The sequence below is a fragment of the Corvus kubaryi genome, unplaced genomic scaffold (genome assembly GCF_017639235.1).
Source record: "Corvus kubaryi isolate FWS band 111438036 unplaced genomic scaffold, C.kubaryi_AGA036_p1.0 37236, whole genome shotgun sequence".
Classification (NCBI taxonomy): domain Eukaryota; kingdom Metazoa; phylum Chordata; class Aves; order Passeriformes; family Corvidae; genus Corvus; species Corvus kubaryi.
The window spans coordinates 2,855,615-2,927,310 of NW_024581067.1; the positions used below are offsets into that span (position 1 = coordinate 2,855,615).

At 44.9% G+C, this 71,696-nt stretch overlaps 1 protein-coding gene and 1 long non-coding RNA gene across 7 annotated transcripts; one reads left to right on the forward strand and one right to left on the reverse strand.

The window, feature by feature from the left end:
• Positions 1-9,737: 9,737 nt before the first annotated feature.
• On the reverse strand, positions 9,738-42,663 carry MELK (maternal embryonic leucine zipper kinase). Of its 6 annotated transcripts, none has more exons than XM_042023129.1 (18): positions 42,491-42,658; positions 42,071-42,172; positions 41,690-41,775; positions 41,151-41,267; positions 40,481-40,624; positions 38,897-38,965; positions 37,712-37,804; positions 36,544-36,642; positions 32,159-32,227; positions 31,518-31,616; positions 29,829-29,915; positions 28,330-28,458; positions 24,751-24,976; positions 22,988-23,081; positions 22,385-22,553; positions 17,851-17,954; positions 16,570-16,743; positions 9,740-11,459 (listed from the first exon to the last, which is right to left on the reverse strand). In XM_042023129.1, exons 1-18 carry the CDS (start codon positions 42,576-42,578, stop codon positions 11,420-11,422), a joined length of 1,989 nt encoding a protein of 662 aa, XP_041879063.1. In that variant the 5' UTR covers positions 42,579-42,658; the 3' UTR covers positions 9,740-11,419. The 6 variants fall into 6 exon arrangements, with proteins under 6 accessions (XP_041879068.1, XP_041879063.1, XP_041879066.1 ...); XM_042023133.1 differs by having other exon boundaries at positions 9,741-11,459; positions 42,440-42,498; XM_042023132.1 differs by lacking the exon at positions 37,712-37,804 and having other exon boundaries at positions 42,491-42,659.
• Positions 42,664-70,571: 27,908 nt separating this feature from the next.
• Positions 70,572-71,595, forward strand: LOC121662211. The gene is made up of 4 exons (XR_006015231.1): positions 70,572-70,884; positions 70,963-71,004; positions 71,080-71,269; positions 71,348-71,595. It is a non-coding gene; the product is annotated as an uncharacterized LOC121662211 (long non-coding RNA).
• The last annotated feature ends 101 nt before the right edge of the window (positions 71,596-71,696 follow it).

Sequence of the window (71,696 nt, forward strand, 5' to 3'; positions counted from 1 at the left end):
TCTTCCCCAAAACACTTGCCAGCCCCTGAGGGAGGAGAAAGCCCGCAACACCCGCTCTGTACCATGGGCTCCCAGGAGGGCACAGGAGGAATGTCCCTGCTACTGCCCCTGAGTCTCGCATCCTTCTCTGGACCTGTGCCTCACTGCTGCCCTTCGGGGCTCTGCATCAGAGATTATTCCTCTGACTCCTGTGCTGCAGTATGTTGGGATGCCCAGCATCCTGTCAGGTCCCCTCGTAGTGCAATGTCCTTTCTTTCCATCCACACACAATCAAAATCACCTGGCATAGGACTATTCTCTAAAAGTGAGTACGTCTGTGTAGTGGTGCTGTGGCTGAGCAGCTGAGGGGAGGGTCTCAGCCATGCATGAGAAGTGGGAAACAGTTAATTTGGGGATGATTATGATTAAATTTATTGCTAAAACAATATATAAGCATTGCTGATATCTACATAAAACTATCTAAAAAAGTATCTAAATAACAACTCAACAATAATAACTCATCTATTACAAGGGACTACCGTATCATCAAGTCATGGTCTCTCCTGTCGAGTCCACAAGCCTTGGCAAGACCCCCTCTTTGTCTGAAGTGTCCAGAGAAGTCTAGGTCTACTTAGTCTCAGATCTGGTCATAGTCTGTATCAAAGGATTATGATATAAGGAGGTTCAGCTAGAAACATACAGGTTTACAGTTGGCCTTTCAGAATTCACACATCACAGGTGTTCTGTTCATTTTGCTTTACAGTTTTTTTCTGTAGGTACTGAACAGGATTTTCTCTAAGCAGCCCAGATCCCAATGTTAAAACTGTCTTTTATCCCACAAGTTAATCAGAACCGAAAATCTATTACTATGCAATTAATTAAAAATGGATGAGTTTCTAGCTGCTGAGCTTTTAATTAAAAGAAAGAAAACCTGTATCATCCTGAACATTTGCATGAGGAGGCTGTAAAGTATTGCTGCATAGTGATATTGAGAGAGTTCAGAAGATTTGAGTGCAGATCTCCATGTTTCAAAATGAAGATGCTGCTACCAACAGCAGGAAGCCACTTTACTGCTCCCCTTTTGGGAACTTTGCTTTATCTTGGCTAAATTTCCCTTTGCTAGCACTCGAGGTCAACATATCCAGCAACTCAGTTAAATTTTCCCAGCTTGTGAAGCTGAAACCCTGAAAATAAACACTGGAGTAAGGCTGAATATTTTCCTCTGCTTCCTCCTTTCCCAGATAGCTATAGGTTTTCAAGAAAACTGGGTCTGATGGGGAATTTAATTTCAATGCATACAAATTGCAGATGAAAACTTGAATTTCACAAATGCTAGCACCATTTTATAGGGTAAATCTGAATTCTGATGCAGAGCCAACTTTACCGAATCATGTCAGTCTCTGTGCTTGCTTCCTATACTGCTCCTCAGCTTCATGAAACCCTTAAAACTTCCCTGGTGTTTCCTGAGCACCATGTGTATACTGCCTGGTGCTGCTGGTGACCTTCTCTGAGGTCAAATATGGAGAATCCTATCTCTGGTCAGACCTTTGCAGGGACATCCAGCTCCTGTACTACAGGGGAAGGTCTGGTAGAGGTCAAGAGAGGTAGAGGTCCAGACTTGGAGGTCCCAAACCTGCTACTGTACCACAGCTTGCCAATTCCACTGGCATTCATAAATTCATAGAATCACTGAAGAGTTTGAACTGAAAGGATATTAAAGGTCATTTTGTCCAAATCCCCTGCAATGAACATCTCCTCTCCCACATGTATGAGTAAGCTGCCACCTGATGGGATAGACAGGTGTTCACACATCGTTTTATGAGCATGGTGGCACATATCACAAAATAAAACTTTTGAAGATGTTGTTGCTCATTGCAAGAGTGTTGGACTAGATGGCCATTAAAGGTCCCTTCCAACCCAAATGTTTTTTTAGTTCTATGAATACTGCTTTGAATCAGCAGTGGGAAATGGAAATTGTCTCCTGTAAGATATCTTGGGGGATTTACTTTTCTTTATAGAGTTTCTTATGACTCCTAGTTCTTCCTTGGGATTGTGATGCATTCTGAAATTTTAACCTCATCTTGCTGTTGAAACCAACAGTTTGTCCAAGACAGAATTTTCTCTTTTTACCAGCAGATAAAAGGGAGAATTTTGTCCTAGAAAGGGTGGTCATTAACTCACTTTGTTTATACTGTCTTCAGGAAAAGTGGCAATCGCTTCAGAACACTCAAGCCTGGACAAGGGGTGTGGACAGGAAGGGGAGCCTGAGAAGACTGAAATCTGTGAGACGCAGCCAAGGACTGAGAGAGGTTATGGGATGTAATGAGCACTTGAGGAAGGGAGGCCAAGAGCATCCTTCACAGGAAGGCTTTGAGTGGGAGACAAAGGACCTAAGAGCTGTCACAAACTGAGAAGGTACAAAAGTCGTGGAAGAAAGGGGGAACTGGTGGAACAGGCAGGGAGGAGGAGAAAGAAGATGATACAGGTTAGAAGGGCCACAAGCCTGTGAGGCAGGCTGTGTGGAAGGAAAATTTCCTATAGGTAAAAAAGTAGTGCTGAGAGTGGAGAAAGGCCACAGTCTGCAATGTGACCAATGACGATAGCTCACACTCCAAGAGCTGATGCTCAGGACAGGGCTTGGCAGGTGTATGTCTTAGGTGGACTTTGGAAAATGAGGTAAGACCTTGTGACAGCTTCCCTTGAAGGTCTTGGACTGGGACAGCTGCCAGCTCCCAGGAGGTAGGAACTGCCCCTTGGTCTGTCCAGCCCAAAACAAATCAGAATGTTGTTGATGCAAGATACAAACTATTCAATTTCTTTTGGGGGAGTTGTTCTGTAAAGGGCTGCTTTCTTGTGATGATGACTAGCGGCAGTAGGAAGGGCTAAAGAAGAGCTGCTCCTTATGATTATTGTTCCTCTGCTACAGAAACACAATGAATTCTGCCCATTACTCCCAGTAGGATATTTTTTCCCTTCCCTTTCCTTCCTCAAAGAGAGGGTCCTTAAATTAATGTCATCTCTAGATAGAAACACAGTTCATTTTCCCAACACTTGATTAGGCATATCATTTTCACCTTTTATATTTAACATTTAAGTTTAATCATGAAGTTGTTAACCATAAAAAAACTATTAAATGAATACAGTACATTCAAAAAAATTAGTAAGTATTTCAGAATGAGCACTTAAAAAGAAAATTTATGCATAGAAACAATGGAGAATTACAATTAAGAGCTCTAGGGATTGGAGAGTGATTTGTCCAGCCATTACGCAGTCATTTCAATTTAAATTAAAATTGCAACTATTTTCTAGTCTACTAAAAATATGTGGTGTCACATTAAGAGTTTTAATGGAGGTTTCTCTAGGGAATGTAGCAAAGCTAGTTAGTACCACATAAATAACTAAATATTGGAAACTGAATAAATTCTCTGCCAAAACACTATGATAAAACCAAAAATGGCAGTAGATGAGTTTATTTTCTCTAATGAAGTGCAGCCCTCATATTAAACCAAAGAAACAGTTCACAGGGTGTCCAAGTCTTCATGGTTTAACCTGAGCTGACTGGTAAAAATAAAATCTGCCAGATATACTTTTCTAACCTGACAAGTGCCTGTGTAAATGATGCATAATTTGTTCACAAACTACAACAGTGCTATCGAAATGTGCAGTCATCCCTCCTTCACCTAGAATATGCAAAATAAGTCACTATGGTCTATCCAATATCCCTGATGTAGGGAAAGTTGGCTTAATCTCTTAAGATTTTAGCTTAGTGATTGAGCTTTAAGTTTTAACCACTGCAAAACACATTTTCAGAAATAGAGGTTTTTACTGAGTTTCTTTATTCAAGTCTACTTAAACACTAAGATCTGACCGATCAAAATGTACCTATTCACCAAGCCAAATACAGCCTTCAGGTGAGCCTGGATGGCCTTTACAATTCAGAAGGTACTTGGGATCTGGCAGCAGCAGCTGCTGTGCTGAGAGTGCTAGCCAGTTTTCATAAAGAACAGGACAATGTGTTTTGCCTGCTTTTCTCACCAGCTCTGTACCTGGATTCCAGAGAAACACTAAGAACCTGGAGCTCATCCCACCTTGACTCCTAGTGCTGCAGGTAGGACCTCAGCTGTGGGGGCAATACCATCCTGTAACCTGCTGCTCTGAACAGTGCAGCTACCTTCACTCCTAAAGGGAAGAATCTCGCTCCTGCTCCTGTGCTCAAAATGTAAAGGAACACAGTCCTGTCTGTAAGTGCCTCCATAACTGTCAGCCCCAGCTAGACTTGTCAGTGAGGTGTCTCTTCTTGCACCATCATTAGCAGATCAGTGTGCCATGCAGTTCCGTGCAATGCCTGCACCTGCAGAAGGGTGGGATGTGCCGTGGGGGACAGATGGCAACTCTCAGATGTAAATGTAAAAAGAGGTGTTCTGAGGTCGTGCAAAACATCTCCCAAATATTCAGCAGACTTTAGGGACAGGAGGGTGTAATGCAAAAGTTTTTTGAAGCCTGTTTGCTATTATAGCTCTCAAACACCCAGAACTTAAAGTTTTAGGAACCAGCAGTTACTACGAAATATATTATAATGAAACAACTAAAATTTTATTATCAATCTCTCCCAACAAAAATTGGCTGCATTTATACATAGAAAGAGCTTTCCATATGACATCCCCAGTTGTTTTTTCACCTTGCTGTTTTCATAAATTACAGATGTCAGTATTGTAATTCCCTTAGTTAATATATTGACTTTAATTTAGTAAAACAAAAGGTAAGCAATCAGTCTAATAGCCTCAAGCCTGACCGGGTCTGGATAGCCAAGTCTGTGTGGTTTTCCTTTGCACGGCATCTACACCAAAACTCTCACTCTATAGGCTCAATAATTAGCTTGACTTGAATATGTAAATGTATTTTGCTTTTCCCTTCTCAAAATTTAATTCTGTTTTTGTCTGCTCAGATTACACATTTATTTCCATCTTAAACCAGACCAGCTGCAATTTCTCATTTGAGTTCCTCTGACCCTAGCACCTGAACCATCTACCCACCCACTCTTCTGCAAAGCCATCCAGATAGACAAGTTTGGAAGAAAGGAGAGAAAGAAAAGCAGCAAGAGTGATAATCTCTATGAAATATGTCTTCCTTGTTATAATTTTAAAGCAGAGTCTTTAAAAAGGATCTACACATCAAGCTTTGAATGGAAAAATAATTTAAACATGTGAACTGGTGAGCCATAGGGGTAAAGTAGGAAGGCTTCCCTGCTGTCTGTTCCTCAAAATATATCAACATGCCACACAGCTTGCTAAGATATCAAAATTACTCCAGTCCTCCTTTGTGAACTGGTTTTCTTAATAAATCTTAACAAAAAGGCAAAAGGCACTTCATACTGCAATAGATAGTAAATGCAATTGCCAGAAGGACAGAGGTTACTCCATGAATTACTGAGATAAGGGAGTAAAAGAGATGGAAGGTGGAGGGTAGAACTTCTCGTAGGTTCTCTTTTGGGGAGGCCCGAGTGCTGAAGAGCGAGCCAGAGTAATGACACATGCACCAATACGATTTGAGCATGATTCTCCGCTTTATTGTTTAACTATACAAGCTTATATCTACTTCTGCAAAGATTCACGCCCAGTCCCTCTAGACAGCCTCTAATCCGTGGGGGAGCCGACCAGTGTATTGCTTTGCCAAGGACTTTCAGGGCTGCCTGCAGCCAGGTGCTTTCCAGGCTTGCCTGCAGCCAGGAGCCAGTTTAGGGTTTTTTCCTCAGCAACCCTGGGTTGTCCAATTTTTCCAGGGGTATCATATGCCCCTGTTCTACAAGGAATCCCTCTACAGTTCTTCAAGTATTGTTCTGGGGACTCCTCTTGCTAAATATCTTTATTAATGGCCTTGACACAAACTGTAGAAGGCTCTACAGAAATTTGCATATTAAGTTAGAGATCACAGAATTACAAAGTCATTAAGGTTGGAAAAGATCTCTAAGATGAAATCAGTAAAAGGGTTAATGCAGCATCATTGTGTTCACCACTAACCCATGTCGCCAAGTGCCATATGCACATGACTTTGGAACACTTCCAGGGATGGTGACTTCACCACTGTCCTGGGCAGCCTGTGCCAGGACTTCACAACCCCTACAAAGAAATTTTCTCTAATATCCATCGAAACCTCCCCTGTTGCAACTTGAGGCCGTTTCCTCTGGTCCTGCAGCTAGTTGACAGGGAGAAGAACCCAACCCAGTCCTTGCTATAACCTTCTGTCTGGGAGTCGTAGAAAATGAGAAGGTCCCCACCAAACCTCGTTTTCCCCAGGCTGAACCCCTCCAGCTCCCTCAGCTGCTCCTCATCAGATTTCTGCTCCAGATTTCTCCCCAGCTCCATTGCCCTTTTCTGGACACAATCCAGCACATCTACAGAATATTCTAAGTTGGAAGGGACCCACTAGGATCATCAAAGTCCAACTCCTGGCCCTGCACAGGACAGTCCCAAGAATCACACCACGTGCCTGAGAGCATTGTCCAAATGCTTCTTGAACTCTTGTCAGTCTTGTGCTGTGACCACTTTCCTGGGGAGCCTGTAAACTGAATCACCTGCAAACTTATTTAGTATGCCTTTGAATCCTGCATCCAAGTTGTTTATGAAGATGTTGAAGAGAACTGGGCCAAGGATGGAACCCTGCAGAACCCCACTAGTGGCCCATCACTAGCCTGATGTTAGACCATTCACTTCATGCCTGACCCATGAGCCAGCTGCTCACCCTGATGATACCATGATAAACGCATGATGTATTTATCCAGCTGTGGGCTGAGCTGTCTAGAAGGACCCTTTGAGAGGCAGTATGTTACAATCTGATTATCAGAGAGAAATGCCTGTACCCAAATTAAGGTGAAAACAAGACCAGTTAATAGTATGGATTTTATTTAACAGTAAATGTGAGTTAGAGACAGATTTTAAAAAAAGATAGAAAAGAGAGTTGGGGGCAGAGAAAGAGTGAGAGAAAGAGACAGATGAAGTGGAAAGATAGTCACCATCCCTGTGGATCCAGACAGCATTCCATCGGTCCTCTTCACCCTGGGCTTCTTAGTTGTAGTGGTCCTGAGGTCGCTCAAAACTTCTCACCATTTATACATATTAGCAACAAAGAATTAATTCTCATTGACTATGCAGTTCTCTTATTCTATTGCTTAAATTATTCTTTTTCTTCTGCTGCTAATTAGTCTCATGCGCAGTCTTTCTCTTCTTTTGTTTCAGTGGGTTTCTTGTCTTTAGTCAGTGGGCTATGGTATTCCCCTGACAAACCTGTGAGAGCTGATTTTCACCATAGCTGCTGATTGCACTTTCCTTTACAATCTCCCAAAGGCTGGTTTACCTTTCCTTAGGCCTGACATAAACAGACAATATTACCACCTTTGTCTTATCTCTAGTTCCCATTAGGTGGCTTAACTCACAATTCAAATTCCAGGCATATTTGGGGTGGGGTAGAATGGGGGAGGGGGAAGGGTGGGTGGGGAAAGGAATGGAAGGAGTGGGTTTTGGTGGTTACAGATGAACAATTGCACAGTTTGCTACAGTAGACAGAGTCTTCAGTGATCTTGGTGTTTGAGGAAATTGTGATCTTTAAGTCTCCTACACAGTATCAAAAGCTTTACTTTATCCAAAAAGATTATTTCTACTGGCTTCTCTTGATCATCTACGTGGATTACCTTGTCAAGGAAAGGAAATCAGATTTGATAAGCAGGACTTAACTCTCATGAAATCATGCTGGCTGTGACCTATGCCTGTGTTGTCTTTCAGGCGTTTTTTAGTACCTCCCAGAATGATCTTCTCCATAACCTTATCAGGTACTGCAGGGTCATCCTTCTTGCGCTTTTTGAAAATTAGGACAGCTTCTACTCAACTGGGACCTCTCCAGACTCCCAAGATTGTTCAAATATTGAGAGAAGCCTCACAATGACATCTGCCAGCTCTTTGAGTATTCTCAGATGAACCGCATCAGGCCCCATAGATTTATAGGGATCCAGCTGGTGCAGCAGATCCCTACAACTTCAGGATCAACTGTGAGTTTATCGTTCTCAAATCATGGTCATTCAGCGCAGGGCACTGGGACTCCCTTAGCCCATGTTGAAGAGATGTAAGGAAAACATTAAATATCCCTGTCTTGTCAAACTCCCTATCTGTGAGGTGACCATCCTCATTCTGAAATGGGCCAATGTAATTTCTGCACTGCTTTTTGCTGATGTATTTAAAAACCCTCTTTTTATCATCCCCCACAGTTCTGGCAAGTTGCAACTCCAGTTAAGCTTTGGCTGCAAAAATTTTCTCCCTGCAGAGCAGCATCTCCGTGTTCCTGCCACATCACCCAACCTTCTCCTGCTGGGCATACACCTTCCTTTTCTGCTTTATCTCCAAAAGAAGATCCCTGCTCAGCCAAGCATCTGCTCCTTCTGTCTCATCTGCTTGACTTTCAGCATTCTGGAATTGCCTCTTCCTGTGCTGTTAGGAGGTGATGCCTAAAATGTGACCCATAGTAATGGACCCCAGCACCTTTGGAAGAATTTTCCCAGGGATCTTGCTCACTATTTCCCTGAGCAGCCTAAAGTCTGCTCTCCTCATGTCCAAGGGTGAAATTTTTCTGGCACTTTTCCTCCTAGCAACAGAGATTTTAAACTCAATCACTTTGTGGCTGCTGTAGCAAAGATGGCCACCAATCATGTCATTCATGCAACCCTCTCTGTAAACAAGCAACAGATCAAGGAGGGCATCTTTCCTAGTCAGCTCTCCTAGTACTTGTATATGATGTTGTCATCCAGGTGTTTTAGTAATCTTCTGGCCTGGATTGTACCAGCTGTGTGATGCTCCCAGTTGATTTCTGACAGATTGAAGTACAAGGACAGTTGGCTTGGACGCATCCCTTAGTTCCTCAAAAAAGGGATGCATCCCTCAGTTCCATTGGTGTTATTGTCTGGGCCGGGAGATCTACAGTAGACTCCCTTAGAGACATCTGCATCATTTGACTGCCCCTTGATTCTTCCCCAGAGGCTCTCAACTGTGCCAGTTGTGGCCTCCCTACATTCTAACCCTTCTCTTACATACAATGCCTCCCTCAGCCTCATCTGCCCTGCCTGTTCTTCTTAAAGAGTCTGTAATTGTTCAATAGGGCACTTCAATCACAGGACTCATCCCAGTAAGGTTTTACTTATGCCAGTGATGTCAAATCACCTGGACTGGGCCAAGGATCCAAGCTCCTCGTTTCTTCCTCATGCTGTGTGTGTTGGAACAGAAACACTTCAGGTGTGGTTTGTTGTAGCCAACACCTCCCACCAGCACTCAGTTCCTCAAGTTTAGGTGCATCACCCCACTGCCTCTCACTACCCAGCCCAGTTTTGTCCCTTTCATATTACAGCTGGTGATGGGGGTCAGCGGCTCTGACCCAGGAAGAGGTGACCGGTCCGGGGTCAGAGCCGCTGGTCCCGAAAGGAATTGCCTTCCCGAGGCCCAGTGTCTTCCCTCAGCTGCTGGCAGGAGGACCCTTGCGGAGACTGTCAGGTCTTTAGTGATTATCAGCTCGTGATTCCAGCTCAGCTCTGCAAGGCACCCTCCAGGCCAAGCCAGACCAGAGAGAGAGACGAGAAGGCTCGTGTGGCTGGTTCCACACAGAGGTAGGTTTTTTGTGGGTGCCCTCCGGCAAAGGGGAGAGCCAGGGACGAGAACCCTCTCTGAGCCACAGGGGCCCAGAGGGCTTGCTTTTATAGTGATACAGGGGATCAGTAAAGGACCAATGGATTACAGAGGATCTGGGATGGGTACAGGCAAATGGGTTACGAAGAAATCTGCATAGTGTCTCCTAAAGGATTGTGGGTCTGTCTTTTCTCGACGTGACCAAAGTGGTTGCCTTTCCAGGGAGTCCTGCTGGGCGATTGCGAAATCTCTTATCTCAGCAGAGATCCCTCCAGGGCAGGGGCTGGGCATACCCCACACTTTCCCCCTTCCAAACTAGTTTAAAGCTCTATCAACAAGTCCTCCTAGTTCCTATGCTAGAAACCTTTTTCCCCTCTGAAGGTGCATCCCATCAGGTGTCAGAAGACCACGTGTTGAACAGACATCCCATGGTCAAAAAATCAACATTATTCTAATGACTTCAGCCCCAAAGCCCAGTGTTGATCTGATGATATGCCTGTTCCTTTGAATATTGTTTCTCTGAGTATTATTCCTTGGTACTGGAAGGTCCGTGGAAAACACTACCTCTGGTCCTGCTCTTCCACCAATTATCCCTAGGTCCTGAAATCCCTTTTAACTGCCCTCAGACTTCTCTTTGTTGTCTCATCATTGCTGATTTGAAGAACCAGTAACTGATAATAATCAGAGAGCCTTAGTAGACTGGAGGGTTTTCTAGTAATGTCCCTTACTTGAGCTTCTGGAAAACAGTACACTTTCCTGTAAATTGAGTCTAGTTTCCATATCGAACCCTCTGTTCCCCTTAGAAGGGAGTCATGAGAACTATTCTTCTTTTCCTCTTAACAAATGAGGATGTGACACAGAGGTAGATTGTATTGCCCTAGTTGGCCCCTCCATGCCAGAAGTTCCTTCATCCACCTCATCAGTTGACTGTCTTTCTGGTTCCAGGCCTTCCTACCCATTGTAAAAAGTGCCAGTCCTACTTGTCCTCGTCATGTTTTCAGGAGGAGGAGCTTTTCTCCTAGATCAGGCAGTGATCAGCTTCCAGCTCTCCTGTTCAACAGATCATTGACTAGCTATGTGACAGCATTCTGAAACCATCTGGCTCTCTACTACAATGAAGTTGAAGACTCCTGACACTGTAGCACCTCTGAGAATTCATTACTCTCTCATTCTCTTGAATACTGTATATTCACCTCCCCTCATTTCTTCACCTGGTGATGCAGCACATCGACAACAGCACACCCAAAAAAGGAATGGTTGTCAGCCTCAGCCTCACAGAGAGGCATCCAGCACTCCTGATAACCTGAGATGTGGAGAGCTGCATTTAGCATCAGTAGGTCTGGCTGGCTGGAGGCCTCTGATATGGCTGGTGCAGTGACTCCAGCAGCTACAAGGGGCATGCCAAAACTATACCTGAGAAAGGATACATTAAGACTGGTGCTAAGAAGATCTCTTTGCATCCTTCACCAACTACTTGGTCTATTTCCTGCCTCTATTGGCTGTTCCCAGACAGCTGAAGAGCAGCCCTTCTGCTCACCTCGTCCGCAGAAATTGACATGCCACAACCCCATTTGCTCATGCCTGTTCTGCTGGTTCTGGGTCATTCACACTCCCTAGAGCCATTTAAATCTCCCTTGCTGGTTGGCTGCCAAGGGTTTCCAGGTTTGGATGGGGCTGGGGGCTGCTGCTCAGGTATCCCCAATCTCAGGAACCCCCTGATTCTAGAGCTGATTCTAACTCTCACCCCTAGACTTACCTCAGTTGCCACTGATGCTGCCTCATCAACAGACAGGTGTCTTTCCTGTCATGATGGACCCAAACCTGAAGATGATTGGATAGGAACAGAAAGGAGGAACTGAGAATATGTGCAGCAGAAAGAACATGAATATCCATAGCACAAAGTACTAGGAGCAATAGTTATGGTAGAAAGGGAACAAAGAGTGTTGCCATTGCATGAAGTCCATACAGGGACTTAGAAGAATAGGGACCACTTGATCACCTGCTTTTAAACGAAGATGAACCAAGATCACCTCAACAGCAGGATGATGAAATGGAGAATCAAGATAAGGCCCCAAAGTTTGGTGAATTCAGTCTTAAAGATCATACACTGGTAAGTTGTAATTACACATATACTTGGACAAATGGTAGTATCATGAAGAGATAAGCTTAATGGTAACGCCAAGACAACGTCCATGGACAATTATCATGATTTCATCTCAGCTGACAACTCAGCCTCACGCAGCCACTTGCTCACTCCCTCTCAGTGAGAGGGGGGAAAGAAATGGAAGGGTTATAGTTAAAACCCTTGGCTTGAGATCAGTACAGTTTAACAGGTGAAGATAAAGCACACAAGCAAAGTAAATCAAGGAATTAATTCCCCACTTTCCATGGGGAGGAAGGTGCTCCGCCAAACCCAGGACAGCAGGACTCCTTCATGCCTAACCATGACTCAAGAAGACAAATGCTGTCCCTCCATTCTTCCTTCTCCCCTGTGTTGGTTTTGCATGGCCTGGTTTTTGATAGTGGGGGGCCACAGAGGTAGCTTCTGTGAGAAGCTGCTAGAAGCTTCCACCATGTCTGGCAGAGCCAGTCCTTGATGGCTCTGAAGATGGACATGCTGCTGGCCAAGGGTGGGCCAATTAGAGATGATGGTAATGCCTCTGTGTTTACCTATTTAAGAAATCAAAACCAAAGGTGGTGGCACAGTTTTAATTCCAGCTAGAGAAGAGGAGGTGAGAACATGTGAGGGAAAGAACATGGACACACCAAGGTCAGTGGAGAAGGAGGGGGAGGAGGTGCTCCAGGTGCTGGAGCTGAGATTCCTCTGCAGACTGTAGTGATGACCATGGTGAAGCAGGTTGTACCCCTGCAGCCCATGGGGATCCATGGATGATGCAGAAATCCACCGCAGCCTGTGGGGGAGGTGCCAATGCCAGAGGAGGCTGTGATGCTGTGGGAGACCTGGTGGAGAGGAGGCCCCTGCTTCCAAACTGGAGCAGCCTGTCCTTGGAGGACTGCACCCCGTGGAAGAATGTCCCACACCACAGCAGTTTTGGGAGGACCGCTGCTTGTGAGATTCACATAGCTCCTTTATCTGTTAATCCTTGATTTTGCCTTTGAGTTCCACATGAGGTCAGCTGAAATAGATTTCCAGCGATGTGAGTAAAAGAAATTACTGATAGAGTAGCAGCAGTTCGGTGGAAAAAAAAAAAAAAAGGCACACATGATTCTTGTTTCTTGCCTGTTTTCTAATTCCTATCACCAAATGTTATGCATTCACAGCAAGGAATATTAGTAAAAAAATTCAGGACAGTAGCCTATGAAGAACCTTTTTTCACACATCAGACCTTGTAAGACAATGTGAATCATATCAGTGATCTTTAGCTTTAAAAGAATGAACAAGACATCCTAATTACTTCTTGTCTGTTCACATCAGTTTTGTCACCATAGGGAGAAGATAGTTACACACAGAGAATGTGCTTTTAAGCAGTGGCAGTTTGGGTTTTCCAGGATACTTCTGTAGTTATTCCTGAATGTAAAACTCAAGGAATGCAAAGTAATGTTTCAATTCTGCAGCCCTTGGGCTTAATGATTGTGATTGGTGATTTAAAACGTCATGCTATCAATATGCCCCCTTCTATCAGCCCTTCCATCTTCTACCTTATTTCATTCTGATCAAATTCTGGGCAGAAGCCAAATTCTTGGGGAGAAGTTTGTATTGAAATGAGAAAGCAAGGAAAATCAGAGATCACATGATACTGCAGCACCCTGGAGTCAAATCAGCTACAACCCTCGGCTGCTCCACCGACACTTTTAGCTGATTTCCAGCTGATATCTGATATGTAGCAGGCTCAAATTTCAGCACGCAGAAACCAAAAAGGAGTTGTATTGGAGTGACTTCATGATGTGTATCCCATATCGCTGCCCTATGCCCAGAAATTAATTTTTGTGCCTTTCTATGCCTTTAAACTGAGCCTGAGAGGGGGGAGGAAAAACTGAGCAAAACTTTTTCAAAGCACTTTGCAGCTTGTTCAAAGTCACCCAGAGATAGAGACTTTTTTTTTTCAACTGCGGGAGGAGAACAAGAAGGAAGGGAAGCACCCGGCTTGCTTTCCTTTCCAGCCAGCTTTCGGCAGTTTTTTTTCCTCAGCTCCTTTTCCTCCAGAGAGTTGAACTTTTGTTTTCCTGGGACTTCATTTTTTTTCCTTTTCTCTCTGCTGGACTGTTTCAACATCAGAATACATTGGGAGGAATTTCCACCGAGGCCTTGGCCCTGGAGGTGGGCTCACCACGCCATCCCAGCTCCAAGGAGGGGGAGAGATCTACAGAAGGACTCTGAAATTTTCCTAGGTTTCTTTCAGCAGAGCGAAAGGTTTTATTATTTAGCATCATTATTCCTTTTCCTGTGTGTTTGTTAAATAAATAGTTTTTATCTCTTTCACTTTCCTTCGAGGAAAATTTTTTTTTTCCCGAACCTGGTGGGGGAGGGGTGGTTGTAGCCTGCCTTCTCTCAGAGGATGTATTTCTAGATTTGGCCAAACTGGAACAGGAGTGTTATGTTGCAACTGGGAATACTAGAAGTATTTAAGTGCTGATATGAAGTTTTAAGTACCAATTTATTAGAAAAATAAGTTAGCTATGCTTTCAGCAAGACAAATCTTTAATTCATGTGTCAGTCACACACTGCATATGAGATCTCCTGCGCTGGTATGGGCATCACCATTTACACTTCAGTACTAGCAGTTAATGGATGTCAAAAGCATAGTTACCTACTACAGCAAGGCATAGTCAATGGTACCCCAGAAACCTATTCTGGACCCTAGCCCACTGACCCCATATGGGTCCCCTGCTCACCGTCTGGTCCAGCTTGGTGCTCACTGCAAGCATGTACCACTTGCACACTGGCCCATGGGCACACTCCAGGCTTCTGTGTCCCCCTCAAAACCAGCACCCACCCTCTCTGCCTGTGTGACACCCCTGCCCAGACCTGAGGCCTCCTGCTTACTTGCTTATTTGCTGGGGAAAGCTTCTCATTTGCTGGGGAATATATATACACACCTGGGTTGGGGGGGATATAGCCAGCAGCAGGCTGAGACCCCTGTGCATTGCCCCATCAGCTGGCACCATCGCACCAGCACTCTCAACACCCCAGACTCTCAAGATTCCAGCCTTACCAAGTGCAAACTTCCATTTTGATGCAGATTCCCCAGAGCCCCTGCACTTGCTGTGACTGACAGGGTTGTTTTGAAGTCCTTCTGTCACAGACTAGAATCATAAAATGTGTCAAGTTGAAGGGACTCATAATCATCAAGTCCTACTCTTCTCACAGGACTGCCTGTCAGATTTGCATCCCTCCATTTTAATTTCTGACTTTCCCACTTTTCCCTAGTATCCCATTTCACAAGGTCCTTGATTAGATAACCTTTCCAAAGTGAACATGACCACGTTCCACACCCTCTTATCAATTACTGTGACTAACCACCCCTGGCTCTCGTTACTACCTCTCTTACCATCTCTCAGGTGGGTTTGTGTCATTGTTCATGCTGTCCTGCTTTTCCTACTAGTTCCTTCTGCATCTGAAAGGTTCTTGACCAGAAACGTTTCAAGGAGCAGCAGTTCTCTGCTCTCCCTCCTTGCAACCATATCTACTTTTTCTTGAAACCCGCTAAAAATGTTCCTGTTCCCTTACCTGTCTATGCAAAGCAAAGAGACAACTTGGCTCTGGAAAAAAAAGGGATGGATGCCTCTATCTTGATACAGACAAAATAACCCTCCAGTTCCTGTGGTAATTGTCACAGAGAGTAAGCAGCCAGCTTTCATTAGCAGCCATATCTCATGTCTGTCACTGCAAGCTTCCAGCAATACTCAGCTCTCTCATCCACCCAACCCTTGGGTGGATGTGCCATAGACTTTAGTTAAGGGGCAATAACATGGTGTTTACAAGCAGCATATGGCAGTTAACTCCAGTTTAAGAAAAAGCTGCAGCACACCATCAACTTGTCCAGGTGTTATTGGATGTCTTTGCCTAGAGAAAGGCTTCAACATGTGTCTTCCCACTGCTGTTGCTTGGGCTTAGCCTGGTATGGTTCCTGCTGTAGCACAACTAAAGACAGAAATAAACACTCCACACGACACCCAGCACGAGCATAGGGAGATATGCACCACTTTTAAGGTATGATTGCAACCCCCCAACCAACTCTTAGATGTTCTCGCTCATTCTGCATATTTCAAGTTTTATTTCTGGTGCTTCAGTTCTCTTAAATGTGTCACTGAATTCCTTGTAGACAGTTGGGTTACAAATGTCTTCTCCATTTGCAACAGTTCAAAGGTGGTGTTGTTCTTCAGAGATCCTCATATCATCACGTTAACACAAGAGCATCAGAAAGTGCACAGGCTTGTTAAGCATCACTGAGGCTTCATAATGAGATAGCGCAATGGTTTATATGGGATCGGTTTAAATTCTAGCTCTCTTGACTTCACATTTATTGAAGCCCATCCTATTTTGTACAACACTGAGCATATAGTGTAACTCTGGGAACCACAGCTGTGACTTAGTTAATGATCTCAATAAATCCTACTTAAGCAGCGACAGGAAGAGAATTATGCAAATGATTATTACTGTGCACCATGCACTTGATAACTGAAGACATCCCACAATGAGCTTCAGCACATAAACACCAGTACTTTTTTAACCCAGATACGTGAAAAATATGCAAGCAAGGGAACAGCTTACGGAATTTCGCTTCAGAAAAGTTGCAGAACATTTATTACAAACCTAATATTAAAGGAAGCGTACGGAAGGAATACGTACAAAGAGGGCTGGTTAAAAACCCAAGATGACAGATTTTTCACATATAGCTGTGACTGTGACAAAGAATTACTTCTCTGAAAAGACCTTTCTAAAACATCGTGATAAAAGACTGCCACTCACAGTTGACAGCTAGATAAGATGTCTTCCATCAGTCTCTTGTAAACCCAGGCGTCACCTTTAAGTCGTTGTCGTCGGATACCCACTGCTTCAGGCTTAGTGAGCCGACACACTTCTAACTCAAACTCCATAGTTACTTTACCAAAATCTGACAGTGTTTGACATTTCAGGGTATAACTGTAAAACAGAAGGGAAAACAGAATACTCATTGAACCATTTCATATTTGTTTTGTAATGCAATTTTAAATTAATAAAAGCACATTAAAGAAAATACCCCATTGCTGTTCAGAATACTGTGAAACAATCCACAGTTTAGTCACCTGAGAGCTTTGTGAATACTGTAGTTTCAGGGCACTATATTTATGATTATGCCCTAGAACCAATATGGAGCACCAATGTCCTACTGCACCACAGGAACTTCTGCTAGCCAAAGACCCCCATCCTCAGAGCTGGATTGATGGAAATTTCCCATGTTTTTCCTAGACAAGATAACTCTCATCTGTGCTGGTTACAGCTCAGCTGGTGTGAAAATAGGAAAAACTGAATGCAGAGTTTGAATTATTACAATGGGAGCAGGTGCTACTGTGCAATCCAGCATCCTTCCAGATTATGTGTTTGGAAATACATCAGACGTTGATGTATACTCTGATGTTCTACCAAGACCCGTCACTGAAATACTCAAGAACTTGCAAAAATGCATATTGAAAAGTGAGCACAATGGTTATTTCATGCATTGGGAGTTCAGAAAATAGTCATTCAGTTTGATCAAAAATAAGAACCAATCTAACCTATCAGTAGCTTAGTTTAGCTAGTAAACTGTACAAATTCAAATAATCCACAAAAAGGTGTGTGGCTTCTGCACACCTTTTAAAATGCACTGACTTCTTGTCTAAAGGCTAATGTTTTTAACTGCCAAGAACGAGAGCTAAAAGATATCCACGCTATTTTCCAAAATTATCCCATTTGGTCATGTGACTATAACTAAAACAACTTTTTGTATTTAAAATTTTCCTAAGAGTTACCCTACTACTATTGGTTTACACCTGCTGGTGAAAGAGCTCTGGTAGAACACACTTAACATAGTTTTGCACTGTGTGAGCAGGTTTTATTGTACACATTCATTTCTGAACACTTTCATTTTGTACACTTTCTATAAAGATTATTTCAATAAAGATTATTTTACAGTGGGGTCAAGAAACTAAGTTTAAATAATTGACATTTAAAGGACTGGACTAGTGACCATTTAGTCAAATACGAGTTGAAGTCATCACATTTCACACTTACCCCTTCTGAACATATTCCACATGCTTCTTTGAAAGAACAATGATTATTTCATTCAACAGTTCATCTGGATTCAGTAGATGAGTGGTGGTAATGTTACAGTGTGCCTAAAAGTAGTCAGCTTGTTAAAACAATTTAAGGAATAATAATAATAAAAAAAATATCTCTTTTAAAACTGAGACATTGTAAAAAGTTTTCACTAAGGAAGTTTCAGAACAGCTAACCATAATGACAAATGCTTCAACATCCCCAAACTATCACCCTGCTGTATGCTCGAGTTGGGAAATGGCCTTAAGCTGAGACAGAGTACTTCTGATACCAAGGAACGGGCATAGCACCATGCAACTTTTCATGTATAAAGAAAAGAGGTTACTTACTACTTTTAAATTTACTGTTACAGGGGCTTTCAGTCACCTAGTACTTCATATAACAGTCTTGTGCACTAAGTGACCTCTTGAACAACTAGCAGATGCCCAGAGGTAGCGGGAGAAAGTGTATGACAATTTTAACATGCCAACATGTCCTGTCTGGTTTCTGAAGTCACAGAAGCAGCCAAGAGAAGACAAGACTGAAAAACAGCTTGAAAAATGAACATAGGTTGAGGATGCAAAGTCAGTAGAAGAGTGGTTCTTGTGGTCCTTATTCAGATTTAAATGTATGCAATTCCCTGACATACCTGCTGTAACACTGTCTTGCTGTACTGTAATCCAGTGTCTCTAGACATGCCTCAGAAATTTTGCATATACTATAGTCAAGAGAAACTGAGGGCGGAGGCTAAAGGCATTTAGTGACAGAATAGCCAGCTTCCAGTTGCTCAGGTTCCTGGACTATTTGCACAGTCTACACTCCTGTCTGACTGGCTGGTCAGGTTTGTACAACAAACCTGACCGACATCGTGTCCTGAACTTGTATGACTGACAGACAGCTCTCAGTATGTAGTAGTTATCCCAGCAGCCAGTTAGCTGAAGGGACACATCACTGGCTTCTACACAATCGCTTATGCCTTGGTAAACAACCTGCCCTCTTTCATGGTAATTACATTTTTCAAACACGTTGCCTACAGATTCAAGTACAAATTTTTCCTTGTATAGCTTCTGAAGTATATAAGTTGCATTTGAGTGATGTATACAGAATTACAGAATCACTAGGGTTGGAAGGCACCTCTGGAGATCATGCAAACCAATCCCCTTGCCAGGGGTCCCCTAGAGCAGGTGACATAGAAATGTGTCCAGGTGAACCTGGAATGCCTCCGGAGACGGAGATTCCATGACCACCCTGGGCAGTTTCTTTCAGTGCGCTGCCACCCTCAATGTAAAGAAGTTCTTCCTCATGTTGAGGTAGAACTTCTTGTGGTTTATTTTATGGACATTGCTTCTCATCCTGTCACAGGACACCATTGAAGAGAGTCTGGCACCATCCTTTGACAACCCTTTGAGGTATTTCTATGGATTGACGAGATCCCCTCTAAGTCTTCTCTTCTTTAGACTGAACAGGCTCAGCTCCCAGTCTCTCCTCATAAGAGATGCTCCAGCCTCTTACCATCTTTATGTCCTCTGCTGGACCCTCTACAGCAACTCATTGTCTTTCTGGAAGTATGGAGCCCAGAACTGAACACAGCATTCCAGATGTAGCCTCACCTGGCCAGGCCAGAGGGGCAGGATCCCCTCCCTGACCTGTTGGCTGTACTCTTCCTGATGCACTCCAGGATCCCACTGGCCCTTCTGGCCCCTAGGGGCACTCTGTCAGCTCACAGTGAACTTGTCATTCACCAGTACCCCCATGTCCTTCTCCACAGAGCTGGTCTCTTGTAGGTCATTCCCAATCTGTTCTGGTACTTGGGGTTATTCCTCCCCTGGTGCAGGACCTGTACTTGCCCTTGTTGAACTTCATTAGGTTTCTCTCTGCCCAACTTTCCAGCCTGTCAAGTTCCCACTTGAATGACAGCCTCCAGGTGGATCACCCAGACCCCCAGCTTCAAGACTGAGGCAAAGAAGGCATTCAGTAATTCTGCCTCCTCTGTGTCTTTCATTGCTAGGACACCCATCTGATTCAACAGCATCCCCACGTTTTCCCTAATCTTATATTTGCTGCTGATGTACTTGTAGAATGCCTTCTTGTTTTCATTGGTATCCCTTGCCAGACTCAATTCCAAGTGGGCCTTAACCTTTCTACTCATATTCCTCCGTATTCTGACAATGTTCCTAGTCCTCCCATATGGCCTGTCCCTTTTTTCACATCTTTTACATTTCTTTCTTCCATTTGAGGTTTGCTAGAAGGTCCCTGCTAATTCATGCATATCTCCTGCCCCCTTTGCCTAATTTCTTTATCACAGGGATATGATGGATTTGAGCTTGGAGGAAGTGATGCCTGAATATTGACCGGCTCTCTTGGACTCCCTTCTCTTCTAGAGCCCCATCCCATGGGATTCCTCTAAGTAGATCTTTGAAGAAGTTGAAGTTAACTCTCTAAAAGTTTGGGATTCTAGTGCTTTTACCACTCTGCTTCCTGCACACAGATCCCATGTTCCATTATCTCATGGTCACTACAGTGAAGGTCACTACAGCCTTCACATCCTCACTCAGTCCCTCCTGGTTTGTTAGTTACAAGGTCCAGCAACACACCTTGCCTTGTTGGTTCTTCCACCACTTGCGTCAAAAAGTTATCTTCAGTAATCTGCAGGAATTTCCTGGACTGTGTGTGCTGTGTCATGTTGTCCCTCCAAGAAATATCGGGGTGGTTGAAGTCCCCCAGGAGAAATAGGACCTGTGACCACAAGGCTACTTCCATCTGTCCACAGAAAGGTTCATCAACTTCCTCCTCCTGATAAAGTTGACTATAGTAAACACGCACAACAGTGTCACCTATTTAAAACTTTCCCTTAAATTCTCACCTATAAACTCTCAATTCATTCACCTGACCCTGGGTAGAGCTCAATACGTTACAGTTGGTCTCTCACATAATGAGCAACTCCACTACCTCATCATACTGACTTGGCGATCCATGACAACATTTCAGTCACATGATCTATTCCACCATGCTCTGTCATTACAATGAGATCATGGCCCTGTGACCATACATAGATTTCTAGTTCTTGTTTATTGCCCATGCTGTGCATGTATGTGTCCAGGCACTTCATAGAGATAATCAAGCAACTGGGTTGCACAGAAGGGGTGTAAGAGCAATAACCACAGCCATACATACCCTCAGTGTGGTCTGCCCTTTGATCCTCATCTTGAGAGGTAGCCAAGGAACATCTGCACTGGTTGGTGTCACTTAATCACCAGGAGGAAGCAATGGCACAAGCATTTTGAATCCCACTCCCAAGTCCTTCAGTTTAAAGTCTGTCTCTCCAAACTGGCCAAGAGGCTGCCAAAGATTTTCTTGCCTGCTTTAGACAGGTGGATCCATCCCATCTCTGTTTAACAGGCTACAATCATTAAAGTACAACCCATTGTTATAAAAGGCAAAGCCTTCTCAATAGCACCAGCCATGAAGACAGATGTTGATCTGCACTATGCATCTGCTTCTGGCTGTCCCCTTTTCTCTAACAATGAGAAGATGACTTGGGCACCAATGTTTTCCACCTGCCTCACCAGGTGTTAATAGTCTTCCTTGATCCTGTCTGTTGTTTGGCTTGCAGCATCATTGGTTAACCCACATGATAAGGTAGTAGGAGGTAGTAGTCCGTGCTCTTGAGAAGTTGGGGTACCCTCTCAGCAACATCATAGATCCTAGCACCTGGTAGGCAGCAAAGTTCTTGTGACTATCAGGCCAGCAGATGGGTGTCTCAGTGCCCTTTAACAGAGAGTCACCCATTGCAAGTACTCAGTGGTTCCTTTTATGGTAACCTTGCCTGTAGACATCTAAAACCTTTAAAGCATCATATCTGGTTTTGGTCTGAATGTTGGAGTGTGGAAGTTGAATTGGAGCACTGCCTTTGTGGGTCACAAGGGCTCAAGGTGTCTCCTGCTCAGTGGTATCCATTGTAGGTGGAGGGTCCCAAAGCCATGATTATTTTCATTTCAGCCCCTCTAATAAATGCACAGCCTGTTAGCTGTATCTTATTATTCAGCCGCTTGTCACAAGAGGCCATCAACCTGTGTGCACTTCGTGCACAGAATGCCTTTTCTCCAGTAGAAAGAAGCCAGGTTTTTATTGGGGGATCTCTATAGAAATAACATAATTTAAAACTGCCAGGTAGGGCTCCTTTAAAACCATGCTGCTTCCTTCACATTTGGTTTAGATGGGCTATAAGCAGCAATGGCCAAACTCCTCCTTGGATCTGTTGCCCGAACTCGGACTAACAGATAACTGAATGTGATAACTGGAGCACTGTCCTGCTATCAGCGATGCTGTAGGAACACTTTACTGTAGAATTCAGGCAAGACAGGTCACAGAAGCTTTCACAAAACCATTTCTGAAGGTACTGGATGTTAATAATAAATTATTGCAACATAATTATTAATATATAATAAATATAATTACTTAATATTATAATAATACTTGTTCTTATGTAAGACCTTTGCAGCAACCATACCTTAAGTTTCCTTGGACAGTGTCTAGTGCATCGTTTCTTCTTGCTTGGTGTAAGCATTGTGATCACTTTATCTAGGCCTCTTTCAAGACTTCCAAGTATTTTGGCTTTTCTCTTCTTTTGGCTGCTATCCACAAGTGCAAGGTTGAGATCTAATTCCACTGACTGACACCTGTTACATGAACAAATTAATCTATTATTTTTCCCTCAGTGTTAAAAACTAATTATTTCAGAGATGTCACTAAAATATTACCAGACATGGCAGAACAAAGAAAACGAAATCAAGTGCAATGTATTATAGAAGTTTCTGTTTGAAAGTCTGTTGAAGTTCAAACATAGAGATGTATCTAGAAATGGAAGTCCTTTGGAGATCTGGAATAAGAAGGCAGCTACATTATTAAAAATAGGTGATATTGAGTTACATAGTTTTAAAACTTTTCTCTAGCTTCATTGTTTTCTAGTGACTGTAAAAAGAGGTTTTAGAAAGGTTTTCACCAAGAGAATAGGAACAGCAGCTTGCTATTGTAACAAGGCTTCTCAGGCAGCATATGGATTAAGGTAGTCCTGCTCTAAATCAGGAATGTACACAAATAACTGGACACTTACCTTCTTTCGGGAAGAATCTCAGCTGCTGCCAATTCATCTGCATTTGTTGGGTTTGTGAGTTTCTTAATTGGGGTGACTGCAGTGAACGGACTCTCTGAAAGAAAACATCCAAACCAAACCAGGTATGTCTTTGCGTAAAAGGATTTTCTTCAGTGACGATGTCTCATTATTAAGAATTTATTTCTAACACCAGACCCCCTTTTCTATCTCAGGTCTATATTTTGGGAATTATAAAATATGTTTTTAATACTACCTCTACTCTACAAATTAAAACAGTGACTGATTTCCCCAGGGCTCTACAAGTCAAACCTTAAGAGTAACCAATGCAGTTCAATATTAGAAATTTGAGGATTAGAATTGCTTTCTTGCTCTGCCACTGTCCATGAATAAATACTGAGCAATCCACTGCATCGAGTAGTTGTATTCTTCACTGATCCAATTCCCTTATGTGAAGTGTGTAAGTTTATATAGTCATGTTGAATACACAATGTTCATGCTACACAGCAGCCTAAAAAGTGGCTGCAGAGCATGGTTTTAAAGGTGCAGGAGACAGCACCAAGTGAAACAGTCAGCAAAAAAGTTGTCACAATTAAACCCAACTTCAATGTTCAAAGTTTCAGCTCTCTACAGAATTGCACCTGACTCCAGACAAACAACCTCAAAATTTCCAGTGGATACTCCCACTTTCTTATTTCCTGAATCAAAGATCTTTCAAGGCATCAAAGAACTAGCTTTCTTTGTTAAATCCTCAGAAATGTCACTGAATAAATGAGCTGAAAGTGTTTCTACATTTCCCATTTCAAGCAGTATCTCTTCTGTTTCTAAATATACACAGACATCAGATGTTACAAGTTATCGTATACAATCCGAAGGCAAACTCATAAACTAGTCTTTGTATTGCTATTCTTTATGAATGATCTCATTAAACAGCAGTATGTTCAAGATCCCTTATTCCTTGAAGCCTGCAAAGACTTACTGTTCCTGAACAATGCTCCTTAGTACCTGAAACTAAAGAGTCTCCTGTTGCAAGGAGCCCTTGGCATTTGAAGGACAGAGTTAGAATTTGTAGTATCAACACCAAAACTTTTATGGTAATCATTGAAGCAAATGGTAATGTACATATGGGATATGTACACGACTAGACAGGCTGATTACAGAAATTTCTGGTAACTCAGAAAAGCTGACATAATTTAGACAGATTTCTGTGGTCTATTGCACAGCTGCAAGACCTACATGTTGTTAACAGAAGCATTTTCACTGCTACACTAGACTGTTCCTGTGAAAATGCTGATATGCAACCTTAAGAAATCCAAAAGTTAGATTTCTCTTAGAAGCAGCAGTTAAAGCAGATTTAACTAAAAGTATGCTTTTATTTTCATTCAAGGTAATCACAAAGGAAAAACAGTGTTGAGGAAACTGTAATCTCAACCTTCATGGAAAACTGGAACCAGGTGCAAGCTTTAAGAACACTCCATGCTTTGCTCCATGTTAGGGTGTACCAAAAGGAGTTCACATATGATAATTGAGAGCAGCAATGACTCCTGTAAGTAACACACCAGTAACATTCCCTAATGGATGGTTAAAACTCTCGCAGCACCCCACCAGATGTACTAGAAGAACCAGAGTGGTACATAGGGCAAAAAAAAGTTTAGTGTTCCCGAAACAGATGTATTGGATGAACAAGTATCGTGCTCATACTTGAGTTTCAGTGATTCCAAAGCAACATATTTGTTCTTAGCTTTCATTAGTTACATTCTACATACCTTTGAAAGCAGGTGCCCTAAGGGGAACAGCTTGTACCTGCGTCTCAATCTGACTCTTTGCAAAAGGAGTCTTTGGAGTAGGAAGTGCAAAGGGCATTTCATTTCTGAAAGCTGACACTGTCTCAACATTCTCTTTGTTTTTATGCTTCTTTGATGCCACTTTTCTTGTCACTGGAGTTGACACTGTGAATTCTGTATCCTCCAGTTGGGCATCAGGCCTCGAATGCTGTAAGAGATGTAAAGAAAAGAAAAAAGTTATCCCTTGATGTATTCTGATCACATTCAGGAACGTTACAGACAAGGAAATTCTGAAGGTTAAAAATACCATACAATGCTTGACTATAGAGCAGTAGTTAAAAACTCTTCAATATTTCTGATTCCCACTATAATTTGCTCACAAGGTTTGCAGGTAATTTGCCACTTCTTTACCTGTTCTTCTAAATTCCTTAGCTTGCATATTTAAGACTATTAATCACCAGCTCACCTAAGCACAGCTAGGAATTTTCATTTGGCTTAATTGTTAAATTTTAATTGCTTCATTTGATTTTCTTGTCCAATACAGACAGGTTGCACTTCTTCAGATATTTGTCCAGCTCTAGCCTAGGTCTGAGACCTTGTTTGTCGCACCTTATTTTTTCCTGTTGGTTTTAAAATCCTTATTTACTCATTTTCCAGATGCTCAAAGCTCAAGTTTTAGTCAAATTACCTACAGCTAGAGGAAGGCACAATGTATGTTCAGCTATATATTTAAAACACTTCTTTACTCAGTTTGTAACTCCACTAGGCTAGGGTCTACCAAACACTTACATATACAATAATTTTTATGTACAATGAGAATAAGATCTTTTGGATTAAGAACACTATTAAACACCTGCTTCATTCCATGAGTATTTATAGTAACTTCTTCTAACAGAGATTCTTCAAACAGTGAAGCTGTATCTGTAAATTCCATTAATACAAATGCACATGGTACTTCGCTACAGTCTAGCATATCTTCACACACCACAGTTTTTTCAGACTGAAAAGAAATATTCAGTTGAGATTCCACTGCACATTTAAAAATAAGATTTTGTCAGAAAAGACTGCCATTAAAGTCTAAATCTAATTTCTTTCTAAGTTGCTAACAATGGAAGTTCCAATTGACGGTGACCTAAGTTTTATCATACGACTTTTAATATTGTTGTTGATTTGTCATTTGTATCAAAAGCAGATGTGTAACTATTCTCAAAGCACCACTGCCAAATCATCTTTCTTGACCTGCGTCAAGAAGAGAAGCAACTCACAGAAATACCCACGTTTGAATTCAAGGCTTGGACCACAACCTCTTTCTACAAAAAGCCCTAATAATCTGGAAAGAATCCAAGAGAAGAATGGAGTAATGTCCAGAGGGACTGGATAAAGGTAAACACATCTATCCAAAATATACGACTACTGAATCCACAACACTAATTGGAACTTGCATTTGGAACCCCTCATCTGGCTAGCTCTGTCCCCTCAAAAGTTGTCATTTATTAAATCAATGTATTTGTAACTTCAGCCAAGGTTGCTAACCTTCACGGTTCAGACCACATACAAGCAGATATATATCAAAGCATCCTTAGTTTCTAACACCTTCTGTTATTTACAGGAAACTGTTTCCAAGGATTTATTTCATACAATTTCAGTGAAACTGTACATAGTCATTTTAAATTGTCAGTCTTTGGCTGGAATGGATACCGTTTTAGGAAGCTGGAATGACATTTTAGTAACCTGTGTTCTGCGGGCAGGTAAGTTTCTGCTGCCCTGTATCGAGGATATCACAATGAACAGATCTCTCATTACTACTGGAATAGAGAGCTCTCTGATAAGCTGCCAGAGGCTTCTATGATGCCTTACTCAAAAGCCCTTACCAGAGGGTTGCTAACTACAAGAAGCTAGGAGCCTGATACTGTAGTTGAAATCACATTCCATTAAACATGTATACACGATCAGGACACCTTGGCTACTGTGTTCTAGATGTAATCATGGCATCGTGAATATTTGGCAATATGCTTCTACATCAAACTGCTTGAAAACAAGCAGTATTATGTAGAAGATTGTGCCAAATTCAGAAATGGATAAGTTAAAAGTTCTGTTGTTTGGTTGTCTTCACCTTAGACCAGGCCCAATTAGAGAGCTTTGCTAACTGTGTGTTTCAGCAAATTCAGTTGATATTCACCCAGTAGCTACACGCAGGCAACTTAAATGTGTCCTGAGAACTGCAGAAGGACCAGTGGATTGCCGTATTGCATAGACATGAATTTCACCATCACCTGGGAAGGCATAACGCATATGTTAATTAGCATTTGCCAATTTACCTTGGACATCACTAGAGATGAAGCGGCTTCACAGTATCAGCACAACTGAAGCTAGTCAACCTCCACCTTAGTCATCGGCGTGAAGAAAGCTAACCGCCACGATCATGGAAATCACATTATGCATATTCAGGAACACTTATGATTCATGATCTATTATGCAGCTCTAGTAACCCTAGAATTCTCATCTCAAAAACACTGTATGGGTGAACTGAAAAGATTTACAAGCAACTAAATCAAATACATTAAGTATTTATTCTGAGTGTTTTCCTCTACACAGAAAGCAGGACACTCAGACCATTTCACAGATGTTTTGTCTCAAGGGGGAACAGCTAACACGAGTCTGCAATTCCACTGAATGCTTTGGAATTTGTTGAATAGACTAGTATCACTGATGTCACATATAGCTGCATATTTATATCCAACATTGCAAGGAGTTTAGCAACTTTAGCCATGTTCTGAAGGGCCCTATTGCTACCAAACTACAGGAATAGAAATTCCCCCAAGATATACAAAACTGCTTCAGAATTCAAATAATCAGAAAAACAGCAGCAACACATTTCTTTACTCAAAGTAAACAGAGTCCTCCCTAGGATTCTGTTTTCAAGTGAAACAGATGAGAAAGGGATGACTCCCTCTGCTTTGACCACCAGCTCACATAGTGCCCATGTTGTCTCAGAGCATACCGCCCAGGTAACATACCATGATGTATCAAAAGATTTTCCTTACTAAATGCAACCCACAAGGTACAAAAATACATAAAGACAAATACAGAGTGCAGTTAATCATTGCAGAACAAGGTCTGGAATGATCACCCAGGCCAGAGAACAGGGGATTTGAGCCCATTAACAAGGAGGGATTCTTTGCAGCACCTGATGCATCATACCCTCCCAGATGGCTATTCCAGTAAAGCCAATCCATAGAAGCAGCCCAGCTTGCTAAATCATGTTAATGAGAAGATCGAACTGTTTAATGACCAAGACTGTGGCTGACTGCATACATCACAGAATATTCTGAGTTGGAAGGGACCCTCCAAGATCACCAAGTCCAACTCTTAAGTGAACGGGCCATATGAGGATCAAGACCACCTTGGCCTTATTAGCACCATACTCTAACCAGCTGAGCTAAACTCAGGGTCATTTTCTCTTCCTGATGTTTAGAGCACCAGAATGTTTCTCCAGGCAGAGCTTTGTCAATGCAGAGCAGGATTTTAAGCAAGAAGCTGTCCTGCTGAACTCAAGCTTACCTCAAGGCCTGTCGACATCATGGTACTGGCATGCCCTGTTAGACATGGAAACCTTAAACGAATACGCTTGCCACGAGCCTTCTTGGATAGAAGCAAGAGGTATGTTGCTGACATGTGGTCATATTTCCACTGTGGGATCAGGAAGAAATAAAGTATTTTGTATTTTAATCTCCTCTTTGGAAACATTGCAAGTACAAGTCAAGCACAGCCTTCTGAAAATTTCTATGTCTTTACAAGCTTTTCTACCTGATATGCAACCATCATTACCCATAAGTGTAGTTTCAGACTTCAAGTGATTTGTATTATGTGTCTGAGATCAAGAAAAAGGCACTAGGTTGGTTGTTCTTTCCAAGTTAGTTTGTAGTTCATGCAGTAGCATGGAAATGCTGGAATAAGGATCTATCTCCTGAAGTGAATGCAAACCTAATAATTCAGCTTATTCAATACTTCAGCCAGAGTACATACTTGTTGGAAGTAACTCCTGCCCATTCTTCCCCAAGTGCCAACTTTTTGCATGATTTTCAGCAACTCTGTGTGTGTGAAGAACAGAGACACCACTTCTGATGGGTTTGCAGCATAGCACAGTTAGTTTGAATAACTTATGAGGGATTAGAGGTCTTCCAGTAAAGCATTTTGCAAATATCACAAACCCATTTGGAAGGATTTTTCCCTCTGTAGACAGATTATTCTGATTATTTGCTATAACTGAAGAACAAGGAGAATTAACTCCACAAATCTATCATAAGTATCACACTCATTTTAAAAGTCTGTTTCTGCTACAGTTATGTGGAAAACCCAAGTGTTTAAAAAAACCCAAAACTATTGTCACTGCTAACAAGTACAAAGAAGCGGAAAATTCAATTTTAAGGAAGAATTTTCAGATTCAGGTAAAAGATGGGGTTCACATCCTGCTTTAAGTCTTTTCTGCAGCCTGCAATGTTATTGCTAACATTTGCACAATTCTTCTAGAAGTACTCAGTTCAACTTTTGTCATTTGTAGTCAAAAATTACTAAACATACTCACTATTTTTAAAAATCTCTGAATAGTAACTCAAAAAAACCCTGTATTTCGCAGACTGCCTGGGTGTTGCTCTAATATTTTTATCTTTTTTTCTTCTTCTACTCTTTATTGAACCATTTCAAAGCAAAGACTTAACCCAGCAAATGGTATCTGTTGTTCAACTATAACTTTCTACAAGTCTATTCTGACTTTCAGAGATTCAGAAGGATTTTACCGTAGTGAGAAATAACAGTAAGATTTAGGAAACATGAAGATCGCAATTAAAGGAGAAAAAGAAATAAACAAATTTGAACTTCTGAACCAGTAGCCTGTAGTTACAAGCTACAGCCAGATTCTAGAGTTCTGCAGGGGCTCCTTAAATCTGAAATGTATGTAAAATATCATACTTAGAATAGATACGTATTGGTCTGATAGCAGTAAACTTATTTACTCTATTACTGTATTTAATTGCTGTAAATTACTCACATACACTTCTTACCTCTGTTATTAATTGCAATATGGTCTCCCTGCTCTGCTCATGAAACACAGAAAGCTCTCTTACACAGTCCTCATCAAGATGTTCCAGCTGCAAGAACACAATGGCTATTGAAGTGTGAGGTTTTCAAGTTGCCCCATAATCCATATCTGACAGTGACACTGTTGTGAAACCCAGTGGGCTGAGTAAATCATCAACGATGATTTTAGACCTTGTATTTCAAATGTTTAGCATCACAGCTAAACATTGTAGGAAGCAGACTGAAGAAGTCATACTTCAACAACTTCACAGCCTGCCTCCTCACAGGTGAGAGCTTATGAATTCAAATAAGCCATCCAAAAGCAGCTAAGATTCTTACTAGAATGGAAGCTATGCTTTCATCTGTCTATAAATACCCAAAGCTACGAGCCATGCCCATCTCTATGAGAGCCAGCTGGCACTGATGGTGCGAGCACAGTCAAACTGTTCTTTACCTAGAATAACAGTGGCATCTGGTGGCAATGGGAAGCATTGGTTGTCAACATACATGAACTTCTCAGCACTTTCTGCTGACAGCCAGATTATTTTGGATTTTTTCCTCTCCATACTGCCTTTGTCTCTCACACAAGAAAACAAGTGATAGAGTGACAGGATGAATATTCTTTCAATGAAATTTGAATTTTTATTCAAATTTTCATTGAGCACTGCATACAAGATAAAACATAAACACATCTAGCATCCTGAGGTGCCTTGAGGTGATGTTATGAAGCCGCTTTATTCCTTAACCGTCCGCTTAATGCCCAGGGGCACTGTGCCTTTAAGATGGACCTGTGGGGAGGGGCCATGGGACCCTGGTGCAGGTCAGTTGAACGTTTGATGGCTGGGACTGGGGACTCCAGGGGCTCGGGATGAGTGTGCCGGGAGTGCTGTGCTGCTCTTCGGGTTTCTCTTCTGTTCCAGCTAGCGGGAAAAAGGTTCTGTTGGTTTTTTTGTTCTTTTTCCCTTCCCTTCCTGTTGCAGTGGGGATCCTGCAACACGCATATATCAAACCAGGAGTCCCGTGGAAAGGAAATATACCTTCCCCCCTTACTTCACTGCCTCTCTTCCCTCCTCGCCTGCACATTGGCCCCGGTGGGCCTGTGGGGTGACCCCGGCTGGTCCGAGCCCATGTCTCTGTTCTCTCTCTGGGAATTTGTTGTATTTTGAGGGGTTTTTCCCCTGTTCTACCCTGTTTTTGTTCGGTGTTAATAAACAGTTTGGTTTTTTCCACTTTCCCTTGCTGTGACCCACTTGTCTTACTGGTGGAGGAAAAGGGGAGGCCCTTTTCCCTTTGGAGGAGACACTCTCTCTGGAGTGTTTCCTCCTGAAGTTTTGTCTCCAAAGCCAAGACAGCACATTACATGAAGTATTGCTAAAGCAGACTAGAGAAGGAGCTGGTCATTCATACGTGGAAGTACTTCATGTTTTGATGAGAATTCTGTTATTCTGCGGATTCAGCTGCAGAATATAATGAAAGCACATTTTAAATTTCTTCTCAAGAGAAATCAAGAGCAAGTAATAATATTTTGACAGCTAAAAGAATCAGAAAAAGACCACAGCCATCGCGAAGTTCACCTTGGAACAAATAATTTCATACCATGCACTATGAGGATGGTAGTAAGCCAGCAAATACTATATGAAATGCTTTAGTATTCATCTGACCAGAGTACTTACTGGGTATTTACTTTGCCACTGAACAGCATCAGAAAAACCTTGCATGAGCCAAGGGTGACTTAACAGGTGTTGGACTGTAATCCGCTTCTTTGGGTCAACCTGGTGGGCAATAAAAATCAAAGTGATACTTAAATTGTGGAGAAAAAGTGAAGAAACAATTCATCTTCTACACAGAATGTTAGGAGGGTTAGGGACAAAACGAGAAACCAGTACTGTTTCAGAGCTTCACCAAAAGGAAGCTCACGCTCAAAGATCTTAGCTGTGAAGAGCAGTTATAGAACCTACCGTTACGATAGATCTCCCAGGGATATGCAGCATTGGCTAGATGCCTTAGGTGTAGCTCAAATGTATATTTGCACTACAAAACAGCTCTTGTTTTTATAGCACATCAAGAACAACCAAACACATGCTGTTTGAAGACTTCGTTAAATCATTTCAACTTTGCTTAATTATTTTTGTAATCAAACATTTTTCTCAAAGATTTTTCAGCTGAAGGGAATATTAATCTTTTCTTCCAAAATTTGTAATAATTAAACTTCTTATTTAAACACAGAATGTTTTTAAAATATTTCATTGATGTAATGTTTTGAACCAATGCAACAGTACTTTATACATCTATTGAATAGAAATAATACCTTTACCTGGAGCATTTGGTCAAGGAGCAGTGTACTACTAGGAGAGAGCCACTTTGGAATACTGTATTTTCCTCTCTGCAAAAAAGAAGAGGATTTAGAGCTAACACTGAACCTCAAAAGGAGCTACCAAATTACTTGGACAATAGTGCCATCTACACTTTGTTAAAAAAAAAACCAGCAGGAACATGTGAATTTAGCTTTAAGAGTGACTTGCATAAATGTCATGGCAGTACTAAAACCCAGCAGCATTAGTTAGGAAAATGTCATGTTTGAATCACCAGTTGCAGTTTTCATCCAATCTGCTTGTGTGACACTTGCATCTCCACCCACTTTTGCAGCTAATCTGCTCCTTCCTCTATTGCCTTGGTTCATCATATCAACTCAGAACTGAAGTTGTAGAAGTGCAAACATACTGGAGTATGAATGACTGATATTAGCACAGTGAAGATTCACTGCAATCACTACTTTTCAGACACTAAAAGTACACCACCCTCAGTATTAAGATACTGTTTTTTGAATACGTGACATCTAACACTAAACTTTTGATCTCATACAGTAGACAGGAAAAAACTTACAGATCTAGCAAGTGAGATTTCTTTCAATATAATTATTTACTGTTGGTTTTTATTTAATTTTTGATCAGAAGAAAATTGAAAACAGCTCCCAGATGTGAGGTGTAACAGTAGCTGAAAACCAAATTCACCACCAAAAATCATTTATTTCTCAACAAAAATTGAGAAAAAAAAAAAGTAGTAAAAAGTCATTGTCAAATAACATAGCTATCATTTTGTAATGGCAGTTTTCTTTCTACAGATAAATGCATTAATAACAAAATAGTTGGTGTTATATGCGGCTACATTTCTAAGCACAGCATGTATTGCTTTAACATCACAGATTAAAGAATTTCAGTTACATCTTTACAGACACTACTAGTAAGTTATTCATGAGTAGTTCTGCAAGCTGTTTTACAACACAACTTTACTATGAAACTAAGTAACACGGGTAATCTACATTTTGTTTTTAGTATATTGCTACAGAACATGACATAACAAAAAGAAATTCTCATCTATTGTACTGTAGGCAGTACTGGATGGTACATAGGTTGTGATATCTACCAGGTGCATAACGTCATACCAGAAGCACATTTTTTTTAACAGAAGTTACATCACAGCTTAATTTTTCAGCCAAAAAGTCAAGACACTGATTTAAGTATTCACAAGTGAAGAGACGTTGAACATTCCAGGGAATTAACGCTGCATGTAAGTCATAGGATCTTAATTAGATTCAAGCAGCAGATTTTGACTTTGTTGATTTGAGCAACAGGTTTGAGATGAGACTACAATAAATTTCAGGGTTTAAAATGTGTGACATTTAATTCCACAATAGTGGGTGTCCTCATTTCAAACAATTTTCAATTCACAACCACATAAAATTAAAACAAATTCAGAGTGGAAATAGCAAGCACGCATCTTAACACCTGCAACGATTGGGTTTTGACTACTCCCAGACTAAGGTTTAAAACCTCATTTGTTGTTTCAAGCTCACTTCAATACATTCCACTGGCAAATATTGTGTCACTCCAAACAACTCAATTCATAGTTCCCGTCCATGTTGGACAACTGTACACAGAATCATCTTTGATATTCTTAATTAAGGTCTCCATTTCACATCTGACTTCTCTGCTCAATGAATGCCTTAAGCAGTTGGATCATTTAGCAGGTTCTGCATCTTGGTGTAATGTGCAGCAGAAAGGGTTTTGTCATCCTATGACAGCATGCTTATAAGTGGATACGTTCTCAATGTACACTGAGCTTCTGGGTAGACAACACAGTTCACACCACAAGCAGAGAAGGAAAGGCAGCTCAAGTCTACTGACAACCCAGCTCTTTCCACTTCATAGCAGTTTTACTGAGAAACTGTAAGTGCTTGCCTGCGTTATTTGGACAACACTTCTAATCATATAGTTTAGTTTAGGTAGTCTTGCAAAGAGCAGGGAGTTGGACTTGATGATCCTTATTGCTCCCTTCCAGCTCAAGATATTCTATGACTATATGAGTAGGGAAGTCATGTAATTTTAAAGGCATCTCATCTGAACATTAGCACCTTTACACAATCTCTTTGGATTAGATAGTTGTAGTGGTTTGGTCTGAAATACTCATTACTGTTTATCTTCTGTGAGATAAGAAGTAGGAGAAGTGCAAAGCAGGCACCAAACTTGAAAGAATATAAAGAAGTTTATTAGCAGACCTAAAAGAGGGAAAAAAAAAAAATTATACCACCTTCAGAACTCTCCTCCTCCCCCCACCTTCCTCCCTTCTTCCACTGACAAGGTAAAAAGACAACCCTTAAGATGTTCAGTCTGTTTACCGCTTCCATAATAACCTTGTTCAGTCCATTTAGAAAGAGAAGTCTCTTCTTGCCCATGCTATGAAAACAGTATCACAACAACCCAGCCGCCCACTTCCAAATATTGTTCAGTCCATCTAGGAAGAGGTCTCTCTGTTTGTATGTGGGTACCTTCCCCCGACTTGCAGCTTTTCCCACAACTGCTTTTGAGGGTCCACTCTTAAAGTTTTTTGGGGTACAATTTTAAGGTTGAGCTGTTCAGAAACAAAAAACAGAGGCCCTTCTCCTTCCCTGGGAGCAAAGGGTCTTCCTCATCTTCATCGTTAGGACTATCTCTGGGAGCATCTCTAGGAACTGAGGTTTTCTCCTTTCCCATTTGGAGCAAAAGTCCTCATCTGGTCCATCTCTCCCTGTCCAAACTTCTCATAAAATTACAGCTGCGTCAGCATCTGCCTATCTCGGCGCAGGTGCTTTTGCTCACGAGTTGAACACTCCACCCCCCATATCTTCATGAAATTACAACGGGATACTCTGATATATCATAGCTTCACAACAGAATTTCAGCTTTAAGCATCTCCTCTCTTTCTCTTCCCTCAGGTTTTCAGCTCTTCACAGCAATAAAAGGGTTAATCTCACCTCGGCCTTGCGGCTGTGTGGCTTATCGCTGTTGGTCACCTGACCTCTGCCGACAGAGGTGCTTTCCCTGGCTTTCCCTGAAATCTTGGCCGCAGTGGAAAGGTGGAAAGGGGGGGCATGGGGGGGGGGGGGGGGGCGGGTCCGAGCCGCTCTGGCTGCCCACAGCCCTGCTGCGGGGGTCATCCTGGAGCTGTGACCCGGCCCAGCCCGGCCCGAGCAGGGCCTGGGCCGGGCCCACTGGGCCCCGCTCGGGCCCCGCAGCCACCTGTCCCAGCGCTGGAAAGGAGAGAGAGCCTGGGGGGGGGGGGAGTTTGTCTATTCTTAAGTGTGTATCACAGAGGTGGTCACAACTTTAAGTGGCTTAGAGAATTGTCCATATTCAAACTGGCCAGCTGATAGGTTCTATCAGGTCCCAGAGGAAACTGTAAGCACCCCTTAGCAAGGGCATCCCTTCCAGGACTATGCTTGCTAACCTATGACAATAGTCTTCGCTTTTTTGGTTTGTTCCCTTTTTTTAATTTTTTGAAGTTCTCTCCAACAACTCAAACTAAGCTTCCTATAGATTTTCTGTCAAGGTACTCACGTGTACTCCAATTCCAGATTAAAAATCCACACTCTTTGATGAAAAGACCAGGTGCTTTATAGAGCTCAGACTGTTATACACCCTGAAAACACTCCCTGTGCAAACCAGTGTCAGTTGCCTCCTGCCAAAGTAGTCCTTGAATATTCTCAAGGAGGGGTTTTTTGGTGTTTTTTCAGACATATCAGACTCTTGGTGAAAGGAGAATGAGGTAGAGGAATCCAAAGCCCTTACTCTACACTGTTGTTCATCATCCCACTCACTTTACCAGAGCAAGCTTTACTTACATAGATTTTTATGGCAGCTCAGAAGTGGCTGGCAGAGGTGCATGTGTGATGAGGAACATCACTGTTTAGCCAAATCAAGAGGAGTTTACAGGGAAAGAACCAGTAACTTAATTATACTATTTACTATTTATTCAACTCCTTTTGGGAGGGGAAAGCATAATAGCAGATGCGGAATCCTGCTTTTCCTAGACATGAGAATGGCTGACATTTAAGAGTACTTTTAGTAAATCCATACAATACAGGGAGAAGACAGATAAACACTCCAATATAAAAGTCCAGCCCACTAGCAAGAAAATGCTTCTTCTGAAACTCAGTTTTCTACTGTATCATAGGACCAAGCTAGAGTACTGCACAGGCTGAGGGAAAACAGAAACAAATCCACAAAATACTTATCAAAAGAGTGGCAAAGCATAACAAAATTCAGCAGATAAGCCTTTTTGCTCAAGGCACAGCTCAATAGATTCTGGCATCAGAAAGCAAAAATCTCCCATAATGCTTAGTGATTCCTGTTCCTTGTGTATTCTAGTACCATCAATACCTACCATGATCTTCCTGTAGACAGCCATGACATTATCATCATCAAAGGGGAGAAAGCCACACAGCAGAGCATACAGCAGTACTCCCATACTCCAAATATCTGCCTAAAAAATAAAAGTGAGAGTTCACAAGGCTCATCTGTCTAAAACAGCTTAGAGACAGATAACATTATCTCCTTTGGCAAAGCCCACATGCAACTCTTGGAAAGTAGGCTCCTTAACTCTGGACAGAAAACTCTTACAGTCCAAGTGAAAGCATACAATTTTCAATTCACTCAGACTAGAGCAGTAGTAAAACCATTACCCTCTCCTTAGGTTGCCAAATTGCTGCATTACTTTCAACCTACAAGGATTTCGCTGAAAAAAAGGAAATCAAACTCATCAGAAGGGATTTTGTACTCAAAAGTATTAGTGATTATGACAGCTGTCAGTACAGTTACAATCAGCTTTAAAGCCCCACTGGTTCTTATCAGTATAGACATGACAAGGCCTACGTGCCTCATACTGCAACTCCCACTTCAGTCATAGGATAAAGGAGGTTTGAGAAGCACTGACTTTGTGGAAAACAAAAAGAAAGCAAGAGTTAGAGGCCAGAGAGAGTGGTGCAAAGGAGGTAAAGGAGAAAAGACTGACTATCCAACAGCACAGACAGTTGGGAAGTTTGAGGAGATTGCAATTGCACCATTTTGAATGGATTGACAAGGGCATGTAGAATCTTCTAGACATGGAATCAAAGTTGGATAAATGCCCCAGTTTTTCTTCTCTCTAATTTTCCTACACTGCACAGTACAAAGAGCAGGTTTTTATACAGAATTTCAAAGGCAAAGTACACGAGATATTGAGACTGCACAGAAATTTGCAGTAAGACTTGGAAAATTAACAGAACAAATTGCTGCTTGGAATAACATAGTAGAAGGAAGGAATTTAAGTTATCTTTTGCAGAGCAACACCTGGGGACAGTGAAGGATTAGTCAGGGATGAAGAAACCAGGTGCAGAATCTGTGGTCAAGAGCTATTCCAGGCTGTGACTGCTCTCAGTCACACAGCTTCTGAGAGCCACTGAGGCAATGTGACATTGAAGAAAGACACTAAGGGAGTATATCTGAATCCTACCACCTTTAAATACATGGTGGGCAGGAAAAAAACCACCCTAACCCACAATTGTGACATCTACCTCTGAGCCAATGTATGCTTTGCCCTGAATCAGCTCTGGTGCTGCATAAGCTGGGCTTCCACAGCAGGTGTTCAGATGGTAATCAAGGCCACGCTAGAACAAGACAGAAAACTGATGACACAGCAGCATTGGCTCTAACACATATAGTGACTTCTAGCAACAACATATTAAAGACCTCAGAGGCTTCATTTTCCAGTGCTGTGTATATACAGTCACCTAATACTTTGCTTTGGTATAATATATGGCTTCACTAGGCAAAAAACTGTCCAAGACCAGGAGAATCCCATAAATGTTCAGATGCCAAGCTGCTCCTTCACATGTTATCCCAGCAGCCTTTTCTGCAGCTCCTCCTTTGATAGGCATACTTCCCTTTGTGACCACAAAGAGAACAGATGGAACTTGGGAATCAGTAATCCAAGAGCTACTGGGCACGAGGCTGGTTGGATATTTATATAAATATTTAATGCAATAACTTCATGAAGAACCACGAAAATGCTTCCTTATTAAAAACATGTTATTCCTTAGCCTGGGCTTTGTTCTAAGCAGATCAGAGTGAGATAACATTGTACCAACAAGATGGTAGTCTAATACTCCTGATTTCCTGCAAGGTGCTTTAACTTGACTCAGCTAAAACAATCTGAGGACTTTGGATCAGTAAGACCTTCTTCCCATCAAATTCCTTCTTACCAGCACCCATCTCATATGTGAAGACGACAAACAGAGCAGTAATCTAGAAACCAACTTTAAACTTGGTAAACAACTGAGTACAACCATGTGGACCCAGGGGTTTTGTAAAGGTAAGGGGAATCTATTAGATTTGATCCACAATCTCCACACATGGACAAATCTTATGAAAATGACACATGCCATTGAAAGTTATTGGGGAAAAATGGACACCAACATCATCTTTACAGTGCAAGCCTTTGTGGGAGTAGGTACTCTACACACAAGGCAATCTGAAAGATGAAGTGTAAGAGGACAAAATCTGATATTCTGCTCAGAAAATGCAAAACTGTCTCACACTCTTAAAGGCCTACCAAGCAATTAGCAGTGGGACAATAACTACACAAACAGTTCAAAATCAGGGCAAGGCTCTGCACTGCACCCTGAAGTCACGCCTGAAATTCTTATGTACGCACTGTAGCTGATTTAGCTCTGCTCTACGAGAGCAACTGACACCCTTACCTTTGGCTTTGCACAAAGTCCAAAGTCTATCAGCTTCAGATTATGTTCCTCATCAATCAGTAAATTTTCCTAGTAAAAGAGAAAGTGGTAATGAATTTTTCCATAACACCAAGTATCCAAGAAACCATATTTTCTTACATGTTATTTCTTCTTGCCATTACCAGCCAGAATTTACCTAACGTTCTCCCCTGGAGATTTTGACCTGTTGCTAATGAATATATCTGATATTCCAAGTGGGGAATACAAGCTCCTACCTGCTCAGAAAGGCCTGGGGGGCTGCTAGACAGAAAGCAAAAACTGTGAGGCAGCAGCCTGCCCTGGTAGAAAAGGCAGCCAGTGATATCCCAGGTGGTGTGAAAAGAAGCAGAGCTGGCAAAGTGGGAGAAGCCAGCTGCCCTCTGTTCAGCACAGTGAGAACAGCCCATCAAGTTTCTGCCCACCCTCTAGCACAGGAAAGACACAAAACTGAGGTAAGCTCCGTGGATGGACACCAGCCTGTCCGGGGTGCTGGAGCACTTGTTCCATGAGGAGAGACTGAGGGAGAGATGGTTGTTCAGCCTGTAGGTGATAAAGCTTCAGTGAAGACCTCATGGCAGCCTTTGAATTCTTATGAAGGGGGCATAGAGTCAGACCCTCCATAGAAGCACATGGTGGGATGATGACAGTCAGTAAGGATCAGGAGACATTCAGACCGGTACTAAGAAAAAGCCTTTCTCATAAAAAAGGAAGTGAAGAGCTTAACAAGTTTCCCAGCAACATTATGCTGCCTCATCCTAGCAAGAGGTCCAAGATGTGACTAGATGAAGAAGTTTGGTGTGAAGTGTTTTAAACAGGAGATAAAAGCAGAAGCCACTAGAAGTCACTTCCCAACCAAGCTATCTCACAATCCTATGAATCCGTCAGGTCTCCAGCTACAATCCAAATCCTTCCAAGAGGTACACAGAAGGCTTTGCTTGGGGAGAAGTCCTTTGGAGACAAGGATTTCATGAGCTGTCTAGTAAAATGCCTGTACCCTAAGGATATGCTTTTCTCAGTTATCAGTGTCTCTGAACATGCAAACTTCTAACCCCTTCTAGGAGAAATGGTCTCAGTGCTTCCATTCCCTAAGCCCACACTTAATTCCTGGGGTGACAGTAAAGCCACAGGATCAGTGGTACATCTCTCCCCCTGCCCAGTTCTCACTTGTTTATGTTGTGGGAGTCACATTTTCCTTTGGCTGTCAGAACAGAACAGCTTGCACAACAGAGAGAAACCGTAACAACTCCCCTTGGGTATAAGCTGGAATAAAGAGGATAGTAAAAATGCCTAACCAACAGCCAAAGTCAAATCCATGTCTGCTCCACTCTCAGCTGGAGTGCACTATTCTACATCTCTTCCAGAGGAAGCTTCTTCCTCAGATACAGCTTCATCCAGCTCAGTTGAGGTACAAAGCAATAAGTAGAAATAACACTTTGAGCAAATGTTAGCTAAAGACCTCTAAGTACAGGAGAACAGAGAAGACACAACTCACACCAGCTCCATTCAGACATATAAAAGTGGGTCTTCATCAGTATTTGTGCAAATCTGACTCCTGTTCAAACTTACTGGTTTGAGATCCCTGTGGGCATATCCCTGACTGTGCACATAAGCAATTGCTGAAACAATCTGCCGAAAAAATATGCGAGCTTCTTCCTCGGAAAGGTGGTCCTTAGAAATGATGTAATCAAACAGCTCTCCTCCAGGACAGTACTGCATGAAAGCAGGAAAAAAAGAATACATTTGGGATACAGTCAGGGTATCTAAACATGAACAAGGGCACTGGATAGCAAGAAGGCACTCTTCTCTTTCCTTCCCTCTGCTTTATTCCAGCAGCAACCAGGCATGCCCCAGGCCAGTGTGCAACAGATCCAACCAGCCCAAGAGCTCAACTCTTTCCCAGTGCTTGCCACAGCCATATCACACTGCCATCACAGGCGACAGAAACTGCCTAAAGGTGACAACTCAGTGGCACTTCTCAGGTTCCATATATTCTGCTAGTGCTATTTTTGGAGTGTGAGGTGGGAATTAAAGTCAGTTTGCTTATTGCAAACAGTAAAAAATGGCTTTTATGAGACAGAACACATTGTCAGCTTCATTTCTAAACTATGGCATCTTGGACACAATTATCTCACCATTGAGATAATTTTCTAAGAATTGTTTCATTTGGACTCTGCTACCATCTACTGCTGTGACTAAACCCAGAGATCTTTGCCACAGCAGAAACACCATTCCTTACCTCTAAAACCATGAATATTTTCTTGGGTGTCTCAATCACATGATACAACCGACAAATGTGCTGGTGACTCAAGTCCTTCATGGCATCAATTTCTAATTTAACACGAGGCAAGTCATCCTAAAAGATCACAATAGCAAGGTATGGAATTGCCAATTAGTTTGACAGCCTGTATATCATAGTAAGCCTGCACATCAGAACTGCTCAAACTCAAACCAGCACCAGCTCTATCACTGCTCACCTGCCCTCCTCACACAGTAAAACCCAAAGGGGCAGATGTACAATAGCTACTATTCTCATCAGCATTCCGTTTGACTTACAGTAGTTTATTTAGTTATTTAATATTTAAAGCTGTAACTGCCTCAGTTTTACAGCCAGAGAACATTGCCCTCTCCACATGAGGGCACAGGATTTGTGGTGCCATTAAAATTATTTCAAATCTACAGCATCTACCGCTAGCCCACAGTGACAGGTCGTACCCATGTTCCTGAGAACGCCACAGGAACAGCATGTTACCAACTCTGAAATATCTTTTGGATTACCTGTAAAGCAAGCTTGTCCATGATTTTTATTGCAACTTTTTCACCAGTGAGACGATGTCGCGCAAGTTTTACCTTTGCAAACCCACCTAGAATTTGAAACAGAGACATATAAAGCTCTGCATGGTGACCAACTTTCTCATCCTGACGACGATCTCAGTCGCTCTGAAGCAAATACCATATGCACAGCATGTAGCATCTTTTCTAGAGGAAGAAGCAATTGCTGCCACCACATTCCATTTACATTTCCACAGTTCTGCCCCGCAAAATTACACCGACAAAACATGACCCACAGATTCTGAAGTAACAGTTAATCTCTCAGATAAACACTGAGGTGAGCGGACACATCACACACACTTGTTTGCATTCACAGACTGAGCCCACCTGTACCGACTGTTCCGTGTAATTCATAGTACTTGAGAATTTCCTCATAGTCACCTCCGGCCATTCTGCGACCCGCAGGACGCGGGCAGCTCTTCTCAGCACCTGGAAGGGGAGACCGCAGATCGCGCTCATGCTTTCGGGCACAGGAAAGGACTCAGCTGCAGCCCCCGGGGAGGGCGGAGCGGCTACTATTCTCACGGGCCAGGCACGGCTGCCCGGCGATAGGCGCGGGAGAGCCGCGGTCCCGAATCGCAGCGGCCAGAAGACCCTCGAGTCCCATCCCATTCCCTGGGGCGCTACGGCCAGGTGGCCCCCAAGTCCCACCCCGTTCCTTCGGGCGCTGCCGCCAGGAGCCCCCCCGAGTGTTACCCCGTCCCGAGGCAGCGACCAAACAGTAGAGCAGCCTAGAGAGACCGTTACCGTTCAAATGTCCCGCTTCCGGCCGCCGGGATCGAAAAGCCAATCTCCGCGCGCCGCCGAACCGGAACAGGCGTGAAGGGACTGGCATGCCGGGAGGGAGGGAGGGAGGGAGGGAGATGGGGAAGCGGTGCTGCCACAGTGGGAAGGTCTGCGCTGCCGGCTGGTTGCTAACGCGGGTGGCCTCGGCCGAGACCAGACCGTACGGAGACAGAAAAGAGCGTCTGCCTTTCCCAGAAAGCGCGTACCCAGGCGCAGCCGTCGGGACCGGAGCGGAGTCGGCGCTGCAGGGGCTGGCGCCACGCACAAGATGGCGGCCGAGGTCGTTGCTCCGAGGAGGTGGTGCCTTCCAGCGCTCCCGTCAGACTTTCTCGCCAAAGGCCCGGCCGCCCGTGGCTGCCATTCTCAGTACCACCCCATCCTGCCCGAGGCACGGCGTGTTTCTGGCGCGGGGCAGGCGAGAGTCTCCATTCTGAGGTATATGTTTAGATGACCACTAATAGACAATAGGTTCATTACTGCAGTATTGCAGCTTTGCTCTGTACACGCGAAGAAACACAAGTCAGTTTGTACCCCCGTCTGCCAGTTTTTTAAAGAGGCAGGAAATGTGAGGGGGACAGGGCAGGACACATGAGTGAAAAAAGGGAAGAAAACATGAGGGGAGAAAGGGCAGGAAACGTGAGGGGGAAAGTGTGAGAAACTAGAGGGAAAAGTGGGAAACATGGGGGCGGGAAATGTCGGAAGTATAGGGGTAAAAGGACAGGACATCTGAGGAGAAAAAAAGGGCAAGGGAACTGTATGGGGAAAGTGCAAGAAATGTGAGGGGAGAAGGGCAAGAAACATGGGGGGGAGATTGGGTTGCAAAATAATCAGCTTTTATCAAAATGTCCACAGCAAAACCACCCTGTGTTGCTCCCTTAGGACTCTGCACAGGCTCAGGGCCAGCTCTGGGGACCAGCCTGGTGCTGGCAACAGGGCACTAATCCTCTGTCCATGCCTGTGCCACCGTGCAGAGCCTGGAATACCCTCCTGAAGCAGGATGGCCGTTGCGAAGAGCCCACTGCTTGCTGAGGGCATATGTGTCCATTTGGCAAGGCAAGGTGTGGACTGGCTGTGCAGGCCAAATACCTGTGCCTCTCAAGGGGCAGGATCAGAGAGCCCCTTTTCTGTAGAAGTACATGATCTTTGTTCTCTTGGGACAGCTATTTGTCACTTTCATCTTCCCATTGGTACTAGCACTGGATACTATAGACTTCCTCTAGGGACAGGTCTTGGTTGATGTGGTCATTCCACTCTTCTTTCTCCTTGGCAAAGGTTCCATACTAACAGGTCTGATACCTCCCTTGTCCCTGCCCACTGCCTGCTGTAGGCATGGGCTTTCAACAGGCAAGGTGAAGGACTGAGTGAGTAGCAGGGGCTGTGCAGGGCAGCTGCCTGGCTCTCTGCCCCTGCAGCTCTCACCTGCACACTGAAGGCCAGAGAAGGTGTTGTTATTGCCACCTCTTGTGCCTCAGCAAGAGGTGCATGGTGCTCCCCTTCCTCGGGACCTGTGGTCAGAGCTGTCTCAGAGGCTGTGGCACCCACTGGAGCAAGAAATGCTCAGGTCACCAGCTGCCTCTCCTGCTGCCTCTGTGCCCATGCTGCTGAGACAGCTAGGCCTCCTCTGGGAAGCAGTGTGAGGGTCCTCATTGTTCACTGGGCCCAAGGAGTTGTCCTAGATGTTGTAGCTGACATCATCTTCCCATTGGGACAAGCTCTTGGTCTTTTTTGTCTTGTCCATGAGACAATTTTTTTCACTGTCATCTTCCCCTTGGGAGAGCTCTTTATCATTGCTGTTTTCCCCTTGGGACAGGTCTTGGTCTATCCGGTTTTCCCCTTGGGACGGCTCGTGGTCTCTCTCCGGTTCCTGTTGGGACATTGTCTTTCCTGTAGGAGACCTCTTTGTCATTTTCCTACTGGGACATGCACTATTCTACTTCTCTTCCAGAGGAAGCTCCTTCCTCAGATACAGCTTCATCCAGCTCAGTTGAGGTACAAAGCAATAAGTAGAAATAACACTTTGAGCAAATGTTAGCTAAAGACCTCTAAGTACAGGAGAACAGAGAAGACACAACTCACACCAGCTCCATTCAGACATATAAAAGTGGGTCTTCATCAGTATTTGTGCAAATCTGACTCCTGTTCAAACTTACTGGTTTGAGATCCCTGTGGGCATATCCCTGACTGTGCACATAAGCAATTGCTGAAACAATCTGCCGAAAAAATATGCGAGCTTTGTTGTCTTCCTGTTGGGTAACTCTTTTGTCATTGTTCTCTTCCCTTTTGGAGAGGTCTTCATCTCTCCTGTATTCCCCTTGGGACATCTCTCTGTCATTCCCATCTTCCCCTTGGGACGTGTCTTTGTCATTGTTGTCTTCCCATTATGACAGCTCTTTATCACTGTAATTTTCCCACTGGAACAGCTCTTCATCTCTCCTGTATTCATCTTGAGACATTGTTGTCCTCCCTTTCAGCCAGTTCTTGGTCTCTCTTGTCTTCATTTTGGGACAGCTCCTTGTCCTTGATGTCTTCCCTTGGCACAGCTCTTGGTATCCATCATCTTTCCACTCTTTCTCCTCCTCATATAAGGTGGCACAATTGTTTGGAAAATTTGCTCCCAGAAACTCCAGCATCCTCTGATGACTAATGATTTTTCTCAAAATCCTGGAAAATTTGTCTGGCTTTCCCGAGCGGGGCTTTTCATGTTCAGTTCCTGCGAAGGTTCTGTCTTCGACACAACACTCAGATCCTTTGCAGTCTTGTGGTGCACCAGCAGAGACCTGCTGGTGAAGTTGCACTTAACAACGCTTCTCTGTCCAGCACCATGTCCCTGCATCTCTGCCCAGGGAAGCTGATGTAGCCATGCTGTGTGCCCAGTCCCACTGTTCTCCTGGCTGCTGGCTGTGTCTCTGGCTCCCCATGTAGTTCTTGTGGGGGATGTCATGCACAGGGATCTGGCTCTCGTCCTTCAGACCTGCAACATAGGCTTCAGGGTGGTGTGGTGCAACCCTCAAGCTCCAAACACCTGTGGCTGTGCCCTGCTCACTGTGGGTACCCTGAGCAATGAGACCAAGCAGTAGGTGGCTGTTGCTGGCCATGGTGATGGCCATTCTCCTGCCCCTGGCAGAAAGCAGTCAGCTGGCAGCTGCTGCTGGAGAGGAGGCAGCTTGTGTGTACCGGAGTGCTGCTGCCTGTATTGCTGGCAGATGGACTGTCTCTTCGTGAGTCACTCAGGTATGGATGGGGCAGTGACACACTGTGCACCAGGCTGTTCATCTGCAAGAGAAGCTGAGGAGAGAGGCTGCCTGACTGTGGCCCTTGCCCCTGCCTCCTGCCTGTGCCTCCTGCCTGCCTGTCAGCAGTTCCTGGGGGTGGGAAGATGTTCAGCCCTATCTCCCCCAGTCTCTGTACATCAGTGTGATGTTCCCAGTGTCCTGTGAGCTCTCTGGGCAGGGAAGGCCTGGCACCCTGTCCCCACAGAGGGAGGGAAGAAACCTGACTCTGGCTGCCTCGCAGTGCTGCCCACATCTGCCTGTGGTTCACCTGTGTCTGCCTCAGGTCCACCTGTGGGCAAGTGGAAGCATGGGATGGAAGTGGCTGCCTTGGCCAGCAGCAGAGCCCCCAGACAGCTCCATGATGCCCAGTCTGTACACACAAAGATACAGAAGCCAGTTTTTAACCTTGTCAGTTATTTAAAAGGTGGGGAGATGTGAGAGGAAAAGGACAGGAAACGTGAGGTAAAAAAGGAAAGGAAATGTGAAGGAAGAAAAGGGCAGAAAACAGGAGGAGAAAAGTGTGATAAATATGAGGAAAGAAAAGGCCAAGAAAATATAGGGGGGAAAGGCTGGGACACATGAGGAGAAAATTGTGAGAAACGGGAAAATTGTGGGGAGTATGAGGGGAAAAGGTCAGGAAACGTGAGTGAAAAAAGGGCATAAAATGTGAATGTCTTGGTTTGAAAGACAGGTGTCTGTCAAGGAAGACAGGAGCCTCCCTCAAAATGGAAAATGTAACCACCTTCCCTCCAAATTATGATGATTTTGAAATTAAGGAGCTTTCAGGCAAATATATAAGGAATAGGAATAACAGTCCTTTACTTATATATATGTATGTATAACAGGGCAAATAAACAATAACTATGGCAGTAACAACAAACAGAACCAGGAACCCAGTGACAGCCTTCTCAGCTCTCAGGCACTTTCCCCTTTGGTGCAGTTAGGGTCGCAGCTGGCAAGGGCGCTGGTGGCTTCCGGTGAGCACAGCACATGCAATGGTTTCCCTGCAGCTGCAGGGGGTGCTCCAGAGCAAGCTACGGGGTAGTGTAGCACGGGGTAGTGGCGGCTTGGGATCCCAGGAAGGGATGGGCAAAAGGCTTCACAAACCCCCTGGGCAACCGATCTGGGTGCCCCAGCAGGACCCTCAGGAACAGCAGGCTGGAACAGCAGGGACGAGCACAAATCCTGGGTGGCAGATGAGATGTATCAAACTCTGGAGCTGCAGCGGGAACCCTGGAAGGTCTCAGCAGGCAGGGCGTGTGGAGCTATAGTGTAGCGAAGGCTCGAAGCACCGGCAAAGAAATGGCAGGGGCAGGGCAGCTGCCCGGCTCCCAGTGGGGCAGGAAAAGGCAGGCTTGGGATCCCAGGGTTTTCCCTGAGACACCCGAGCAGATGGTGAAAAAGTCCCTCTTTTACTGAGGTGGGGTGTTAGGGTCCCAGTGTAACAGCTGCTCCAGCGAGCAAACTCCGCTCACTGTAGAAGGAAGGCAGCAGAAAGCAGAAACCTGCAGCGGCGACGAACTCTCTCCACAACAACGGCAGCCCTCCCCCTCCAAACGCCAGGAGAGTAAGAGCCCTTTTTCCCAGTTCAAATCTCACAGCATCCCTGCCCTCCACGAGAAAACCCCAGGTGAAAGAGAGTAGCCAGTTGGACCCCTCGTACTGTGGCCAGGTCTTTTGTCTCTCTTAAGTACTCAGTTATTTGTCCCCCTGGCAACATGTATGGGGAAAATTCTTTAAGAGAAAAAGTAAACAAAAGGAGTGACACAGCCCGCTGTGTCGGCCCAAGGACCAGTGCTGCATCTCCCCGAGCATCTGCAGGGAAGCCGGCAATCTCAGAGATGCCGATTGCCTACAGGCACACAAACACCCACAACTGCCTGCGCAGTGAAAGGCACGATCACACAAACAGGCAGAAATCCAGGATGTCAACTGTGGATAAAGGAGTTGAGAGGGGCCTTTTGTATGGGTTCCAGCAGATTTATTCGGTGGAGGGTCCAGGGACAAAAAGACCAAGACATTGGAGGGTCCAGGGGTTTTATAGGGGGAGGTACAATGGGTGGGTAGGGCAGCATAAGCCAATCAGGTGAGGGTCAAGGAGGCAGAGGAGGTACAGAGTGACAACCCAAAATCCAATAGGGAAGGAGAGGGGAGGGACAAGGGAACAGGGAGCCAATGAAGCATCGAAGAACAGAGAACATTCTGGAAATTACACATGTTAAACAGGGGACATACATATTATAGGATATATACATAAAAAGGGGTGGAGAGCCAATGGGCCAACCAGAAACTGACAATTTACATAGAACCACAAAGGGCCATGGGAGCTCGCCATAGGTTGGAGGGAGATGTTAGACTTCGGAGCTGGCCCACCATGAGTTCAAAGCTGCACTTGGACCTTGCGGCTCTCCAGCCACTCTGGCAACAAAGGAGAACTCCTAAAACCCCAACAGTGAACCTCCCGCTCCAGGTCCTATCACCAGCTCTGGACCTTACCACAGCCCCAGACCCCCCAGCTCCCATCACCCAACCCTGGACCCTGCAGCTCCTTTCTGTTCCCATCAGGACCGTCAGCTCCCATCACCCAGCTCGGGACCCTCCAAGCATCCAGCCCCCAGTTCCCGGGCACTCCAAATGTCCCAGCATCCTCAGCACCAGAAACCTCACAAGTATCTAGTGTTGTGAATGATGCCCTCACTCTTCATGGGCAGAATGATGTCCCCCACTCCACAGTCCGTGGAGTGGCACCCAATGCACCCAACACTGCATGCACTGGGGGAGAAACCTCGGACACACCCGCTGCCCAACCTGGGGACACCCCCAGTCCAGCACTCCTTCCACCCACCAAGTCCCGTACCCACCCAGGGACCCCCACAACACCCATTTTGGGACACCTCCCATGCTCTTCCCTACCTGCTCCTTCTAAACCTTTGTCCTTCCCCATAGCACCTAAACAGATTTTGGGTGATGGCTGCTGGGGGGTGGCACGGGGAGGATACCCACCACCTGGCCTGGTGGCTGAGTTCCCACTGGTTGATGATGGACCACTGTGGAGTCACACTCCTGAAAATGAAGGTGAACAAGGGAATGGCCTTGATGGGGTCAGAGACATGGGGGACATGGTGATGCCAGGGGACACAGTAGGCCTAAAGGCTATTGCTGCCTCCCCCATATGTCCCCTTGCTCTCATATGGCTTCCCATGTCTACTGTGTGCCCCCAGTCTCGGCTGGCACCACACATTTCTTAAAGCCCACCCTCAGCCACATACAGACTTTGAAGCCTCTTACAGCCCCTTCCAGTCCCATAGGGTCCCCCTTGTCCCCCATCAGATCTCCCCTGGCCCCATTGCAACCCCTGATGCCATCCATCCCCATGTGGCACCTGTGACATGCAGAATCACAAAATATTCTGAGTTGGAAGGAACCTACAGAGGATTGAGCTCTATGGTGTGTCAATACCATAACTGAGGAAACTTACACTAGAACGCTAATAAGACTGGGGATGAAAGGATCTCTTCAAGGCTCTTCCTTACCAGCTACTGAGCCTGTTTGCTGACTCTGTTGGCTGCTCTCAGATGATCAGAGTCCTTCCTGTTTGCCCCACTGCCTGCCCTGCCTGGATGAACTGCTGTGCAAACTGGCATGCCATGCCCTCACTGCCATTCCATGCCATTCCCTGGGTTATCCACTCTGCCTCACTCTGCGTCACTCACGCTTCATAGAGCTGTTTAAATCTCCCTCAGAAGCTCCTTGCACCGGTCCCTCCTCACCTGGTTGCCTGCTGTGGGCTTCCAGGTCTTGATGAGGCTTGGAGCTGATGCTCAGGTATTCCTGTGCTCCGTAACACCCCAATGCAGCTGAAAGACACACCAAGATACGTGTGCCCATCACCCAGGCATCCTGCTCTTCTGCTTCTTTGTGCCTCAGAACGGGGCTTGTAGCCATGGTTGTGACATTCCAGAAAGTTCTGTGAGCTGAGGCCTCCCAGTGGCTGGGGGCCCTGTTCCTCACCCAGGAGTCCCACCCTTCTGCCTCCAATTCCATGTCCCCATGGGGATCCACCAGCCATCCTTGTCGCTGCATTGTCATGAGGACCCACCAGCCCCCCCAGTTCTATGTCTCCATGGGGACCCACCTTTCCCCTTTGTCCCTGTGTCCTCTGTCTTGGTTTTGGAGACAAAATTTTAGGAGGAAACACTCTGGAATGAGCACCTCCTCCAAAGGGAAAGGGCCTCCCCCTTTCCTCCACCAATGAGACAAATTGATAACAGCAGGTGAAAGTGAAAAAAACAAACTTTATTAACATAGAACAAAACAGGGAAAAAAAAGGAAAAAGAGCCTGGAGAAGGGCAGATGGAAAAAAAACCCCTGTCAGTTCTCCGGTCCTCCTCCTCATAGCAGGCGAAACTGGAGAACAGATGGAAAAACCTATTGCTTCTCCAGCGCCAGTCCTCCTCCTTGCAGCAGGCGAAGGTGGTGGATTTCTATGTCACTTTGCTCACCAGTTTGGCCCTCCTTGGGGTTTGGACCAGCTGGGGCCACCCCGTGGGCCCGCTGGGGCCACCCTGCAGGCTCCCCGGGCTGGAGAGAAGGGAAGAAAGGTAGGGAGGCCAGGGGGAGGAAAGAAAAAAACCCACAAAACTTTTTTCCAAGCTAGCGGGAACGAAAAACCACCAAAGGAGCAGTGCAGCATCCCCAGTGCACTCGTTCCAGAGCACAGTGGAGGCTGTTGGAGCCAGAGCCATTGGACAGACCCATTGAACTGACCCATACCCGGGGTCCTGCAGCTCCAGCCCCGCCCCCCAGGTCCATCTGAGAGATACAGCAGCCTTGGGCATTAAGCGGACAGTTAAGGAATAAAGCAGCCTCATGACATCACCCCAGGACAGTCCTCATAGGGACCCACCCGGACTCCCAATCCCCATGTTCCAGACATCCCCCTTGTTATGAATGTATTGTGATGTTGGCTTTTCGCATGTTACATAATGTTAGAAAAACTTTACCTAGGTTCTGTAATGTAATACATGATATAGAATGTCTATTGTTTATGTAGTCAATTTAGAAAAGATAGGCAGAGAAAGTCTTCACATTCCTGGAGTATCTTATCACAGAAGAAGAAAACTAGAAACCAGAGAGAAGAATTGATGGAGGGAGCAAAGACATAGTGGAGCCAAAGAGGGAAATAAGGCTGATGGGATGATACACAGAAACTCCAAAGAATTTATGAATCATGCATGAGTTTGATGAATATACAATAAGAGATGTACTTTTAAGGACAATCTTTTGGATGTAGAAGTGTGCCTTTGGCTCTTTGCCAAAGCACCTGGCTGTAATACCCTTTTTGCTGTTGTCTCCTAATGGTCCCTTTTATTAAACTTTTTTTAAATTTTACAAACAGTGAACCTCATTTTTCACACCCTTGTCTCCCATGTCCACAGCGTTCTCTGTGGGGCTGGAGGGAGTCTGAAGAGTATTGGGACCCACAGGGACATCAGTCATTCCTCTCAGTCACACATGGCCCTTCGGCCCTTTTTGCAGTGCTTTCCTTTGCACATGTGACCTTTGCATTTCTTTTATAAAACTATCTTGACCCACGAGGTGTTTTCCATCTTACTTTACCACATGTACAGGCCCTGGCTGGGAAGCTCCAGAGGGGTTACCCATGGTGGCCCTGTGGCTCTACAACCCTCACGACCTTGTCCAGGAGATGCAGAGCCTGTGCCAGGCGCAGCAGCAGCAGCCCTGACTGGCGAGTTTTCCCCAGGGATCCCCAGGCTGGATCAGATGGAGAGGCTGTCAAATGTCACAGCAAACATTCAAGAACCAGCTCCTGCCATAGTGTAAGCTTCCCACCTTGGAGCCCCCCAACAAGTGGGCCTTCCCCACCTCACTGTGTCTGCTGCCTGAGGCTTGGAATGTCTGCAGGGTGATACCAAGAGAACATTTGGATGCTCATCTGAACCCTCTTATTCGCATTTCTTAGAGGAAAATTAGTGAGACAGCAACTCATGTTATGTACAAGAAAGAAGCAGTGTAACAGAGGAAAGAGGAAACATTTCCAAATCCCAGTCTGGGAAAGCAAAACATGAGAAGGAGTGCCTGCCATGTCACTGAAATGTCAGGAAGAATAAAACCCTTTAACACTGTAATTTCAGTGTTAGGAAGCAGACATTACTTTTATTTGGTGTCAGATGTGTGAGGGACCGCTCTCCTAATGCATACAACACACGCAAGATTCCAGAATTATCACTATCTATACAAAGCATACATACTCATCCAAATTCCCAGAATTCCTCTCCCCTTGTCAGAAGCCATTTACATATGCAGAGGTGTACACCTTACAGTGGAGCATGCACGTGGAATTTGGACAATGGTCTCAAGGGAGTCTCTGGAGATTGTCGGCAATTGAATCACGGACCCAGACCGGCAGGGAATTGGAATAGTTTATTCAAAGGAATGAGCTGGTTTTATACACTTTTCTAAGGCACAGTATTTCCTTATATGGTAATCCGCACTACGTGACCTATCCTGTGTTGCCATATCAGCAACACATTTCTTTCTATGGGATGATCACTTGCTCTTCACCCATCTGTCAGCTCCTGGCAGGCTGCTCTCCATAGTGGTCTGCTGTGTGACACCTCCTCCCCCCAGGGTCTGGTGGAGACAAGCCTCTCTGCGTGCTGCCATGTGCTCCTTTGTGCCGCCATGTGCCTCTGCAGGCAGGTTTTACAGCTCACAACCCAATTCTATCTCATTTCTCCCCATAGGAGATTGTTTGGGGAGTAGCCCCCACCTTACTTTCTCCTTTCTTTGTCACGAGTGTTACGAATCAGTTTAAACCCAGAAGAGGGAAGAAAACTAAGTCTCTATGTATAAAATGGAAAGAACTTTGAAGACTTACAACATTCCCAAAAAATATGATTAAAACCAAATGAGATGAAATGTTGATGCCAAAAAATTGCTATCTTTTTATGTAACAATAAGAGAGGCAGAGCAAGAAAGAGAAAAGTAGAGAAAAGTTAGCTAAGGTTACTTTAAAGGCATAGGATAGGTCACCACCACACTGTTTACTACGTTGCTGCTGAGATGGGGTGGGGGCAGTGAAGCAGGTTTTGCCTTTTTTTTTCTACTATTTGAAGCATCTTACCTGCTCTCTCCGATCTCTAGAGCAACTTGGCTGGAATGTGGCTGCCAAGATGCAGGCGTGGTCATGGTGGTCGTGGTCAGTCCACTCGTGGTGGTGCTCTCACCACAGGACAAAGGAGGAGGGGTACGGGTTCCACAACTCTCTCGTGATTTCAGTTCAGGGATGCAGGATTGTGGAGGGGGTTTCCTCAAGCTGGCAGCATCAGCTCTAGGAGGCCTCAGTGCATCATGCAGCAGGCGATGGGGCCGGCGGGGCGGCCGGATTAAGGCAAAGGTCAGCAGTTCTGCCTTTCGCTTTCCCCTCCACATTTTGCACCAGTTTTGCCTTCCTGTTTATGGGCCTCAAGGTGGGCCACTCACAATTATTACTGTATCCCGCAGCCGTGGGGAGGAGAGGAGAGAGATCCAGCAGGCAGGAATTGTGCAGCAAGATTGATTTATTTAATTATTTTACAAACTCTTTTATAGACATTTTTCTTCATAGTCTAATTGGACAAAGGATCAGCCACCCCCTGGGTTGATTGGCTAGAAATCCTGAACATCCATTGTCAAAATATTTTTCCACTGTACCATAAACAAAGCTCTGCAAGGTCGCAGGTGTTCATAGTTTATAGAACTCTGCTAATACCTTCGTGAGAGAGAAAAGTATCTCATGGGCTTAGAAAGAAGCAGGAAAATTTCTTGCTAACGGCATTTTTGTATTCACACACAATCTATCCCGCACATAGTTTTCAGGTGTTCAAGAGTGATTATGATAAGCAGACATAATGATGAAGCACTTTTTGAAGATTTTCTCTTATTATCAGGCTGTCACAACAAGTCATCTGAGAACAGGACTCAAGGATTGTCTCATGTCCTGCTGGCTTGGTTGAGCAACTTTTATCCTTGGTGATTAAGGCAACCTTTTTATGGTTTGTAAAATTTAAACAATGTGACTCAGTTTCTCTTGACCCAGTTGAGATACTGTAAGCAATATGCCTTTGGAGTATTTATGTCAGCCCTGCTTGGGAAGGGTGTCCCCACCCACAGCCACCAGGACTGGTGTGAGAGCTGTGCCTCAGGAGCTGGTGCTGGGCACAAGATGGTGGCCAGGATGCCATCCCAATGATGTGGTGCCTCCCAGTGCTCCCTGCAGCCGCTCCTGCCCTAGCCTCAGCCTCCCAGAGTTGCTGTCCCCGGAACAACCCTAGGGCCACCTACGTCCTGCCTGAGACGCTGTGTCTCTCTGCCCTGGAGCAGTGCGGGCATATGTTCAGATGACCATTAATAGACAATAGGTTTATTACTGCAGTATTGCAGCTTTGCTCTATAGACACTAAGAAACACAAGGCAGTTTGTAACCTCATCTGCCGGTTATTTTAAAAGGCAGGAAGTGTGAGTGGGACAGGGCAGGACACAGGAGTGTAAAAAGGCAAGAAAACATGAGGGGAAAAAAGGGCAGGAAACATGAGGAGAAAAGAGTGAGACATCTGAGAGGACAAAAAGGCCTGGAAATGTGAGGAGAAAAGTGGGAGAAACATGAGGGGAAAAAGTGTGAGAAACTTGAGGAGAAGTGTGAGAAACATGAGGGGGAAAGTGTAGGAAACATGAGGGGAGAAAAATAGCCAGGAAATGGGAGAGGAAAAGGGCATGAAACATGACAAGGAAAGTCTGAGAAACTTGAGGGGAAAATTTTGAGAAGTGTGAGGGGACAAATGTGGGAAACATGAGGCGAGAAGTGTGGGAGGCGTGATGTGGAGGCTGGTGAGGAACTACAATGGCCCCCTGGATGGATGAGCCCTAGGGTTCTATTAGGTTAGGGCAAAAGAAAAGGGTCTCTCCCATGAGGCTTTGCATTAATTATGTTAATTATGTTGATATACATAATTATCTGTTTTCCTGGTTGGCCCGTTGGCCTCCCTGCCCCCTTTTTACCCTATATGTCTTCCCTCTGGAAAGTTCTCCTTTTCTTGCTAAAGGCATTTGGTTCTCCCATTGGCTTTTGTTCCCTTGCTCCTCCCTCGCTACTGCCTTACTGGCTCCCCTACCTTAACCCTGTCTATACTCCACTCTTGTACCCCCCAACCATTGGTCCCTGGTGTTTTCTCCACCTCTATCCAGTCCCATATTTAAACCTTGGACCCTTCATTGTTCCTTTGTTTTCGTCCCTGGACCCCTTCACCTGCGTGGCAGTAAACTACCTTGTGGAACCCCACACGAAGACCCTTCCCTGCTCCTTGTCATTGGCCTCTTTGTGGATTATAAGCTATCTGGCGTGTGTGCGCATGGGTGTGTGAGAAGTGGCCTGCTGAGCGGCTCCCTTTGTCAGAGGCGCTTCCAGAAGGTTGCAGCACCTCACCATCCGCCCCTGCCGCAACAGCGTGAGCGCAGGAAACATGAGGGAAAAAAGGGTAGGAAGTGTGAGAGGCAAAGTGGGAGAAAGGTGAAGGGAAATGGTGGACAATGTGAGGGGGAAAACAGCAGGACAGCTGAGGAGAAAAAAGGGCAAGGAAACATGAAATACAAAATGAAAGAAACATGAGGGAAGAAGTGAGAAATGTGAGTGGATAAAAAAGGAAGGAAAAAAAAGGGCAGGAAATGTGAAGGGCAAAGTGGGAGAAAAGAGAGGGAAAAGAGTGGGAAATGTGAGGTGGAAAAGGGCAGGAAACCTTAGGAGAGAAAAGGGTAGGAAATGTGGCATGCAAAGTGTCACAGGAAAGAAAGATGAGGGGAAGTGTCTGAGAAATGTAAGGGGAAAGGGTTGGAAATGCAAAGGGAGGAAAAGGAGTACCACTGTGAGGAACAACGTGAGACAAATGTGAGAGGACAGTGTTGGAAACATGAGAGGGGAAAGAGTGGGGAACTGAGGAGAGAAAAGGGCAAGGAAATGTGATGGGGGAAATGCAAGAAATGTCAGGGGGGAGTGTGAGAAAAATTAAGGGGAAAGCATGAGAAACACTAATGGGAAAGTACGAGAAAAATGAAAAGGACAGTATGAGAAAAATGAGGGGTAAAGTGCAAGAAATGTGAAGAGGAAAGTGTGAAAAATGTGAGGGGAGAAAAAGGGCAGGAAATGTGAGGGGAAGAAATGCGAATGAAAAAAGAAATACAAAATTAAATAAATAAACAAATAAATGAATAAATAAATAGTAAATAAATACAGACCCCTGAGCACTCTGCAAAAAACTCTGGAGGACACTGCTTAAAACAGAAGGAAAAGAGTTTCTGGACAGCTAAGACTCCTTTCAAACCACTCACTGTATTAGGTAGCAAAACTAGGAGGTTTTGGAAACCATTTCCATGCTGTCAGGGCAAGGATTCACAGACATAAAGTATTTTCATATTCAGTTCCTGCGAAGGCTCTGTCTTCGACACAACACTCAGATCCTTTGCAGTCTTGTGGTGCACCAGCAGAGACCTGCTGGTGAAGTTGCACTTAACAACGCTTCTCTGTCCAGCACCATGTCCCTGCATCTCTGCCCAGGGAAGCTGATGTAGCCATGCTGTGTGCCCAGTCCCACTGTTCTCCTGGCTGCTGGCTGTGTCTCTGGCTCCCCATGTAGTTCTTGTGGGGGATGTCATGCACAGGGATCTGGCTCTCGTCCTTCAGACCTGCAACATAGGCTTCAGGGTGGTGTGGTGCAACCCTCAAGCTCCAAACACCTGTGGCTGTGCCCTGCTCACTGTGGGTACCCTGAGCAATGAGACCAAGCAGTAGGTGGCTGTTGCTGGCCATGGTGATGGCCATTCTCCTGCCCCTGGCAGAAAGCAGTCAGCTGGCAGCTGCTGCTGGGGAGGAGGCAGCTTACAGGTACACTGCCCCTTGTGTGTGCCAGAGTGCTGCCACCTGTATTGCTGGCAGACGGGCTGTCTCCTCCTGTGTCACCCTGGTATGGATGGGGCAGTAACAGACTGCACCAGGCTGTTAGTTTGAGAAACATTAAGGGAGAAATGCTGGAAACATGAGGGGGGAAAAGGGCAGAAAATGTGAAGTGATTCCCTCCTTCAGTTGCCATCAGCTTGATCTGGAGCTGATCAACTCTTTCACCTAGCCCCAGACACTCCTGTGTCCATCACCCAGCCTCAGATGATGCCAGTGCCCAGAACTAGACCTGGATCTGATCAGTTCCTGTCACCCAGCCCTGGATCTCCCACCTCCTGTCACCCCTGAATCATCCAGGGTGCTCCTAGGGGCCTGTGAGCCCAAATACTTGCCTGCCCATACACCCTCCTGTGCCCCCACCCCACAACCCATCTGGCCTTTCTCCAAGGAACCCCCTATGGGGATTCAGAGTGTGCCACGGAGAATGCCTTTGGTTGATGTGGGGCCTTGGGAGACAAAGATCAAGAGGCAAGACAAAGAGCAGGAGGTGAGACAAAGAGTAGGACAGTTAACGGGAGATTGGGTGAGGAGATTGTAATCTGTAGTCATTGGAGATGTAAAACATGTAACCCTAGAAGCTGAAGTTTGTAGCTGCTGAACTGTTGGTTTGTAGCAGTATATAAAGATATGCCTTGTACAATAAAATTTGGCTTTGCGTGCACCCGGCGAAGTCCGTGTTCAGTCACCAACACCCTCCACTATGACACCCCTCTTCCACACCTTCAAGAGTCCCTTAAACCTGAATCACAGGATCTCCAGGTTGGAAGAGATCTTCAAGATCACTGAGTTCAACCCATGCCCTAATGTTGCCTTTCCCTGGTCTTTAAATTGAGACCCAAACACAGTTAAGGGAAAAGGGGTTTTTACCTCTGTATTTATTTTAAGGATCCTTAAGGTGCACCACTTCATCCAGGTGGAATGCGCCAAAATGCACACAGATGATAGATCACGTATACAATTTATAGACCATGCAAATTATCATATCTATCAAAGATTCCCCAATGAGAAGCTTAAATGAACAGTGTGATATCCCCCCATCCCAGGGAATTCCCCCCTGGATGGGCCTATCTTAGTTTACAGGATGTGTTCTAGAGAAGACCTTGGTTTCTCAGGATAGCATAGAACTTTCTGGCCTCAACTGCGAGGCCTCCAGGATGTTTGGTCTCCTGGATTAATGGAATATTAGGACTATGCTAAGTTATCAGACTTAAGGAATTACAAGTATGCATGCTAAAAGCACTGAGGCTACATAAAAGCTATATAAAAGGGTATATAAAAGGTGTATAAAAGAAAAGGCAAAAAATCATCATGGCAGCAGTAACACCGCCTCAACTAAACCATGGCACTGGGTGCCATATCCAATCTTTTTTAAACACATCCAGGGATGGTGACTCCACCACCTTCCCGGGCAGATGATTCCAGTACTTTATCACTCTTTCAGTAAAAACTTTTTTGTAACATCCAACCTAAATTTCCCTTGGTGCAGCTTAAGACTGTGTCCTCTTGTTCTGTCAGTTGTTGCCTGGAAAGGGAGATCAACCCCCACCTGACTACAACCACCTTTCAGGGAGTTGTAGAGAGTGGTAAGGTCACCTGTGAGTCTTCTTCAGGCTAAACAACCCCAGCTGCCTCAGTGGTTCCTCATAGGGCTTGTGTTCCAAGCCCTTCACTAGCCTTGTTGCCCTCCTTTGGACATGTTCAAGCATCTCAATGTCCTTCCTGAACGGAAGGGCCCAGAACTGGACACAGTAATCGAGGTATGGCCTCACCAGTGCCAAGTACAGGGGAGCAATGACTTCCCTGGTCCTGCTGGCCACACTATTCCTGATGCAGGCCAGGATGCTGTTGGCCTTCTTGGCCACCAGGGCACACTGCTGGGTCATGTTCAATCAGCTGTTGACCAGTACCCCTGGGTCCCTTTCTGCCTGGGCACTCACCAGCCACATTGTCCCTAGCCTATAGCATTGCAGGAGGTTATTGTGGCCAAAATGCAGGACTCGGCACTTGGACTTGTTAAACTTCATCTTATTGGACACTGCCCATCTATCCAACCTTTGCAGGTCTCTTTGAAGAACCCTGCTACCTTCCAATAGATTGACACATGCTCCTAGCCAAGTGTCATCTGCAAATTTACTAATAGTAGACTCAATACCCTCATCCATGTCATCAATAAAAATATTAAACAAAACTGGCCCCAGCACAGATCCCTGAGGGACACCACTAGTGACTGGCTGCCAACTGGCTGCAGCACCGTTCACCACCACTCTCTTGGCCCAGCCATCCAGCCAGTTCTTAACCCAGCAAGGAGTGCACCTATCCAAGCTGTGGGCTGCCAGCTTTTCCAGGAGTTTACTGTGGGAGACATGTCAAAGGGCTGTCCAAATAGACAGCATCCACAGCCTTTCCCTCATCCACCAGGCAGCTCACATGGTCATAAAAGGAGATCAGGTTGGTCAAACACAACCTACCCCTCCTAAACGCATGCTGGCTGGGTCTGATCTCCTGGCCATCCTGTAGGTGCTATGGGATGGCACTCAAAATAAACTGTTCCATTACCGTACTGGGTACCGAGGTCAGACTGACTCTGACCTATAATTTCCAGGATCCTCCTTCCTCCCCTTCTTGTGAATGGGCGTCACATTGGCCAGCTTCCAGTCATCTAGAACCTCAGCAGTGAGCCAGGACTGTTGGTAAACTATGGAGAGCAGCTTTCCAAGCTCATCTGCCAGCTCCTTCATCACCCTGGGATGAATTCCATCTGGTCCCATAGATTTATGAACATCCAAGCAGCTCAGGAGTTCTCTGACTGCTTCCTCTTGGATAACAGGGGGACCATCCTGCTCCCTGACACCATCTAGCAGCCCAGGAAGATGGTTGTCCTGAGGACAAACCATCTTTCCAATAAAGACTGAGGCAAAGAAGGCATTAAACACCTCCACTTTCTCCCCATCTGCAGTCACTAAATTCCCTCCCGCATCCAGTAGAGAACCAAGGCTGTTCTTACCCTTCTTTTTCCATTCATATATTTGTAAAAACATTTTTTATTATCCCTCACAAAAGTTGCTAAATCAAGTTCTAACTGAGCTTTGGCCTCTCTAGTTTTTTTTCTACATGCCCTAACAACTCTGTTAAATATCTCCTGAGATACCTGGCCCTCCTTCCAAAGATGATGCATCCTCTTTTTATTCCTTAGTTCCTTCAAAAGCTCCTTGCCCATCCAGGCTGGACATTTGCCTCATTGACTCATCTTTTGGCACACAGGGACAGTCTGTTCCTGTGCCCTCAAGATCTCTGTTTTGAAGCATGCCCACCCTTCCTGGACTCCTTTGTTTTTAAGGGCTGCTTCCCAATGAACTCTCCGAATAAGTCTCCTGAACAGGCCAAAGTCTGCCCTTCAGAAATCAAGTGTGAAGGTTTTATTGATGCTCCTCCTTATTTCACCAAATACTGAAAACTCTCTAATTTCATGATCACTATGCCCCAGATGGGCTGCAACCACCACATCTCCCACCAGCCCATCTCTATTTGCAAACAGCAGGTCTAGTGTAGTCCCTCCCCTGGTGGACTCTCTCAGCAGCTGTGACAAGAAGGTGTCCTCCACACAATCTAAGAACCTCCTGGACTGCAACTTCTCTGCTGTGTTAAGTTCTCAGCAGATGTCTGGTAGGTTAAAGTCACCTGCAAGAACAAGGGCTGGTGATCCTCAAACATCCTCAAACTGCTTGTTGAATAAGTTATCCACCTCTTCTTCCTGGTTCGGTGGTTGATAACAGACTCTTAGCAGGATGTCAGCCTTGTTGGCCTTCCCCTTAATTCTTACCCATAGGCATTCAACCTCATCGTCATTAGTTTCAAGTTCCATGGCATCAAAAGCCTACCTAATATAAAGGGCCACCCCTCTTCTCCCTCTCCTGTCTCTTCTGAAGAGCATGTAGCCATCCAGTGCAGCGCTCCAGTTATGCAAGTCAACTCACCATGTTTCCGTGATGGCGACTACATCGTAGCTTTGCTGCTGCACTTGGGCTTCCAGCTTTTCTTTTTTGTTGCCCATGCTGCGTGCATTAGTATACATGCACTTCAGCTGGGCTGCTGATTTCACCCCTGACTCTGGCTTACCACCCTTGGGCTTGCTTCTGGAGAGCTCAGTTGTATCCTCTTCCCCCTTCAAACCTAGTTTAAAGCCCTCTCAATGAGTTCTGCGAGTTCATGGGTGAAATAAACAACTTGCCAGTTAAAATTTTAAACAGGAAAATTTATTCATTAGAGTAATTGTGGACAATTAGAGACCAAAAGATGGCAATCCGCCAAACTACAAGGCAAAGGAGCAAGCACCAGGTGCTTAGCCACAGGTCGGGTGTGGCCAGAGGCACACCACAAAGTTGGGGAGATACATTTTATACCCCAGAGCTGAGTATGGCTCCTCCTTTGATTCCACCCTCTTAGGCTATTCTGGTTAGCTCGTCTGTATCCAGAGTTCTTTTAATTGGTTTGTAATGGTGCAATGGGGTCTTCCACTCTCTCCCCTTATGCTAATTGTGATTGACACCCATACCACTCCCTTTCTGCAAAATCCAGAAACTTCTGTGATCAACCCCTTAATACATAAGTCCCACCATTAAACAACAATGCTCATCATACAATGTCAACTGACATTACAATAAACTCGATAACCTTCCAGCCTAATCAAAACCCTTATTAACCTATAAATGAACCCAATAAATTCATAATTCAATTAACAAACTCATGATACAAAAGCCAACTTTCTATTCATATTTATAACAATGGGTTAAAATCCTTTTGCCCTTAACAGATAGATGGAGCCTGTCTAGCTCCAGCAGGCTAGGTGCCATGAAAATTGCCCCATGATCAGAGAACCCAAAATTCTGCTGATGACATCAACCCTTGAGCCACTTGTTGATAAAGTGGGCTCTCCTGTTCCTTTCATCATTTGTCTCTGCCACCGAAGGGACTGAGCAAAACACTATCTGTGCTCCTGCCCTATCAACCAGTCAACACAGTGCCCTGAAGTCCCTTTTAATTGCCCTGGTACTCTTTATTTCAGTCTCATCACTGCCAGCCTGGAGTATCAACAGTGGGTACTAATCAGAGGGCTGAATAGACCCAGGGAGTCTCTAGGTAATATCCCTGTCTTGGTTTGAAAGACAGGTGTTTGCTAAGGAAGGCCAGGAGCCTCCCTTGGAATGGCAAATGCAACTCCCCTTCCCTCTGAGTTATTACAGTTTTGAAATTAAGGGGCTTTTAGGCAAAGATATGGGAAATAGGAATAACAGTTCTTTACTATGATATATCTATAGGTGTATAACAAGTCAAACAAACAACAATAACTATGGCAGTAACAGCAAACAATCACAAGCCCAGTGCCAGCCTTCTCGGCTGTCAGGCCCTTTCCCCTCGGGTGCAGTTTCACTCAGAGCCGGCACGGGCGCTGACGGCTCCCGGTGAGCGGGGCAGGTGCAATGGTTCCCCCCCGACTGCAGGGGGCGCTCTGGAGCGAGCTCGGGGAGCACACGGCACTGGTGGCCTGGGATCCCAGGAAGGGATGGAACAAAAGCTTCACAAACCCCTGGGCAGCCGATCCCCGTGTCCGGCCGGACCCTCAGGAACAGCAGGCTGGAACAGCAGGGACAAGCACAAATCCCTGGTGGCAGATGAGATGTATTCAAACTGCGGTGGGAGCCTGCTGTTTGCTGTTGCTGCTTGGCCTTATCATGTAACCCTCTTGGACTCTGCATTCAAGAAAGCTATGAGACTATGAAATAAAGAACTTAGTAGAACAGCAGTCTTCTCTGCTCTCTTATCCTGGTCCGAGAAGGAAGGGTATCCCATCAAAAGCTCAACATTGCAGTAGCTGTATTTAGCCAAAAAGCTCATATGTTTGCAATTATTTTTCAATGGCCCCAACAGCCAGATCTGTTGTGTATATTGGAATGAATCTTTTTGCCAGCACAACCAAAGAAATCTATAATGACACGTGTGGAATTATTAGCTCATATTATAATGAGAAGTCAAAACCAGGTAATAGAAATACCTGGATCTGAGCCTGAAGAAGTTATTGTGCCAGCAACTAGAGTATATTTAAATTGGATGGTAAGACAATTTGCAGAGACTTGCGAATTGCTACTTTAGAGTTTACAGGCAGACTCAGTGTTCATATGCCAGGACATAAAATGTTCACATTTGTAACAAATACTGAGATAATTTCAAAATCCTGTCTTGGTTTGAAAGACAGGTGTCTGCTAAGGAAGGCAGGAGCCTCCCTTGGAATGGCAGATGCAACCCCCGTTCCCTCCAAATTATTATAATTTTGAAAGCAAGGGGCTTTCAGGCAAAGATATGGGAAATAGGAATAACAGTTCCTTACTTCTATATATATATAAAACAAGGCGGGGAAAAAACTGATTTAAACTGAGAGTCAGATACGACCTGACCCTGTTAGTCAGGGTAGCAGTACCAGTCCGATAAGGTGGTGGCTGCAGTCCTCCTGAAGTGAATGGATGTGGTTCTGTTGAAGTGATGAACCTGTGTAGAAAGATCTGGTCTTCCTCAGAAGGTCCAGTGGTAGGTATGTAGCTCTTGTCCTCTGGAAATCCAGTGGGAAAAGCTGCCTGTGGTCTTCAAAAATCCCAGTTTATATCCAGGATGGGATGCTTGGTTTCTCCCTCTGGGTGGAGCATCTCACGGTGGAATGATGAGTCATGAGATAAGGCACTGATGGGCCATTAGCAGGACGTAGTCTTGAGGGAGGAGGCAGGGAGAACTGCCCCATCTGGTTTTAACAGCTCATGAAGATGGTGATAGAATACATGCTTGTGGGCACACCTTACATTGTAACCTTGGACAATCCCTTTGTTCTTCTAAGCCGCTTCATGGAATAACGATTTTCACAGATGCCAGTGGCAAAACTGGAAAGGCTGCTTATGTTTGGAGAGAGAAGGGGCAGTGGAAACAGGAAGTTTTACATGAAACAAATGGCCACTCTGCTCAGTACTTAGAGTTAGCAGCAGTCGTATTTGAAAAATGGAATGATCAACCAATTAATGTTTTATGTGATTCACTTTTTGTGGTAGGAATAACCTGTCGCTTATGTGAAAAATGAGGTTCACTCTTAGTAAAATGTTAAGAGAAAAGTTTAATAAAAGGAACCATTAGGAGAAAACAGCAAAAAAGGGTATTACAGCCAGGTGCTTTGGCAGAGATCCAAAGGCACACCTCTACATCCAAAAGATCATCTTTAGAAGTACATCTCTTATTGCATATTCATCAAACTCATGCATGATTCATAAATTCTTTGGAGTTTCTGTGTATCATCCCATCAGCCTTATCTTCCTCCTTGGCTCCATTCCGTCTCTGCTCCCTCCGTAAATTCTTCTCTCTCTGGTTTCTGGTTTTTCTTCTTCTGTGATAAGATACTCCAGGAATGTGAAGACTTTCTCTGCTTGTCTTTTCTAAATTGACTATATAAACAGTAGACATTCTGTATCATGTATTACATTACAGAACCTAGGTAAAGTTTTTATAACATTAAGGGACATGAAAAAAATAGCCAATATCACAATACATTCATAACAACTATGTAACATGCGAAAAGCCAACATCACAATGCATTCATAACACTTAGAACATGCATTGTTAAAGGAATTGAATAACCATGACCTATATTTTCTTTTTCACTGGTTGCTTTTTGCTTTATCAAAAAGACACTGGATTTATTTTGTTACTCATATACATAGTCATTCTAAGTTACAGGGTAGCCTTGCTGGAGGCAATGCACAAGCAGATTACTTAGTTTCTCCTGCCTGGGCCGCTCCTGCGGGAAATAAGTTTCAACAAGCAGAGCAGTCGCATCAATTTTTTTATCAATCAGCAAAGGTCATGCACCGACAATTTCACATTTCCTGGACTGATGCACGAGCTCTTGTGTCATCTTCCAGTGTCAACAACTTCATTATCCATTGGGAGCAGCAGTGAATCCTAGAGGACTTGGACCCTTGGAATTATGGCAAACAGATGTAATGCATTTTCCAGAGTTTGGCTGACAATTTTATTCATGTGTCTGTTGACTGTTTTTCTTTTGCAGTATGGACCACTGTACAAACAGGAGAAACCAAAAAACATGTTCTAAAATATTTAAGCACGGCTGTTGCCGCCCTTGGGGTTCCACGTACCTTGAAAACTGACAACAGCCAGGATTATTCCAGTTGTAATTTTGCCACCTTTTGCAATTTATGGGATATTGTTTGTATCACTGGGACTCCACATTCTCCCACAGGGCAAGCTATCGTGGAACACATCCATCATACCCTGAAGCAATTGCTTCACAAACAAAAAGGGGGAGATTTATCCCTTTCACCCCAAGCCGGCTTGGAAAAAGCTGTCTATGTAACGAATTATATACATATCCCAAGTGATAATCTTGTTCCTCCTGGGGTAAAACATGGGGCAGGACTAAAAGGGGACTTAAATTAAATTCCACGGGATAGCGGGAAAGTATGTGTTGGGGTTTTAGGAGTTCTGGGGTTTTTTTCTGTTAAAGGAATTTTCCCCATACTTGTTGCTAGGGGAACAAATTACTGAGTGCTTAAGAAAAACAAAAGACCTAGCCAGTGGAGGAGAGGTGCATCTTGCTACTCTTTTGTTTCACCTGGGTGTGTGGACAGTCAGTCCCTGGCATTTGGATGGAGAGGGAGGCTGCTTCTTTGGCTGCTTTCCTTCTGCCAGTGAAACCCTGGGATCCCAAGCCCACCTCCCTGCCCTGCTAGGAGCCGGGCCATGACCGCCCTGCCCCCGCCATTGCTTCGAGCCTTCGCTGCATTGTAGCCATGCTCACCCTGCCTGCTGAGATCTCTGGAGGGTTCCCACCGCAGCTCTGCCGTTTGGATACATCTCGTCTGCCACCAGGGATTTGTGCTTGTCCCTGCTGTTCCAGCCTGCTGTTCCTGAGGGTCCGGCCGGACACGGGGATCGGCTGCCCAGGGGTTTGTGAAGCTTTTGTTCCATCCCTTCCTGGGATCCCAGGCCACCAGTGCCGTGTGCTCCCCGAGCTCGCTCCAGAGCGCCCCCTGCAGTCGGGGGGGAACCATTGCACCTGCCCCGCTCACCGGGAGCCGTCAGCGCCCGTGCCGGCTCTGAGTGAAACTGCACCCGAGGGGAAAGGGCCTGACAGCCGAGAAGGCTGGCACTGGGCTTGTGATTGTTTGCTGTTACTGCCATAGTTATTGTTGTTTGTTTGACTTGTTATACACCTATAGATATATCATAGTAAAGAACTGTTATTCCTATTTCCCATATCTTTGCCTAAAAGCCCCTTAATTTCAAAACTGTAATAACTCAGAGGGAAGGGGAGTTGCATTTGCCATTCCAAGGGAGGCTCCTGGCCTTCCTTAGCAAACACCTGTCTTTCAAACCAAGACAGTATGGAGAAAAAAATGGGACTACATGGCAATGGGAAGGACCGATGCAATTACTAACTTGGGGAAGGGGGTATGCATGTGTTTCCACAGACATGGGATCACGCTGGGTTCCTGCGAAGTGGGTGAAACCGTGGCTTGAGAAAGACAGCGATCCCAACCTGTGTGCTGATGCCAAAAATTGATGCCTCAGCTACAGCTCAAATGTCCTGATTCAGACTGTGGGAAGTGTAAACCGTGGATATTGTGTGTATGTTTAACTTGTGATGCAAGATGGTATCGCACTAGTATTAACCTTGTTACCAAAAAATATAAAGAAATACATACTGCAGAGGAATGTAAAGTAGGATTTTAAAATAGAATTTTAAAGTAGGATTTTTAAAGTAGAATATTGTGTTCCAACACAATCTTGTGTTGAAACAAGATTCCTTTGCCAAAAGTGGCTAAAGATTGGTGGGTACCTATGACAGCTGGTTAGGGGTCAGTAGCTCTGACCAAGGAAGCTGTGACCGGTCCTGAGAGATGGTCCCAAAAGAGATCGTCTTCCCAAAGCCCGGTGTCTTCCCTCAGCTGCTATCTAGGAGGGCCCACAACACCAAGTTCCAAAATATTAAAATAACCCAGTTTCAAAATACCAGAACACCACGTTCAGAGGTAGCAAAGTAACCCGGTTTCAAATTCCCAGAATATGTTCAAAAATACCAAAGTAACCCAGTTCCAAATTACCAAGTTCCAAAATACCAGTTACCCAGTTTCCAAATATCAGAATACCAGGTTCCAAAATACCAAATTAATTCCATTTCAAAATAGCAGAATATCAAGTTCCAAAATATGAAAATGACCCCGTTTCAAAATATCAAATTGAAAAATACCAATTTTCAGATTCCCAAACCCACAAGAATGCAATATTGTCAAAATGAGATCTGTGCTACCAAAATGGATATTTTCTCCTCTGAAAAGCTTTCCCCTAATGAGCAGTAATAGATGTCTTTTTTTTAATTGTACAGCCAGATGTACAATAAGAATTATACTTTAAAAGCGAACACTAGTAGTAGTTTTCCGCTTAAATCGTCTCCGCGAGAATCAGCATTTGGGCCAGAGAGCTGTGGGTGGGATCAAAGGACGGAGTAAACCCTCTCCGTGCAGATGCACAAGGAAAGACCGAGGAGCAGGGAAAGGGAGTATATATAAACGATATCAATATGTCACTGAAATTCAGGGCGGACCGGCGACAGGGACGCTTGGGTTTGGTCCGGGCCCACCGAGATCGGCCGTAAACAACCCGGCCAAACCCTTGACACCCTCGAGAGACGCTTCAAACGCTTCAAAGGAAACGCAAGTCAGTAACTATTACGGAAGAACAATTACCGGTAATCGCGATCGGCGGGGAGTTTCCTCAGTAAGTACAAGCCTAGGATATAGGGAATTTTGGAGGCAGGATCCCAATTTTGGCCATGCGCACCTGGACGAGAAGGCCGGTCCTTTTCCACAAAAAAGAAAGCCCTGCACCCCAGTGTTTCGGGGGTGGACGACGGCCCGCGTAGGGGAGGGAACGACCAGCAGGACCTTTCTCCGCCTCATCCCCCCTCCCCGAGGTGCAGCAGCCCCAGGTGCGAGCGGTGAGGATGAGGAGGGGGCGGCTCCTGCCAGAGGTCACTTTCAGAGGGTTGCCCGGGCACACCTACACAGGGAGCTGCCGGTCGAGAGGGGACAATGGAGGCATCCTGAGAGACGCTCCGGGAACAACGGTCGTGGAACCTGGCAGGAGCCGAGGAGCGGCCGGATGCACCCGGGTAAAGAGCATCGCTTCAAGAAAACGCCCAGGGAAAAGTTCTCGTGCCAAGGGGCAGCATCTGAGTGGGCGAGGCAGTGCGCGAGGTCCCTTTCATCTTCCCCTTTTTCATCATCGTAAGGTTTAAATTGAGGGGGAAGCCCAGATGTCCCTCCTTTCTAAGGGTTTGAATTGAGGAAAAATCCTCCTTTTTCCAGCACCAGAGAATTTTAAAGTGAGGAAAACCCCTCTTTTACCCAATAGTTTAGGGGCTTAAATTGAAGGGGAGAAGCCATTAATTTGCCATTGTATTGGTTCAAGCAGAGGCAACTGCCGCCTGGTGTCTCATTTTAAGGAGTTCAGTCGAAGGAAGCTCTCCCTTTTTGAGCATTTTAAGGATTTAAATCTGCATTTCAGGGCGCTCCTACCTGAGCCCCGGTACTGAACGTCATATGGGAGCGAGCCTGGCACGGACATAACCCTAATGGCACCTAGGAGGGTATTAAGAATTCTTATTTGTATTTATAATGTATATAGCCCTAATTAGAGGTCCCAAGGAGAGTTACATTGTTCATATAATTACTATTCTTCTCCACCCTACTTAGTCACATGTGGAGTAGTACATAATAATCACTAAGGAGTAATTAAGCAAGTTAACAACAAATTATCTAGCTGCATTCCCAAAACACAGAGTGTCGCGATAGAGGGAAAACCCAGACGCTCAATATGAGTGATCAACAGGAATTCGTTTATTGATTGTACCAGAACTTCTTATATACTATCACTAATAGGCTCATGCATATTCGTAAAAGGCGCATTCTAAGTGGTTCACATCATCTAAGCCGATCTCTAACCCCTCCTATAGTTCCCCTCTGTGGTCAGCAGTTCTCCTTTTTCTCTGGCCTTCTAACCACAGATGTCTATTGTTTTGCTGCCAAAACCTATCCTTGCTAACTCTGCAAATAAACCCGTAGCTCAGCAATAAGACTCAATGGTGGTTCAGTTATTGAGCAAGATACATGTGATATTCTGCAGCTTCAGTTGTTACACATAATGTGTGATGCAGTGTTCTGTGAGACCTTGCTCTGCTAACTTCAAGGGTCTATGTGCCCGTTCTCACGTAGCCAGCTCCTCAGATCAGTAAGCTGCAAAGAATCTATATGCCCTTTCTTACGTAACCAATCCTTTACAACAAAGTTTTGTTTCTTACCGGTTGTCCGCTCTTTCGCTCGATGCAAAAGCAAAAAAAGAAAGCGGCGTCATTTCCCTGAAGAGTTTTCTTTTCTATCGAGCCCTTTACTCACCTCAAATTTAAGTCAGAAGAGCCAAACAGTGGCACCTCCTATGAGGGCTTTTCTACCTTGCTGTATTTGGCTCCTTCCTTTTCCCCGGGCATCATGGGAACGAGAGGTGGGCCCAGCCAGGGGTATATTAACCCCAGCCTTTTGCAAGGGGAGTCATTCCCTCTCCGGGATTGAGTGGGGTAAGAGCTCTCCTCTCATTTCAGTGATGGGGATCTTTCTGCTTATCTCAGCTTGTTTTCAGCAGGTTATTTTGGCATCTAAAGCAGCAGAGGCTTCGAAGACACCGGGAAGAAGATACCATGGAACACAGGGAGTATTTAAGTTCACTCATTTGGGTTGCATGTTTAGGAGTGGTAAGGTGCTTTTATAATTTCTGGTTTTGTGCTGTGCTTTTTTTTTAGGAGCAGTGCAACTTCCTGCCATTCCAGGTTGTGTTGAGTGGGGTACTTCACATTTTTTCAGCAAGTTCATTGTGCCCAAAAAGGGATCTGCCCCATGTCATAGATGGTGTCTGAGATTGAGGCTTCCGCTACGGAAGTCGAGGATCGTGACTGGGAGAGGGAGGGCGAGCGGAGTACCAGGTTAGGAGTTATGGTGGGGGGGTTTTGAAGGCGACACAGTGGGAAACGGTGTCTATTCGGGAGCCACTTAAGGCTTTTCCATAAGCGCAGCAGCCACATTTATATGTTTTACGGCACGCAAACGCATCCCCCGCATTTATGGAAATGCCTTGTAACTTTGTTTCTCGCTAACCTGGGTGCCTATCTAAATTGTGGCCACAGTCTTAGACTAGGGATGCAGCCAGGGCCTTGAGGATCTAGGGGCACTTAGGAGCGAGCAAGCGGCCGACTTGTTGCAATTTGCCACTAAACTCATCTTTTGATTTTGGTTTTCTTTATTGTATCTGACTAAGGGACAACAGCCCGGCAACAGCGGGAACTTCCTGGGCGGCGAGAGATGGCCTTCTTTTGCGCCCAAGGTGCATTCAAGTCCCCGGACGTCCGAGAGATAAGTCGAGGGCTACGACCCATGGAGGGGATGAAAGCGGTGTGTCGGGTCGGGACTCACCGGGAGGGATTCTTGAGTCAGCTTTGGAGATGGAGATATCCAAGAAGGGGCCCCTTAGCCCACATAAAGGGAAGTCTCACTTTTGATCACAATGCCGAGGTGCACAAGGCAGAGCAATCCTGGTGCATGTAGTGTCACTTGTCTATTGTTATGTTCTGTGTCTTTTGGGCATCTTGTGTCTCATGTCTTCTGCCTTAGCCCTTTGATGTATTTGCGGTCGTTCTTTTCGCAGAGAGTTTTCTCTCCTCGTCGCGTCGCGGGTGCCCACACGGGTATGCCCTGCCCCATACTCTGGCACGTAGGTGTAATAGAACAAGGCCCAGGGACTTGAAATTTGTAATGCAGGTTGTTGCTGGGCTCTAGGTGATATTCCTAGATTCATACAAGATGGCTGGAGCCGTGAAATGCAGCACTTTGACTTTTGTCATTACTTTCTTTCAGATGCAGAGGGATTGAATCCATGGCAGAGCACCCCATACTGGGTGAGGGGATTCCTGCAGGAAGGTGAGTCACCATTTGTCTGTGCTGGGTAAGCGAAAATGATGGCTATGTTATAGCATTATTCTTTGTCTTTATTTTTAGGAGGTAAAGCCGGATCTCAGCAGTCAAGGTCGAGCGAGCGAGGTAAGTGGTGACCGGCAGAAGGAAAAAGTTGTTATTCCTTGAGTGCCAGGTTCTGGTACTCTAAACTTTAAGCAGCCATTGTCATTTGTGTGTTTTAGGCAGTCCACTTGTATTATGCCAAACCCCCTCACCGACCAGCTGACAGAGCCAGCTCGCCACCCTTGTGAGCCCTCCCAAAGTGTTACGGGACTCTGCGATGAAACTTTTACATTTTCCATTCCAAGGTGCCATGTGGGTGACCTTCGGCAACAGCTGAGGAGTTGCAGTGAGTCGGGGAGAGAGGCAGGAGGAGCGAGGGTCCACTCAAGTTCAAGCAATTCCACAACACCTTGTCTCTTCTTAGCCCAGGCATACCCCGCAACAACGGCGTCAGCCTTGGAGCACGGCTGAAGCGTGCCGCCGGAGGACCATGGCCTTCTTAGGAGACGGCGAGTAACGGAATTGTCGGGTTTTGGCCAATGTGCTGCTAAGCTCGTGTACTGATGTTTGGTTTTCTTTATTGTAGCCAACTAGGAGACAGCAGGAACTCCCCGGATGGCGAGGCGGCCTTCTTTCGCACCTGAGGCGGATTCACATCCCGGATGTCCAAGAGATAAGGCGCGGGTTACGACCCATGGAGGGGATGAAAGCAGGGTGCCAGGTCGGGACTCACCGGGAGGGATTTTTGAGTCTGCTTTGGAGGCAGGGATGTC

Coding starts and splice junctions, on each gene's coding strand:
- MELK (XM_042023129.1), bottom strand. CDS start 42,578: ATGCCAGTCCCTTCACGCCTGTTCCGGTTCGGCGGCGCGCGGAGATTG. Junction 24,977..28,329: donor TGATGTCGACAGGCCTTGAG/GTAAGCTTGAGT, acceptor CATCTCTTACAG/CATTCGAGGCCTGATGCCCA. Junction 17,955..22,384: donor ACTGTCCAAGGAAACTTAAG/GTATGGTTGCTG, acceptor GACTACTTTTAG/GCACACTGTAACATTACCAC.